General features: G+C 39.3%; 2 protein-coding genes across 2 annotated transcripts; both read left to right on the forward strand.

Annotated features, from left to right (window-relative positions):
• The first annotated feature begins 2,806 nt into the window (after positions 1–2,806).
• IL22 (interleukin 22) lies at positions 2,807–7,192 on the forward strand. Its single transcript, XM_019748934.2, has 5 exons — positions 2,807–2,989; positions 3,422–3,490; positions 3,615–3,758; positions 4,689–4,754; positions 7,115–7,192. The coding sequence occupies exons 1-5, from the start codon at positions 2,807–2,809 to the stop codon at positions 7,190–7,192; spliced, it is 540 nt and encodes a 179-aa protein (XP_019604493.2).
• A 17,924-nt stretch (positions 7,193–25,116) lies between these two features.
• Positions 25,117–41,978, forward strand: IL26 (interleukin 26). The gene is made up of 5 exons (XM_019748933.2): positions 25,117–25,287; positions 25,375–25,431; positions 25,609–25,743; positions 41,612–41,677; positions 41,758–41,978. Exons 1-5 carry the CDS (start codon positions 25,117–25,119, stop codon positions 41,842–41,844), a joined length of 516 nt encoding a protein of 171 aa, XP_019604492.1. The 3' UTR covers positions 41,845–41,978.
• Positions 41,979–69,615: the final 27,637 nt, after the last annotated feature.

Raw genomic sequence — 69,615 nt, forward strand, 5'->3', positions numbered from 1 at the left:
GAGGTCTATGACTGGCACAGAGGTAGTGGTGGGTGTTTGGTGTGGAGGGAAGGAGAATAATGAGGGTGGGATTACAGAGAGAGAGAGAGAGAGAGAGAGAACCTTGTATGAAACAATGATCATGAGTGTTGTATGAGGAATATCATGAATATAATACTTTTTACCTGAGAAACTTAAAGTCCCACTTCTCCTGGAGAGATGTGTACTTTAAAAGAATGCATTGTGGATTTCCAGGCACCATCCAATGAGCTGGGAAATGGTTTTATCATGCAGTCCGTGAGTATTTATTCATTACCTGCTGTGTACCAGGCACTGTTCTGGGTGCTAGAGCTAGTATAGTGAACAAGACAGAATAGCCTACCTTCTGGTTGGCGATTCTGGTTAGCCCTTCCTGGCACTAGACCAGGTAAATTGTTGCATGTACGCAAGATCAACTGTGGGTACAGTCTGTCTGGGGCCTGGGAGCGTGACACTGAGGTTCCCTTTATCTGGGGTCACTTCTGGGACATAATTGAAACTTCATAAGGAAACAACTGAAGAGAAGGCCCATTATGATCTGAAATTATTTCGCACACATACAATGTCTTCAGTTATTTTTTTCCACAGGAACAGTTTTATGTTCTAGCCATAATCTCTTCTAATAGCAACTATTTTTGAGACTCCCTGTATGACTGTTCAGAAATCCTTACACAGCCCCAGAGTAGGTTTTCACGTTAGTGGGTTTTGGTCAAGCTCACTAAAACATAAGATCTTAGCTCCATTAACAGTATCTTATGAATTGTAGTTCATCAGGACCATACAATGAATAACAGTCATGTCGCTGCTATTAAAGACTGGTTTGCAATTTTCTGGCAGTCTATTTTTGTTTCACAACTATTTATTCCCTATTCAAGAACAATAATGAAGCCGGCAAGTAGTACTGGGTCAAATCCCAGCTTTAGAGGTACTATAAAGGCAGTCCCCAAATGACCTCCATGCGTGTTCCTAAAGATATTTAGTAAATTATTTAACATCACAGATCTATTTATCTATTCATGCAATATGTTCCTATTGAGTCCTCGTGTGTGCAGCACTGTTCTAAGTGTTGGAGATACAAATATGGAAGAGACAGAGATTTTCCCCTCAAAAGCATATAATTCAATGATGTCCAAACTAATTTTCCCGTGGGAACAAGATGCTTGTCAGGTTGCCAGGCAAACCAACCAAAGCCTATTTAATCCACAGTGGAGTTAAACTCTAGTGCTGATATAATATTATAGAGTTCTGGATAAAAATGGCCACATCTTACAGTATAAGAAATTGGATAAAGAAGAGTTTCCTCATCTTGGGCTCATGAACATTCCCAAACAAATGTTTGGAACAGGCCTGGTTTTTATTTACTCTTCCCTACCCCTCCTTTTTGCATCATTCTCCTAAGTCCTTCTTCCTCAATGCTCAGTGTCCTCATGCTATTTACTGTAACTTCTCACCTAGGTCTGTGCCATCTCGACAACAAAATGTTTAAGATTCTATAATTATTCACTTTCCTTCTTCCCGTTCATCAACACTCCTGGTCTTTAGCTGTGAGAAGAAAAATTTGATTGAACTAATTTGCACGAATTCACATTCCTTCTTCTAGAAATAGATCAATGCATTTGTTCCCTGCTCATACCCCTTGGAAGGGTTTCCAGACTAGACTTTAGGTGTTATTTAGAAGTCAATGTATTTTTAATAATTTAAAAATTAAATTATTAAAATTAAAGTCAACATATAAACACTATCTAGCCAGATTATCTTCTTCAGACATTCACATATGTACTAAAAATTATTACAAGATTTTTGGAAACATCATTTGAGACTGTGTGTTGTTTAGAATGAGTCCAGGTGAAAATATCAAGATGAACTACTATATCGCTATATTCTTTACATACTTGCATGTCAAGAAAAATAATGACCAGATTATTTTACATGAATATTTCCAAACTTCAATTGATATTGATTATAATTCAATGAAAAAAATTTGAAGGTATATTTGTGCCTACCATAGTTGTTACGATCACTTTTAAAAAGTCACAGAATGGGAGGAAAACAGTGCTTAAATTAGCCAACACTGTTATTTTTAAAATATATCTTGTTTAGGATTCAGCATATTTAAAAAAAATGATGTAAAATTATTTTTAAAAGTGGAATTATCTCCAAGCTATCATGACTATTTATTTTAAAGCAGAGCATATAGGACACAAGTCCTTATTTCTGGTCACCTCTAATGAGATAAGCATCTATGAAGCTCAGAGAAAAATGAGTCCGTGACCAAAACGCTTACTCAGTTACTATAGGAGATCAAAAAATATCATACTAGATCTGAAGTATACGAAGACAGAGTAATTGTTTTCTTTGAAAAATATGTAGGGTTTAGAAAATTTCTAGGATTTATCTGTAAAAGCACCCTCTGGGCCCTAACAGTGACGTTTTAGGGAAATACTTACATATCAAGGTGGGAAGGATTGGAGGTGGCGTTTTGTGGGCTCCTATGGTGGTTAGGTAGTTCTCAGAAGACAGTACTGGAAATTAGATAATTGCTGATGTCATGGTTGTCACAATTAGAAAAAAAAATTGATGTCCTGGGGGCTATAAAAGCAGCAGTTTCTACTTTCCCATCACAAGCAGAATCATCGAAACAGGTAAGTGTTTCAGCAAACTCACCATGATTGGTTTGTTTGGTGTGATATTTCGTGATACTTAACTTTCTTTCCCTTTTTGTTCTTATTCTCTTGATACCAGGTGCTTCTTCCTTGCCCGCCAGTTGCTTGAGTTAGAGTCATCTGCAATGGCCATCCTGCAGAAATCTGTGAGCTTTTCCCTGATGGGGATTCTGGCTGCCAGCTGTCTTCTCATTGCTCTGTCGGTGCAGGAAGGAGCAGCTGTGCCTCTTAGGTCTCACTGCAGGCTTGACCAGTCTGTCTTCCAACAGCCGTATATCACCAACTATACCTTCAGGCTGGCTGAGGAGGTACTCATCTCAATCTCTCTCTCTTGCATCTTATCTACTTGGAACCTGAATAGTTCTTAAAATTTTCTTCAGAGTATATTTAAGATTTAAAGAACCCATTGTGTATCTCTACTGACAGACCAAAGATCATTTTCTTCGTCTCTTCAAAGACTCTTTGGAGATTGGGCTTTACCAGAAGACCTACCATTTTGGCCTTTAAAATACATACATTGAGGTTTACCCCAAAAGGAGCCATTTAGTAGCCCATCTGGCTATCGATTTTTCCCTTTGCTCCTCTGTACGTTATTTTAAACTCAGAAATACATACATCTAAGTTCTTTCTTTAGTCTTCACGGGGCTGCTCTAGGGAGATGGGATAAGGTACATCTCTATTTACAGGCTTTTTTCCTATTTTCTTGATGTCCGAGCATTGAGTCTTTTCTTTTCTTCCAGGCTAGTATGGAAGATAACAACACAGATGTTCGTCTCATATCTATGGAGAAACTGTTCCGCGGAGTCAAGGTAAGTCATGTAGTGATGAGTAGGGCAGTATGTCATCCGTGGTTATTTGGAACGATGGTGATGAGGGTTTGGGTCTTCTGACTGCCCTCTAACACAACCTCTTCTTCTTCACTTTTGCTTGCAGATGAGCCAGCGCTGCTACGTTATGAAGCAGGTGCTGAACTTTACCATTGAAGAAGTGCTGCTTCCCCGGTCCGATCGGTTCCAGCCCTATATGCAGGAGGTGCTGTCCTTCCTGATGAAGCTCAACAACAAACTAAGCCAATGCGTAAGTTCTTCTCCCAGCCCAAGACCGCCTAAGGCTGCCTGCCTTCCTTCTTCCATTTAGAGCCCTTTCTGCCCCCAACACTCGTTGCCCCCTCCAACACTGGCAGTCAGAGGGGTCTCAGCAACAACACCAGTATAGGAGTCATTTGGAATCGCAGAATATTTGTTTTTGTTTTAATTCAGTCACATTTTGAGTTTATTGTGATCGATGGGATCTGAAAGACAAGTGCTTAGAAAGCTCATTTGTCCTTGGGGAAAAGTAACTCAGGTTATGTAGATGAAAAAGGTGTTGGGGGCTTTAAGAAAGAATGTCTAGAGTTGGAAATGGGTCTGCCAAGTATAAGTTGGTAGAGGAAGGGGATGGGAAAGAGAGAAAAAGGGAAATGGGAAATTTTAATGGTCTGTGGTGGGTGGGCAAAGACTGCTGCCCTTTGGATGCCATAGGAAGAGGCAAAATCAACGGTGTGTGAACTCTATGCCTCTGAACATTTAAAACTATGAGAAAAGTTTTGAGTGAAGTGGGCAGAGCAAAGGGGACCTAGTATTTATTGAATAAGGCCTATTGTTCATACAAGACATTTTATGTATATTTCTTATTCTGAGCATGCATTTTTGGTGAGGTACATGTAGGGCTTTAATCTTGACAGAATTTGCATAAACCACTCCACTCTTTCCACAAACTTAAACCTCAGTAGGAGTTCCCAAAGGTGAAGAGGGGTCCCATGTAAAGGAAATGACTGGATTTTGGTGTCCAAGGGAATTCAAGAGCTCAGAAAATCTAGGTCACTGGTGAAATCTAGGTCATTGTAGGCAAAAATGCTAAGAACTTTAACTTCCAGTGAATGGTGACATACCTCAGTTAGGAACAGCGAGGTTCATAGAGCATCAGTACAGCAATGTTAAAATAAATACTCTGTTTTGCATTTTGCAGCATATCGAAAATGATGAGCAGCATATTCACAGAAATGTGCAACATCTGAAGGACACAGTGAAAAAGGTATTACTAATAACTGTTAATGCTAAGTCATTGAATAGGAGAGAAAAATGTTTCCTTTTTCTTTCATTTCTTTCCCCCCTTCAAGTTGTGACACTTTATTCTCCTACCATTGGGTTGACAATTTATGTGCATATGTAGATAGATGTGTCTATATATTTATACATAAATTTCCAAATTTTGAAAATCATAGAGCTCTAGAACTGGCTGGGGGTTAGGTCATCTAATGTCATCACCCCATTTCTGGGGATAGCCAGTGGCAGTCCCAGGGCTAGAATGCATCCAGGTCAGCACTCTTCCAACAGCAATATGTGTTAGTTTTAGTATTTCTTAGGGAAATTTAAGATTCCTACTGATTCATGTAATCTGACGATGCCCTTGTTCAAAACCAGAAAAGGGCCTGGGGGCAAATTTATTTGAAGTGATTTTTGAAGCCATTAATTTGATGATTTAAAACTTGGAGAAATAAACCCAGAACAACCATAACAAAAGAGCTGGACTTGCATATAGGATGAATTTCTGGAATGATTGATACTTACATTTAATTATCGTAATATAATACCCAAAAGCTATTGATTTTAATTTAAAAAAGGAAGACTGAACAACCCCCAATTTCCTTTATGCAGTTTCAAATGGAATGAAAATATTAACAATGGATTTAGTATAGTGAAATGGAAGTCCAAACTGGAAATCTTCTTTTCTTCCCCTCTCTCTCTCTCCCTTCCTTTCTAGTCTTCTCCCTATCTCAATACATCCCTAATGAACATCTATCTGGTATAGGCTAGTGTGTATTTCCACAGCGAATGATACTGGCATGTGGCCTATGTGGGGCTAAAAAACAATAGAAGGTTCAGATTAGCACTTGTGACTCATGCCAAACGCAGAGGAATGATTGGTAGCAGCGAAAGTGATGCTCTTGCAGACAGGTGCAAGTAAACCTCAGAACCATGAAGGCTCTAGACTGATGACATTTTCCGTAACAAGCATAACCACAATTCCTCCTTTTTGCCATCTTGATTTTTTTTATAAAGTATTTCTTCCTGAGTATGATTTAATGAACACGATTGTTTCTTCCTTTGATACATGTGGTGTTTGTAGCTTTTCATTGTAGAGATCAGTTCCCTTGTCATAGAACTATTACCTAGATGTAAAGGGCTGAATATTAGCATGCTATGGCCCTTCTAGTTGGAAAAATTCCTGATGTCAGTTTACTTTGTTTTTAGAAAAGTGAAGGGAGAGAGAAAAATATGATGTTGATCTGTGTGGGAACACAGAGATTTGAAAGCTTTTACTCCATTTTGAGAGAAGCAGCTTTTGCATTTGCAATAGGTTGCCATGTGGAAGAGTGGTTATGCTTTTTTTACCCTGTAGCTCCAGAAAGCATAGGTGAGAGAGAGGAATGTTGTTCAGAGAAAGTTCAACATGAGGAAAACCTGGCCAGGGCTGTCTGACATGGCAGGGCAGTCTTGGTAGGTATTAATCCCCTGTCATTGGAGGGAAAAGCAGAGAGCAGGCTATAGTAGAAGAGATGACAGACAGTAGGGCGACATATGCTTGAAAATTCTTTACAGTTGTGGGAGTCTTTAAGATATAAAACATATCCCTTGGCATTATATCAAAGGAAGTGTGGAAAGGTGAAATGGTGGAAGAAAGCAGGAAGAGAAAGGAGAACAAAGTATAGAGGACATTTAATAGATAAGGTGAATGTCAGAGGAGGTATGCTTTGGACTTGAATTTGGGTTCTCTCTCTTGTCGGGTTTGAAAGCCTCATTTGCATCTTACTTGGATGGAGGAGGAAACAAGGGATGTTTCAACCTGCGTCTGGCTTTCTACTAATTAAAGCAACTGAATGAGACTTATTTGGTATTTTTCCCACAAAAGTGAAAACATTTTTTTTTTTCTTTCCCATTGTCAAGAAGGTGAGAAAAGAAAAAGCCCATGTGTGTTGGTAAATGTTCAGTTTTGATTCAAAGCTGTTAAATTGTTATAAATAATTGGTCACAGATACTGGTAGTCTTGGAGCTTTGAGGTAGGGCAAAGTATAATGGATAGCACCCCGGCTCCCACAGCACAGCTTCCATCTGCTTGCTCTGTTAGTAAGTGGTTTTAACCAGCTTCATGAGTGTGAGGTACAACTGAGATTGATGCCTGTTGGTGCTCTCAGTTCAGAAAGCCATAATGTTAAAGTCTTTGGCAAATCCCATTATACTCTTGCTAACAGGGTATTACTATTAATCCTTTACAAAAGGCTACAGTTTGGTCTCTGTCTCCAGAAATCTAACCAGGCCGTCTCCCTATAATTTGTTCCTCTTTTAAAAACAGTATAATAAATGCTCAAATACTCCTGTTTCTTATTTTCACAGCTTGGAGAGAATGGGGAGATCAAAGCAATTGGAGAAGTAAATTTGCTGTATGTGTACCTGAGGGATGTCTGCATCTGATCACAGCAAAGCTGGAAGAAGTAACAATAAGATTCCCAGAAGGAATTCCCAGAATAAAATTCCCCCCCAAAGGAAAATGGGAAGCCAAATTCCACAATCATGGGTAGATTCTAAATTAATAAACCCCTGCTTAGCTTAAATAGGAGAACAATGTCACTTGTGTCCTTGAGACCAGAAGGTAACCCTTCCAAACATAATGAGATTTATTACTAATGTAATGTTTTATTGTAGTTGGTATTTTATACACAGAAATCTATTTCTAAGCAATTATATATTCCCACAAAAAAGTTTACTTCCCATTCCTTTAGGAAAAAAAAACCTAAGTGACCTTGTTTTCATAATTAATAGTTTATATTTATGAATTTATTTATTGTTATAAGTACACATTTTATTTATGTCATTTTACTAATATGGATTTATTTATAGAATTATATGATATTGTAACTTAAATATAAGGTTAATATTAATATTTATGACAATAATTATGGATCTAGAATATGTTTATTTGAACTCAATAAATACTTTGATATCCTAAATCTGTGGCTTTGTAATTTTTTCCCTTCAATATCATCATCATCATCATCATCATCATCATCATCATCCTGTAATCATTCTCATTTGCTGAATTTGCCAAAAACCTTGTATAAGTGACCTTATTTTTGACTCTAAGCAAAGGAGGTGGCTATTAGTATTATCCCCATTTTACAGATGAGAAAACTGAATCAGAGCCATGTTAAAAAACATAGTGCCGGAAAAAACAAAGGAGAGAGAGACAACCAAGATGGCGCAGTAGGTAAACGTGGTGTTTACCTTCTCTCACAACCACATCAAAATTACAACTAATTTACAAAACAACCATTATCGAGAACCGCCTAAAATCAAGCTGAACTGAAGCCTTTCAACTAAGGATGTGCAGAAGAAGCCACCTCCAGACTGGTAGGAAAGTCAGAGATGCGGAACGGGCTGCTCCCACACCCGCGTGTGACCATTAAAGATTGGGAGGGCTATTTTGGCTGTGGGGGTCCCCCATCCTCTAAAGGAGCAAGAGATCCAGTTCCCCCCTCTCCCGGCCCAGGGTTCCAGTGCTGGGGAGAGAAATCCCCATAATTTTTGGTTGTGAAAATCAGCGGGGTTGTGTCTGAGTGAGACTGAATGCAGCTGCACTCACAGGCGCTCCTCTTAAAGGGACCGCGCACGGACTTACCCACCAGTGGAATCACTCGCTCTGGGCTCCAGCGCTGGGGCAGCAGGGACAAATGGTGGGGAACTGAGTTGTCTGGCTTGGGACGGGGGCTGGAGAGCCAGCTTTCTCCTGGACGGGGGAGCTGGCAGAGGCCATTGTTTCTTTGTTGAGCCCTTCCCTTTCCCAGCATGGGAACACAGGCAGCTGCCATTTCTGAGTCTCTACCATTACCTCGCTGTGCCCTGGTGATTTGAGACCTGGTCCCGTCTAACTTTTGGACACCCCAGAAGCTTTCAGTGGCTTTTTTTTGTGTAGATTGCCTGCCTTGGCTCCAGCTATTGACTTTCCTAGGGTCTCTAAAAGGTTTGTGGAACACATACAAGCAGCATCTGGCTTGAGCATGTACTGTACCTCTGGCTGAGAAGCCCTAAGCTGGAACTAGCGGCAGCTGGTCTTGGTTTGCAGCTTGGCCTCTCAAGGTGCTTCCAAGTACAGCACAGGCAGCACCCATCTGTGTTTCTTTCTGGCTCCTGCTGGGTGGACCTGGGTAGGGTACTGGCTGTGGCTGAAGTAGACATACAGCAGATCCCCTCCAAGGTGGTCCTGGGGTTGGCGCCCCCAGTGGCCAGCTTCAAAATGAGCTGGAGCATCACCCAGCCACCTCCAAGTATGACACACACAAGGGGTGGATTGGGAAGACACCAGAGTCTTGCTGAGGCAGATCCTGCCTGTAGGATCAGCCCCTGCACAACAACTCTGCCACTGTAGCCATAGCCAGTCCTCACGACAAGTGAGCCCAAGGGTCAGTCCCTCACATTGATGTGCAATTATCAACAGAGGCTCAACTACAGGAGGAGGGCACACACAACTCACACAAGGGACACACCTGGAGTGCATGACTCTGGTGACCAGAAAGACTGCGCCACTGAACCCCACAGCACACCTACTACATAAGGCCACTCTACTAAGACCAGAAGACATAGCAGCCCTACCTAATAGATAGAAACAAACACAAGGTGGTAGCCAAAATGGGGAGACAAAGAAACATTTCCCAAATAAAAGAACAGAACAAAGCTCCAGAAAAAGAACTAAACAAAATGGAGACAAGCAATCTATCAGATGCAGAGTTCCAAACACTGGTTATAAGAATGCTCAATGAGCTCAAGGAGAACTTCAACAGAGAGATAGGAAGCATAAATATGGAGATGGAAACCATAAAAAAGAACCAGTCAGAAATAAAGGGTACAATAATGGAAATGAAGAATATATTACAGAGAATCAATAGTAGATTAGATGAAGCAGAGGATCCAACCAGTGATGTAGAAGATAAGGGAGCAGAAAACATCCAACCAGAACAGCAAAAAGAAAACAGAATCCAAAAAATTGAGGCAAGTTTAAGGGGCCTCCGGGACAATATCAAGTGTACCAATATTCACGTTATAGGGGTAGCAGAAGGAGAAGCGAGAGAGCAAGGAATTGAAAACTGATTTGAAGAAATAATGACAGAAAACTTTCCTAACCTGGTGAAGGAAATGGACATACAAACCCAGGAAGCACAAAGAGTCCCAAACAAGATAAACCCAAAGAGGCCCATACCAAGATATATCATAATTAAAATGTCAAAGGTTAAATACAAAGAGAGAATCTTAAAAGCAGCAAGAGAAAAGCAGTTAGTTACCTACAAGGGAGTTCCCATAGGACTGTCAGTTGATTTCACAACAGAAACTTGGCAGGCAAGAAGGAAGTGGCAGGAAATATTCCAAGTGATGAAAAGCAACAGCATACAACTAAGATTGCTGTACCCAGCAAGGCTATCATTTAGAATTGAAGGGCAGATAAAGAGCTTTCCAGATAAGAAAAAGCTGAAGGAGTTCATCACCACCAAACCAGTATTATAAGGACTCTTAGAGGGACTTCTTTAAGATGGGAGGGGGCTTAAGGATGGGTGAAAGGGGAAGGGATTAAGAAGAACAAATTGGTTGTTATTCAGTAGTCATGGGGGGGTGTAGGGTATAGCATGAGGAATATAGTTAATAATATTGTAATAACTAGGTGTGGTGCCAGATAGGTACTAGATCTATCAGGGCGATAGATAAGGATGGGGTTGGGGGCAGGGTGAAAAAGGTGAAAGGTTGAAAAGGCATTAAGAAATACAAATTGATAGTTAATACAGTATGGGGAATATAATCAACAATGTTGTAAAGATCATATAAGGTACAAGATGGGCACTGGACTTAAAAGGGGGATCACATCATAGACTGTGTAGATGCCTGACCAACGTGCTATATACCTGAAGAGCTGAAGTAGAATAATATTGAATGTCAACTATAACTAAATATATAGGTATATATAGTCACGGGATGTGAAGTAAAACATAGGGAAGATAGTCGATGGTATTGTAACAGCTATATAAGATGTCAAAGGGGTAGTAGCTTGGGGGGGTGAGTTATCACTTTATGAGGGTTTTAAATGTCTATTATGTTGCTCTGTACAACTGAAACTAATAAAAAATAATTAAAAAAGATATTGTGCAACTATAAGTAGTGATACTCAATGAGCTTGGTCTATCTGATTTCTAGGCTCTCTGCTATATTGTCTATATAGATTTATTTTGTTGATGCAGCATATAATTCTGAAAGAGAAAGATAAGAAATTGAGAAGAATCCATCTGCATTGTTAACAGTTTGTGGATAAAAGAAAGAAGTGAGTATGCTGTGGAAGAAATACAGGGAACCTCTATTGCTGTCGGTGAACCACTTTAGTTCTAGTTCAAGCCTGTTAGGGAAGGCCTCCCCCAGTTTTCCTGTACATCAGGAAATACAGTAGAGGGGAAGCTGACTGAGTTTGGGGAGTCTTATCTGTTAGTGGTGTTCAGGACTCATGGAGAAGTCTTGTGTGTGGAAGATAAGCAAGATATTAATGAAGCACACTGAAAAGAGAGTGAAAGCTGTACATCTTCACACTTTGTACAGTGGTACGGAGAAGAAAGAGAAGGGGTAGAGATAAAAGTTGGACTAGTTCTATGTGGAAGAATGAACACATGACACCAGCACTGAAGAATGTATAGGTCTGTCCATAGATGGTGGAAGTCAGTGTTCAGCTCTCTGAAGTGCTTCCTTTTACAAAAAATCAGGAACCCTGGGTTGATCCTACAATTGTTTGTCAAGTTCCTTCAGGATTAGGTCAAGGTTGGTGGTGATTGGTGAGCACATATATAAATTGCAAGGTCACTCGTACATAAAGTGGAACTAATACTTTTGGGTATGGGCTCTAAATGCTGACAGGCACTGGGGCTCATCTTCAGGGATGATAGAACTATAATTACTTCTGGGATAAGTTGAGGTTTAGGACTCTTTCCTCTCTTCTTCCAAATGAGTTTCAGTGTAATGTCTTGAGCAAAACTTGATATTGTACTTGTTTTTGTCCAATCTTCTAGAAATTGAGCCATAAATGGAGGAATACTCTTAAAATGAATTCACAAATGATTCCATACTAGGGCAAGGAGTCTGAAATAAAAAGATTTAAAAATTCTGAATGCCAATGAACATAAGGCATAAAGTGCCAGGACCGTCTTCAATTCTGGAGGGCAGTGCTGATAAATTTGGCGGTTGTATGAGATAGTCCAAATTCTACATATGTAGTCTTAACATAATTATTGGCACCTGTTATACCATTTTTTTTTGGCATCAGTAGCAGCGGCTTGTATTTGGCTAGCACCATCAGCACGGCTCTTGTTCTTGGCAATGGCAGAGGCCTTGAGTATCTCCTCTCCCAGTAGCAGATCGCAGCATTCAGGTATTCAAGAAGACTAATCTATGAGCTGTGTGAGACACAGGCCCCTGGAGACACTAGCCAGCAGTTAGGGGTGACCGGAAGTCACTGGAGGATTTTGAGCATGGGAAAGAATTGATCGAACTCGTATTCTATAAGATCACTATGGCTGCTGGGTAGAGAGTATGTCTAGTGTGTTTGTATGAGGATAAGAACAGAAGCAAGGCCAGGGCAGTAACCTGGGGAGGAGGAATGATTGTTCTGGAGTAGATGGGAGTGGAGTCAGAGAAAGCTGGTGTTGACTTTTACTGTGACTCTTGCAACTTGGGCTGCCCGAGAAATAAGAGCTGTGTAAGGATCCCACTCATAGGCACTAACAGGAAAAGTGATCATCTAATTTTCCCTTTGGTTCTTCCTTTACACTATAGTATTCAATAGCATGCAGTGCCTCACATAGGAATCAGAGTAAACATAGATAGGTGATTTTGTTCTGAAAAGAGGTTAAGATTTTAAGATTTGAGCGAAGACAATTCTATCAGAAGAGGAGAATGCAGTGATGCCAGGGGGTGAAAACTGAGGAGCTATTGTCTCAGAGACAACCACGGCTATAGCAACTTTATCTTTAAAGTATTTTCAAGGAATGTTTACTGTTGGAAAAACAGGTGGAGAAGGCCGAGATGACTGACCAGGGTCATCAGGAGGAAGTCATATTACTGCTACACCAAGAGGCTAGATAGATGTAACTGGACCAGGGGATTCACTGAATTGTCTTGTCAGTTTGCTCAGTAGTGTCGTCAACAGAAAATTGCATCCATCCAAAAGAGACACGATCATCAAGAACTCCGTTTCTATAGGAATGCAGAGTCGCTTTACCAGATGAAGGACCCCATCTAATGAAGGTGCAGGCAGAGGGCAAAGGGAAAATGGAGTGAGTGGTGGAAGAAGGAATTCATGATTATTAGTTTAGATTCTGTGAATAGTTATTTCTGTTAATAAATTATTTGTCCCCCTGCCCCGCATCCTCTTATATATAAAGAGTATTTGTGGGGGTTGCTAGTTTAGTTTTCAGATCAGTATATGAACACATTGACATCGTCCTGTAATGATACAGTAGATGATGAGATTCTAAGTAGTTCCTGTGTTGAAGACACATTTTTCAACTGAACACCGACAAAAGTGGATGCTGAAAGATGCCAAAAAGATGGATTATGAGAATCTGGTCCTTAAATCCATTCTCTGTTCTTTTCTACTCCACTTTGTACCCAGAGATACTGACTTATATGAATTGCCCCATATATATGCTTGTTCTCTGGCTTTTGGTTGCATTTGGCAAATGGGAGAAGTTAGCAGGAGATTGAAGGGTGAGAATAAGGTCAGAGGATTTATTCCTCTGGAACCCTCCTGCCTCAGCTCCTTGCAGACAACATTCTTTCATATAATTCTTTTTGCTTGTTCTAGAAATTACTTTCAACCCTGTTCCCTAATAGGCTTCCAGCTATTGTCAGCTTCAGGGCAGTGTACTACTTCCCGTAGGGTTCCAAAAACTCTGTCCACACCTTTAAAAAAAAATCAATCTCATAAACTCTTCTCTATTACCCAGTTTGAGTGTAATGTGTGTTTTCTGCTTGGATTCTGACCTTTGTATCCCTTTTCTCATGTCCATTCTCCCCCCAACCCCAGCCTAGCAGTAGGATGGAGTCTGCTAATTTAGATGAGATCATTTATGGACTATAAATAAAGCAGTTTTTTGACATATCTGCATTGCATGTAAATATTTGACCTGGCAATAAAGTGAAATCAGAAAACAATAGTATTATGGTTTTTAGAATTAAAACATTTTCTTTAATAAAAGAATTCTATTTCTTTAACAAATTTTTCCATGGGGAAGTAGGGACACTTAAGTCAACATGCAGTATTACCTAGAGGGACTGAAGAGCCCTCATGTTTTGGTCCAGGAATGCTGTTTTTAATTTCTGCAGCTCTCTCTTCCCTCTGCTTCCCCACCAGGTACATGGAGGAATCTTTGTTTCAGTTGGGCTACTATGCCAGCTGGAGGATGGAAGAATTACTGTACCTGAATAATTCAGACTCCTCTCAACCCATGGTTTCTTCTTTTGTGTGTGGCCCTTCTTTCTCTTCTTTTCTTGTTACAGCTGCTAAGGATATTCTGGGTGACTACATACTTCTTTTAATCACAGCTCCTTCCTTGTTTCTATGGGATATAACATCTGGTTCATCCTCTGCATCCCGTATCTCCCTTTAGCAATAAGTGTGCAGGTTGACCTCAATACTGCCTAGAAATCGACCTGTTGTGTCCTTACAGGCATGTGCTTTTTTTTTTTTCCTTCTGAAACCCGCATGCTGTGAGATGCTTTCGTGAACTGTTGTTTCATCCGTGACATTTTCATCTTGCCATCGCTGCAGGTGCTATTTTTAGGCACAACGACCGCCCAGGAGCCTTATGAATTTTACATTGTTTCTTGACTCAATGAGACTCTGAAATTTCAATTCAATTTAGTTCGGTAAACAACTATTTAGATCCCAGGGAGTGCAAGATCCTGTGGTAGGGGCTGTGAAGACGTAAGGTTAGATATAAGTTGTAGTCTGTTCTCAAGGAGCCTGAAGTCTCGTGAGGAAGCCAGGAAAACCACTGCTTAAGGCAGAAGTGGACTGAAATGTGCTGTGGGAGAAACACCCCCGAGACGACAATTGTTAATGTGGTGACACCAAAGTTGCATTTGAGCTGATATTGTGGAGGATAAGAAGGATGTCAACAAGTTCAAATGTCATCTTTTCTGTGAAATCTCCCCTTTGCAACCTAGGCATAGTTAATTGCTCCATCTTGAGGACACTCAAAGCATAATTTACATCTCTCTCTTAGGATTTATCACCCTGCAGTTTAATTATTTGTTCTGTGTCTATCTCGAGAGATTTTTAAGGACAGAAACTACTGTTCATCTTTGTGTCCCAGGATCTAAAAATGCCTGGCAAGTTACAGGTGCTTGGTGGATGGATGCACGAAGGAGTGAACAACATTCTGGGTCTAAGGACCTGGATGAGCAAAGGGTCAGAGACATGAAAGGGGACAGAGTGGCCAGAGGAAAGCCAGGGGACAGCTGTGGCGGGAGCACAGGCTGTGTGGGCTGATGCAATGGGAGATGACTGGCAGTTGGCAACATTAATTCTATACAATTTCCGATTTCTAGTCTTTGGGAACTCAGTTATTGATGGGACTCAGGTATGTAGAGGGAAAGCAGTGAACTAATAGGATTTAGCTCACACCAGGCTTAGGGCCTTCACCTGATGTGAGCTGATAAGGCAATTGCATGAACACTCTGTATTTTAACTTTTTCTTTCTGAAATTTGGGCAGCTGCCATCCACTAACACTTCCCAGTACTAAATGCTTCACAAGAACTATGGGAAACATGATGTTGCTGATGGTATGGAGTAAAATTCATCAAAAAGCTAAATACAAAGCAGTTCAATCATTTCTGACCCAGCCAGAGGAGAGAGATTACCTCCAGGAGAATACTGCCACTGTCGGAGACCCCTCCACAGCCTACTCAGACCACTCTTCTTGGTAACCACCAATGTGTGAAGGCTGGTGGGAACCCCCTGGTCTAAATCCATGATGCTAGTAGCACCATCTGAGTTCTCTGTCTCTGGCTTTTTTCAAAGTCTCCATGCTTTTTGTCTTCAGAGGGTGGTTCCAATGGACTGGGGTTTGTCCCCAGAGCGTGGGAGATCTTCTCTTCACTGTCTCATAGTCTCTGAACTGCAGATCCCCTGTCCTTAAAATGAAGAGGGTGACACCTACCCTCATGTAGGAATAAAACCACTCCATCTTTGCTGGAAGTGGAATTTTCTCAATTGAATTTTAACAATGTTCATAAAAGATAAATAAGGTGCAGCACTCCCTGAGCTATCCCCCAGTGTGGAGCCTAGGGACCTGTCTATTTGCCGTACCCCAAAACAGACACACCCCACTCCCAAGCAGACTTTCTCTCTTATCTTTTTGTCCAGAAATAGCATGTGTGCTCATGACAGTTGTTGGCTTAGATTAGGGGTGGGAAAACTTTTTCTGTAAGGAGCAAAATAGTAAATATTTTAGGCTTTGTCTCTTTTGTATATTTTTTTCTTATTCCCTTCTTCCTTTTCCTCCTTCCCAACACTTTAATTAAGTAGTAAAAGCCCTACTTAGCTCATGGGCTTTACAGGAACAGGTTGCAAGTCAGATTTGGGCCATAATTGCCAACCCTTGGCTTAGATCATTCATTTTCTGGCACTAGGCACATTGACACCCCGAAAACTTCTGTGAAAGGGAATAGTTTTGTGGGCAACTATAAGGTCCGCTATGAGTAGCAGATGACAAATGTATTTAGCATTGAGTATGACCAAGAGTTAACAAACATTGTATTATGTTTCTCTGTCAACCAGAAGTTGTTACAGCAGAACCATGAGCTATAACCATTACTGTACTATTATTTCATCTTGTTAGCCATTTAAAAAATTTGACTTGATTTCCTTAGAGTTTTAGGTTCACAGCGAAATTGACAGGAAGGTAGAGAGGTTTCCCATATATGCCCTGCCCCCACATATGCATAGCTTCTCTCATTATCAACATCCCCCATCAGAGTGTGACATTTGTCACAATTGATGAATCTACAGTTTTAGCTATTTTTTGATGACAATGAAATTTTTTTATCACAATCAAAAGTAAATCTTTGGGCCTTCTCAGATTTTCTTGGCTTTCCTTGTTTGCAGCTGCCACTGCAGCGATCATTTTTGGCTGCTTTTGCCACTGTGGGATCAGAAAAAGGGCCGTGGTACAGATTGTGGGGTCTGTCTTCCCCTCAACTGCTGAAGGGGCCAGGTAATATTTAGAGGTGCGTGAAGTTAACTCCCCACAGGGCATGAGAGTAATCTGGCATATAATTTTCATCCCCTTTCCTCCTTCCCTTGGTCTGACCCAAGGCATGGTGTTTCTGTACAGCCTGTTTGGAGACATGCTACATGGCTGAAAGACTGGCTGTCTCTCTTTGTAAAACACCAGCCATATTGCTGATGGATCACCATCCTGTTGGCCTAATTTCTCTTTTCTTTCATTCTCACTGATCCCTAATAAAACATCAGCACTCAAGTTTTGTCTCAGGATCTTTTTTCTGGGGAACCTGGGCTAAGAGAATTCCTTATTAGAATCTAAGTTCCGTGAGAGTAAGGATTTTGGTTTAATTTGCTCACTGCCTAGAATATTGCCTGGCACATAGTACGTGCTCAATGTATATAAGATCTGTGTGTGTATGTGTGTGTGTGTATTCAGATGTTATATACACGATATATATGTGTATATGTATACATATATACATACATATATACATATATATCTTATATGCAACATATATACATATATATCTTATATGCAACATATATACATATATATCTTATATGTAACATCTGTTATGAGCAGCAGGACCCCTGGAAGAGATGAGCACCAAAATAAGTTTGTAGGAAGAAGAAGACCACTTATTAGCTGATTCCTGCCACTAGAGCACCCAGACCTGCAATGCAAAAAACTCAGATGTGTTTAGCTGCACTAAAGTGAACAGCTAGTGTGTAGGGAGTTATGAGAGAAAGATACATAACAAAAAGGAGTAGCCAGCATCACTACCACTGAGCTGCACTAGAGGCTCCCATCAAGTCGGATGCACAGCTGACCTGATCTCCTAACACTTTTGGTTTTGTTCGAAATACAACGCAGAGTCAGGAAATAATACTGAAGGCAGGGGAGGGGATTCCCATTGTGGGCTCTATAGATCTCATAGACAAAATTTGAAGATACAGAGCTGCTTGCGGCTGCCCTACATAACTCAGAAGTGAGTCGCCAAAAAACATCCAGAGAGACTCTCCCAAAGCAGTCTGTTATTTTCATGTCAGTACCCAAATTTCTTTCTCCTTCTTCCTAAGAGCTCTGATTGCCCTTTGGTCTTTTCTCATCTCACAGGGCATTCTGTGCTGATCGAATCGTGTCTTCAGTAATCCAATAATTTTTATTGAGCATATACTATGTGCTAGTCACTGTTCAGAACTGAGGTAACAGCAATGACCAAGCAGAGAAAAATTCCTGCCTTGATAAGGCTTAGATTTTAGCAAAGGAGATATACAGTAAACAAAATGTATAAGTAAAATGTATCATATAATGATAACAATAAGGAGTTTGGAAAAAATAAACCAGAAAAAAAAGACAAAAGAGCTGGGAGTGGTGTTAATTCTAATTAGGGTATTGTATTAGTTTGCTATGGCTGCTATAACAAAGTATCACGGGCTGGATGACTTAAAAAACAGAAGTTAATTTTCTCAGTTCTGGAGGCTAGAAATCTAACATTATGGTGTGAGCTGGGTTAGTTTTTTCTGAGGCCTCCCTCCCTGGCTTGTAGATGACCAGCTACTCTTTGTGTCTTCACGTGGTTTTCCCTCTGTGTATGTCTGTGTCCAGATCTCCTCTTCCGATGAGGACACCAGTCATATTGGATTAAGGCCCACCCAGATGACCTCATTTTGATGACCTCTTTAAAGACCCTCTCTCCAAATACAGTCACATTCTGGGATCCTGGGGGTTAGGACTTCAACATAGGAACTTTTGGGGTGACTCAGTTCAGCACATAACAGGTATCCTGGGAAAGCCTTGCTGTTCAGGAAGGTAATATTTCAGCGAGACTTGAAACAGCTGGCTATGCAGATATCTGGGGGAAAAGCATTTCAGGCAGAGGGAACAGCAAGTGCAAAGGCTCTGAGACACAGGCACACTTGGTGGGTTTGACGAGCAACAAGGAGGTATTGTGGCTAAAGTAGAGAGAAAGTAGAGACAAAGGGGGAGAGCAGTAGGAGATCTTGGACTTACACATAACTGATGTTTATTTATTCACCCAGGGGCAAAACGGTATGGTGGAAATACCACTGGGCTTGTTGTTTGAAGACAGGAGTTAGAACTCAAGCTTGCTAATTCCCAGCTTCGTACCTTCGGGCAAGTCTTTAACCTCTTTCAGTCTCAGCTCTCTCACCTGTAAACTGGAAAAAAGAAGACTTCCTTTGCCTCTTATAGAAGTGTTGGGAAGACGAAGTCAAGGAATATCTTTGTGAAGTATTATTATATAAGATTAGATATTTTAATAATGTACATGCAAAGGCCATAAAATACCATGGAAATGTGTTTTACTTCAGTGCTTTTCTTCTTGTTCTTTTTTCCTTAGGTCCCTGTCCCATCTCTTACATTTCTGTCGTGTCCACCACAGTCTCCGATATTCCTGGTGTCCTGCTCTCCTGAGTGGTGGGAGGCCTCACAGGTTCCCCACTGTGTAGGAAACACAGGGGCTATGGAGTTTCATGAGCCTGGATGGAGTCCTCTGCCTCTTTGAGCTGACTGCCTCTGGGCAGGTAGGTGATTAACCTTCCCTGGACCTCAGCAACTTCCTCTGTGAAAGGAAGCAGTACCAGATGCTCTGAAAGCATCTATACTCTCAAATATAATAGGAAGCATTTAGCTATGCCCCATATTTTAGGATGTACCATTTTTCGCCTCCCAACCAGCCTATGGAATATTAAGTTGTCACGCATGACAGTCAAGGCCTCTCTTAATTCCACTCGTTTCTGGTTCAGCAGAAAAACAAGCAAGCAGGTCATGTATTGCCTCTTCAAAAAAGCATTTAAATGGACCTAACTATATTTTAAAAATTGGGTGAGGTAGGATTCTCTTCTTAAAACTGTTTTCCTAGAGCTATTAAAATGCGCACATTTTAATAGCATAGTTACAAAACATTCTTTTCTGGATTGTACAAGAAGGGAAGAACCAGGGCCACAGATGAGGCTTGGTATAGCTATGACCCAGAGGTGGCTTCGTTCTCTCCTGCTGCATTCATTAGCTGCTGAGCCGGCCTTGCTTTTCTTCCTTCCTCCCTTCCTTCCCTCCTCTTTCCCTCACCCTCTTTCTCTGCCTCCTGCCCCTCCTTCCCTCCCTTTCTCCATTCTCTCACTCTCTCTCTCAAAACATTCTTCTTCTTCTGTTCTTCCTTCCTTCTCCTTTCTTTTTCTTTTCTTCCTTCTTTTCTTTTATTGAGGTGAAACTGCATCACAAAACTAACCATTTTAAAGTGGACAACTCCCTGGCATTTAGAACACTCATAGTGTGCAACCACCATCTATATCAAATTCCAAAACATTTCATCACCTCCAAAGGACACTCCACACCCATTAAGCAGGCTATGCTTCTCTCTTTCCAGGCCCCGGCAATCATCTGCTTTCTATCTCTATGTATTCACGCATTCTGGATATTTCATATAAATGGAATTGTACACTATGTGACATTTTGTGTCTGGTGTTTTTTATGTATCATACTGTTTTAAGGTTTAACCACATTATAGCATATGATACTTCATTGCTTTTTATGACTGAATAACATTCCATTCCTTTTTATGACTAAATAACATATACACCTGCTTTATCCATTTATTCATTTATGGACATTTGGGTCCCGTCTTCTTTTTAAAAAACCTAAGTCAGATGATATGGTTCCTTTGTTCAAAACTCCCATATGACACAGAGTGGAAGCCAAAGTCTGACTAATAGCCTACAAGGCTCTGTGTAATATGAGTCCATGTTTCCTGTGTGACGTCACGTTCTCCCCACCCTCCTCACTTGCTCTGGTCCAGTCACACAGGCTTCCTAGCTATATTTAATATGCTAAGCATGCTCCTTCCCTAAAGTCTTTGCACTGACTGCTTTTTTGACTGAATAGGTATCCCTATAACTTACTCCCTCTCCCTTACTTAATTCTAGCTGGTGCTTAAATGTTACCTTCTCACTGAGGCGTTCCGTGATCATCCTGTTCAGTCAGCTCTATGCCCATCTCAGCACCAACATCCCCCCTCACCCTAACCCATTTTTTCCCAAAGCATCTATGGGGGGGGGGGGTCGGACAATTAAGTTCGCGAACTTTCCACTGTGCACTTACATGGTGGCAAGTTCGCGAACTTAATTGTCTGAACTTGCATATTATTTTCTACCTGTGTATAACTTATTCATAACTTATATGTTATCTCTACTATGTTTATGGATTGTCTGTCTCACCCCCCTCCGCTACTACTAGAATGTTTTGTGAAACCAATAACTTTCTGTTTTGTTTATTGATGCATCCCAAGGCCGAATAAGCCCTCCGTAAATATTTGGTGAATGACTGTATTAACGATGAAAGGTGAAAACATGTAAAGTACAAGTCACCTAGCACAGGGCTGGGAACATAGACTGAGTCGGAGAATTGTCCTGTGTTTTCCTCTTCATGCTGCTCTATGTATCTGGTTTCTATATGCCCCTTTTTCCCCACTCAGACCATTTACAGCACTCTTTTTTTTAAAGATTTTATTGGGGAAGGGGAACAGGACTTTATTGGGGAACAGTGTGTACTTCCAGGCCTTTTTTTTTTTTTTTTTTACAAATCAAGTTGTTGTCCTTTCAGTCTTAGTTGTGGAGGGTGCAGCTCAGCTCCAGGTCCAGTTGCCGTTTTCTAGTTGCAGGGGGCACAGCCCACCATCCCTTGCGGGAGTCGAACTGGCAACCTTGTGGTTGAGAGGATGCCCTCCAACCAACTGAGCCATCTGGGAGCTCAGCAGCAGCTCAGCTCAAGGTGCCGTGTTCAATCTTAGTTGCAGGGGGCGGAGCCCACCATCCCTTGTGGGACTTGAGGAATTGAACTGGCAACCTTGTGGTTGAGAGCCCACTGGCCCATGTGGGAATCGAACCGGCAGCCTTTAGAGTTAGGAGCATTGAGCTCTAACCGCCTGAGCCACCGGGCCGGCCCCTACAGCACTCTTCATCCCTCTCTAACCTGTTCTCATCCATCCCTCTGATGATGTAAACATGAGAATAACTGGTTTCCTGGGTGGACTTGTCAAATACAGAAAGATGACCTTTTCTGGATGGACTCAACCAAGGTATTACATTGAACATATTTATGTATCTGTAACTATTTCTTATCTGTATCTTCTGGATCTATTCTGGAAAAAACATCTTGAATTTCTGTGTGTGTGTTTAGGGTGACTGGTTTAAAATAGATCCACCTACTTACTTATAGCTATATTGATTTTAGGAATTATTCCAATCACTGAGATAATTGAATATTATATTTCAACAAGTTTAATTAAGATGCCATATGTTGCAAACTGTACGATTATTTTCTTTACCACTAAGAAAATAAAAAAAAAAGTGTTGCTGATTAAACTATAATACAGTGCTCTTTGTTAACATTTAGCACTCAGTTGTTGCTATGTAATTTTGGTCATTCCTCCACAGACAAGCATTTGCTTCTCTAATACCAAATTTGCACCCTGCTGCTATTCTGTGACTTTCTATGAACCCATTCACTTTTGTTTCAAAGCTGAATCACAGTGTAATCTTCCTGAAGATACTTGAATAGCAATTAAACTCAACATTGGAACCCCCTTTTGTAAGGACCTGTGTTTTGATTATCCTTTATATTGATCACCATTTATCCTATGCTGATAAAGGACACGCCCTGTGACATGAGGGGAGAACTCTTCACATCAGAACTCTTCACATTGAGGTCAGATTTGACTGTTTAAAGGACCCAGTCGGGGTGATCTAATTTTCAGTCATAAAGGAATGACCACAGTTTTCTTGAGTTGGCTGTAAACCAAAGCAGAAGCATCCTTGGGACATGTATGACCTTCCTTGGGTCATGATGATTTGAGGAATATAAGACATTTGTGGAAATGCAACTACCAGAGGTTAAAAAAACAGTTAGAACCCACATTGACTTCATGTATCAATCTTAGCAACGTGAGTTGTATTTATGTTTTGTTGGTTCACATCAGGGACCTCAAATTAGCTGCTCAAGGCAGTATATGGCTCCTGGAAGTATTTTGTGTGATTCTTTTACTGAACCCGCACAGTGTGCTAAGGGGCTACATAATTAGGTAGATTTTAGGTTTGGAGGCATTCTAAGCAATTTAGTCCCAATTGTCCTATATCCACCCACTTAGCGTGTGTATGTTAATCCCACACACTCTGAAGGCATTTGGGCTTCTGATTTCTGGTGTTCACACTCTTTTGTCTAAAGGAACTTTGAATAATAGGGTTCAGTCTGCTCCCTTCTCCCCCCTAAAAAACCCTTGGAGTATTTCACAGTCCAGTTCAAACACCCTTTAAACTACTTCCAGCTAAAAACAGTTCTTCCTTTCCCTGAATTTTTATAAAATTTCAGTGACCTCACTTTGCACTCCTGACCAGCTGTCTTCTGATGTGAAGAGTTCCCCTCTCATGTCACAGGGCATGTCGTTTATCAGCAGAGGGGCTGCTGTGGAAATGAGGCTGGGGCTCTTCAAAGAGATTCACTTCCGTTTTCAAACAGCAGAAAATCCTCTCAAGTGTTTGGACCCCTCACTTTATACTTCTTGCTCCTTTCCCAGCCCTGGATGCCTTGATTTAGGCATTTGTCTTGGGCACTGATGCTTATTGTTGAGTCTACCTAGTTTTGATGAATCTCTCACCACCAGATTCCTGCTGTTGACTTGCCCTGGTACTATGTTAACTCTGTTCATGCTAGGCTTGGCTGACTTACCTCTGCTTTTCAGTATATGGTCCTGGGCTATGTCCACTTCTTATCTCGGGGCTGCTGCACAAAATGAACCACACTAATCGCCCATAGGAAGAGCTGGGACAGAACTGAGGGTGGGAGTCTGTGGAGCAGCTGCCTTCATAGCCCCCTAGTACCTAGCAGTATTTGTATTGGCACATCTTCGATAAAAATTTGTTGATAGAATAAATGAAAAACAACAAAGCAGTTATAATAGCATCTCATGGTGTGGAAAGGAAAGTATTCCACTAATATTGGATGTGCTTCTTTATTGTGTTTCCCCAAAATAAGACCTGGTTTTACATTAATTTTTGCTCCAAAAGATGCATTAGGGAATATTTTCAGGGGATGTCTTATTTTTTTATGTGCAACAATCTACATTTATTCAAATACAGTCATGTCATCTTCTTCTGGAACATCGTCATAACGTACTAAATGCATCAATCTGGCTGATGACCTTATCTGAGGCTTATTTTCAGGGAAACAGGGTAGCTGTGGCATCATGGTAGATGCTCAGGATTCAAAGATGAAAAGATAGGGTCTCTTTCCTCAAGCAATTCACACTGTACTGGAAGCCTGAAGTTAGAGGAAAAAATCTGTGTGGTCGTCGTGGCCAGAGATGATAAAGAACCTACTAAATGGGAGTCAATCCCAGGTCCAGTTCCAAACAAATTTTGAATATATTAGGGGAGTTACAGTTTCTGAGCTTGAAAAGTTCTTGAGAAAAGTCAGAAAACCTCTCTCTTGGGTGTTGATGCTGGCTGAGAAAGGTGGTGAGGAGAAAGATTTGGCAAAGGATAAATAAAAATCTATATGAGGTCACGAGCAGATTTTCCAGGGCTGCCCATTCTATCCTTTGGTTAAATTTTCCTGGGATACTAGCTAGAATACTAGTTAGAAAAGGAGATTTTTTGTTTGTTTGTTTGTTTCATATGGGAATTAAAAAAAAATCACATGGCCTCCTGGAGACCAGGCTCTTTCATTGGCATGACATGACTTTTAAAATAATGAAATCTATTGTGATATGCAGCTGAAGTTCTATCTTTTATTTTTTGGAACTGAGGCCCCAACCTTACCAGTAAATTGGAGCTTTTACTTAACTTCACAGCTGATGTGATCAACATTTTTTGATTATGAAGCAAGCTCTAAAAAAAACAGAGCAGGCAAAGCAATCTTCCTCTGTATAAACTGTAAGTTATCTTCTGTAGCATCTCATCAGAGAGGCAGCTTTGAGGGCTAAAATAAGTAGGTTATCTTCTCATCTAACCAACACAAATGACTCTTCTGTCTGCTGAGAGTGACACTGGCCCAGAGTGAGGTGGAGGGAAATGTGGGTGAATTGCATTTTGAGGTCTGGATTGCTGTTTGTCACTCTGTCTCTTGCTATTGCCAAGTGCAAGCAATCTTCCTTCGCCAAAAGTTGTTACCCAAGGGGAACACTGTCCCAAGCTGTTGACACGCTCTATGTCAAGGCATCATGGCTCAAAGCAACAATTCCAGTAAGTATTAGGCTCTGCTTAGATTAATGTCCATTCAAGGACACCTATAATTCCAGACAAAACTTATTTCTCTTTGTTTCATTGTAGGAAGACCGCATAAAAAATATACGATTATTAAAAAAGAAAACAAAAAAATTATTTATGGTAAGCCAGAGGGTCTTTTTTTATTTATTTTCATGTTTCTACTTGTTTGATGCTTTTTTCCTTGCATTTAAATTTTTTCCGATGGTCATCAAGTAATAAATAGAGGGATGTTTTAGTGACATTTTATAAAAACTATTCGTCGTTTACCTTATGCAATTTCTTATATCTTATTTATAGAAAAACTGCAGATTCCGAGAACAACTTCTGTCCTTCTTCATGGAATATGTTTTTGGTGAACTCCAACTGCAAGTTTGTAAAGAAATACACTTTGTGGAAGAATTTCATAGCCTTAGGCAGAAATTGAGCCGCTGTGTAAGTATGCACCGCAAATATGGTGAGTTTGACCCTAAAAACCTATCTAGAAAACAGCATGTATGAAGCTGTCTGCACACCAAAGGGTGAGTAAAAGAGGCTTTTTAATTGTTAGCATATAGTTCAAATGGAGAGTTCGTCACCAGGGAAACAGAGTCAAATAACCTTGCATAACTCAGAATGTCTTTATTTACTATTTCTTAAGGAATGGTGGTTCATAAAACATTGAAGAGAGCTAAAATAACATGGAATGCTTCTTAAATATTTATTAAATTTTTATCATTCCCTCTTTATGATTCCCAAGTAATTCATTCATTCATTTAATAAATATTTCTTAAGTACCCGCTGCGTGCCAAACACTACTCTAAAAAGTTATTTTCCTTCTTTCTTTCTTTCTTTCTTTCTTTCTTTCTTTCTTTCTTTCTTTCTTTCTTTCTTTCTTTCTTTCTTTCTTTCTTTCTTTTCCTTCCTTCCTTCCTTTTCCTTCCTTCCTTCCCTCCTTCCTTCCATCCCCATATTGATACAAACTTTTATTATTTATAATACTATAAATATTATAATCTGCCCTTATAATATCATCTGCTCTTTTCTTATTTATTTATCTGTTTTTTATGGTTATATTATTTTTAAGGCATGGTCTCAGTCAAACTTTAAAAAAGGGTGGTATGTGTTTTTTGGTACCTAAATTATTTAATACTGCATTGTGGTCACTGTCACTGTTAGCAATGGGGAATTAAGAAGATAAAAGTGACCACATTTCTATAAAAATATCCATGGTAATAAAGACCAGTGTAGAAAAACAGAACAAAATACCAAGTCAGAATCTGTGCAATATGTTGATTTGCCTCTATAGAGAGTTTGGAATATTTTCTGGGACTTTGTGTGGGTTTCAAGTATGCTTTCTGCAGCCTACTGCAGTTGTACCTTGCAGGTGCTGCAAAGGTGAGGCAGTGATGCTAATTGCAGTCCTTGGGATGGCAGACGTAACCGAGCTCTCTATTCTTGGGCATGATGGTCATTGAGGCTTAAACATTGCGCAGTTGGAGGTGGACATTTATATAGAGGGTGCCAAAGAAATGTATACATTTTTAAGAAAGGAAAAAACTATTAAAATTGTAATACTCAATATATACCAATAACAAAAGATGAATACAAGTCACATTGGACTTCTGCAGTTACAAGAGGTGCTCAAAATGGTGACTATCAGCGTCCAGACACTTCTGATTATGGCGAACTACCGCTTGAGCAATGTTGACCAAAGTGTCCACTTGTACACATTTTTTTGGCCCTCCTGGTATTTTAAAAGTTAGGATATCTTTTTCTTGTAGTCCTTGAAGGTACTTGGGAACCCAAATTGCAGTCCACAGTACAGAGGCATTTTATGAGGGTGAGCTGGTCAGTTAGGGAAAAAAAAAAGCCAACGAATTTATGTTCTTTTTCTTTGGTTAGTTTGTGCTTAAGTTATGTCCTTGTTTGGGACTTCAATTGCATGGCTTTTCATAAACTTTCTCATTCCATTAAAATAATGACAATACTTTTAAAAGTTACAAACTGGTACTTCTTTGTAGAATACAGAGAGAATGCTCTGGGCTAGTTCCCTTGCCTGAAATAATGGAGAGGCCATCACTTATCTTTGGTTTATTCTATACTTAACCTACGAAGTCATCTTATTAAGATAATGAATAGTATGATCTGTTAAATTTAAACTGAATTATTATATAATTTTATATTTCATTTGGCTCCCATGATTAGGTGATTATTATATCCAGTAAGAGAGGTTTCACCACTAAAAGCCTTGAAGAAGACAAGAATAATCCATTGAAGGACTTGATATTGGGGCAAATAGAGACCTATGGCAGTCAGTACAGGCTAGGGTGGAGTCATCCAAAAGAACAAGCAAGCTGATCCCATTGCAGTATCTGGAAACAGGGATTCTCTTCAGTCTTTTTCTTTTTCTTTTCTTTTCTTTTTTGTTTTAAGTATCTTCTGTTTCCCTTTTTGCTAGAGATCTTGGTTTCTCTTTGTTCGTGCTATCCATCGTATTAACCGTCCAAGTTAATTTAATGTTATTCTAAATGAAGTTTATTCTAAATGGTGAGGCACTAGAAGAAATCCTTGCATGAAACAGTACAGTGTACCTGGACACCTGGAACCACTCCCCAAACTCTGTCTGGTTTTTTGTTTGTTTTGTTTTGTTTTTACAATTGATTTGGTTTCCTTGGCTCAAACAGCTAAAAAACACCTAATGACAGTTATAACCAAAACCAAGCAATGTTCTAGATGAAAAACTTAGAAAACGTACAACTGTCTAGGAACTCTGGTTTTCCTCGATGTGTTTTTTGAAATTTTTTCCTAAAGGGACTTCAATCTGTTAATGGACATATTTCAGGGACTTGGGCCCCAGCGGCATCAGAGTAGCAGGGCACTTCTGGCTGGCTGTGGTGTTTTACCAAAGTGGCTGGCTCCCCCTTATGGCCAGACGCGAATACAACATCCAATCAACCTCTCCAGGGGCCACCTAACTTTGGGGCTGTACTTCCATTCTCCCACCTGAAACCACCATTGCTAGCGTCAGTTAATTTGTTGCAGAAGCTATGGAGTTCATGCCCTGGGTGTATCAGCCACCTCCGGGAAACTGAAAAAGAAAGTTTGAGGATCAGCCTGAGCTTTGGAAAACCTCAGACTTTTTGCTTTAGGGAAATAGGTACTGGCCTTGCGTTTAATCTTTTGGCAAATCATAATGTTATATTTTTGGAAACAGAAGCTGACATCTGTTTAATGTAAATTTACTCAGCATCTGTTCTAGGTGGAATTCTAAGTTAGTAGTTGGGGCAGGGTTTAGCAGGAAGAAGTTATAAACTACGAAGTAGGTTATATTAGCTTAAATGTGATATTAATTAAAAATGGGCAATAAATATGGTCAATATCTAAACAGTCAAGTAAGAAGTAATTACTTGCTGTATTTCCCCTGTTGTCTTTGCTATTGGGGGTTGTTATGGGAAAAAAGGAGTAAAACACAAATCTTGCCCTCTAGGAGTTTTGCAGTGTGTGTGTGTCTGTGTGTGTGTGTGTGTGTGTGTGTCTGTGTGTGTGTGTGTACCCATATGCACTGCTAAGGAGGATTCCAGGGGAAAGGAAGGGAAGGGCAAGGTAACTTCACAAACAATAATAAGAGGAAGAAAGTAAAATCCCTGTAATAATAGGGTTAGCAAAGCTGGGGATTCAGAGCTTTGCTAGTACTACTCAAGTCTAAATGGAGCAGGACCTTTTTCAAGGAGGGACTTTGAGAGGGGCCCTGAGTTCTGTGGTTCTATTGCTACTACAGAATCTCCACACATTTCAAAACTGGTCCAAGGCTTCTTCCACGGTTCAGAAACAGGCAGAAATGGCCCAATCCCTGTTTCCAGATTCCAGAACTCTAGACTAATGCTTAGTTAGGTTAGTGTGGATACTAGGGTCTAAATAGGATTTAGAGGGGTTGATTAAAAACAACGTTGCATTCCAGAGTTAAATGCTGTCTGAATTTGAAATATTTGACGTATATACAGAATTTTGGCTTTTTTCCTTTTAAAGGTTTTCGCTATGATTTGTTTTAAGCAATTCAATTATGATGTGCATTGGTATAGTTTCCTTTATGTTCTTTGTGCTTGGAGTTAATTGAAATTCTTGCATATGTAGGTTTTAGATTTCATGAACTCTGGAAATGTTTTGGCTATTATTTATTCAAAAATTATTTCTGTGCCTTCTTCTAGCTCTTTTCTTTTTGAAACTCTAATTGCATATACATCAAGCCATTGGAAGTTGTCCCACAGTTCACTGGTTCTGTGCTTTTCAGTCTTTTTCTGTGGATAGTTTCCATTGTGGATACTTTCTATTGCTACATCTTCAAGTTCACTAATCTTTCCTTCTGCAGTGTTTTACCTAATGTTAATCTCAAATTTTTCATCTTAGACATGGTAGTTTCTATTTCTGGAAGTCTGAATTGGGTCTTTTTAATAATATTCGTTTTCTTACTTAACATGATCAATCTTTCCTCTAGCTTCTAGAACATGTAGAATAATTTACATTAGCCCTTTTAATATTTTTGTCTACAATTTTAACATTTGTGTCAGTTCAATTACTTGATTTTTCTCCTCATTATGAGTTATATTTTCCTGCTTCTGTGCATGCCTGGTAATTTTTGATTGGATGTCAGACATTATAAATTTTACCGTCTTGGGTCCTATATATTTTTTGTATTCCTATAAATATTCATGAACTTTGTTTTGGAAGAGAGTGAAATTGCTCGAAAAAAGTTTGATTATTTAAGATCTTGTTTTTAAGTTTTGTTAGGACCAATGCATTGTTTAATTTAGTGCTAATTTTGCCCCTCTACTGAGTCAACACATTTCTGTGAGCTTTACTCAAATCCTTGTAATTTCTCTTTCCCCTTTCCTCTCTCTCTCTCTCTCCTTCTTCTTGCAATTTATTTGTTAAAGAAATTGGGTAATTTGTTTTACAGAGTGTCTTATTGCCTGTATTTTGCTGATTGCATTTTCATAGACTCATTTAATATATTCTTTTCTTTATTTTCCATATATTGTTAATTACATGTAGAGACTTGATCAGATTCAGGCTTGGTGTTTTGGTTATATCACTTCATAGGCAGCATTGTGTACTTTTATAAAGAGGCACATAATGTATGGCATCTATTTTTATGACGTTAGCAGTCATTGGTAATTATTGTCTAAATCTACTCATAAGACACTGTAAAATTATACTTTTAAAATTCTATTGTATTTTACTTATAAGGGGGGAAATGCTATAAACAGAATCTAACTATTTGGCTGTCCTGAGGATCTTATCATATAACAAAGGCAGGGAAAACACTTAATTCTTTTTTTTTTACTTAGTTTTCAATATAAGGAATTACTTTTCTAACACTCTTCCAAGGTTGTCAACGAGTTGTTATTTTCTTAGTTTTATTATTAACTCATGGACTTAAATTATTTTTCATTTTTGAGAGGCCTTCTGATTTTTATAAGCAACTTGTCTTTTGGGTTTCTTTGCAAGACTACTAAGACTGGAATCTTCTTAAGCCACTCTTAAGTCTATCACGATAGACTCCAAGGTCTTAAATCCCATACTACTCACTATATTTGAATATTATCTCCTTATTTCTGGTAACATTCTAAGCATTTTGCAGCACCTAGTAAAATATTATATTTTTAAATTAGCCTGATTTCAGTAATTGAGATAGTATAATTGTTCAAAGGAAGTAAGCTATAGTTAACGTAAACATCTTTATTTTTATAATCTTTGCTAATCATGGTATTTGGCTAAATGGTATTTGGAAAGTTGACCTATGTATATGTAAGAAGACATTTTAAAGATTCTTATAGAACTCAAATACTCTCAGATTTGAAAGGAATTTAACAATTGCTTAGTTAAATTCACAAAATAATTTGCCTAATTGCTAGTAATCAAGGTTGAAACTGCTAAAAAGATCCCATTAGTTTTCAAGATTTCATCATATACTTTAATTAACATTTTGAGAGCCTAAATAATAATCGATAATTAGAGAGATGCATTTCTTTATATTGTGTGTAATTAACTTTAAAGGCTAATAAATCTTAGCAAATAGAATACTTGTATTTTGGTTTCTTGCAATGTGTTTGATAAGTAATTTGTATCATCAATTACACTAGCTTATCAAGTTGTGAAGCATTGCTAATTATTTATCCTTGTAATTTCAAACATTTTTAATTGTAATTGGTTGAACTGATGAAACTAGAAGTAGGGAATGAGACAAACCCTCTTTTATTCTTTCATTAATTGCAAAGTCCAAATCCTGTCTTTATCAACATCAATAATCTCATTTTGTGGTTGTTGAAAGGGTTAAATGAGATAATATGTAGTAGTTCTGAAAAATTGTTAGTGTGTTTTCTTATTGCTTTCCATACAAAGAACACTAATTTTCTTCTAATTACATTTTCTCAACAATTTCCAAAGGAGTGATTCCCCTAAATAATCAAATACTTTTTTAGTGCCTATTGTGAGTGTTAAGTTGCATTATGTGTATAATTTATAGTATCACTTTAATTTAAAGATAATGAGATTATTTATGAGTAATTGGTTTTAATCTTGGTGAATATATTTTCTAATTATATCATAGAATCTTTTTGCTGGTAAATCCATTATTTGGTTAATGATGTATAACATATCTGTCAAAATTATGAAGCATAGCTCTATCACTGCATGTGCTAAATTGCATGGACTTATTCTTTTTTTAAATTGAGATATAATTGACATATAACGTTATATTACTTTCAAGTGTACAACATAATGATTTGATATTTGTATCAATTGTGAAATGATTACAACAATAAGTCTAGTTAACATTCCATGCATGGACTTATTCTGATGAATGATAATCACCCTGAGAATTTTAAAATATCTGCAATAAAGTTATTCTACCTTAATATCTGTATGTATTTTAGGTAGTTTTAAAGTCTTCCTATTTTTTTCTATTGTTGGAACATGGATAACTCTTTTATAAGGGTCTAGATAATTATAAGTAAGTGAGATTATGTATACTTACTTATATCAAATGATTCTGTTAGTTACAGGTAATATGGAAATAGGATAATGTTTTGTAAACTCTTTGTCCAATAGTTACTCGGGTATTGGACATCTGTGTTTTGCTTTTTTAAAAATCAAATGTCTGATGATGAATTTGCTTTTGAATTTGCTTTTGAAACTGGAGATAGTTTTTCCTCCTTCCATACAACCGTATTGGTTGCAAATATAGTCATGCTTTCTTCCAAGAATCCTAATTTAAAAATTTTCTTTCTCAATTTCCTATAATCCTTTTCTGGTCTCAGTAGGTTTGGTGTTGTCCTAGCGTCCATACTTTTGCCAAACTAACATAAAATTTTTTAAAGTCTATTTTCAAAACAGGTTACACTACTGTATGTTTCTCAATTGATATTTTAAATGTACCCAGAAAATATTTGTAAGACCTCACATGAAAAACTTCAAAAAATTAATTAATAAGGCTTGGTTAAAAATCTGTCTACATCTGCTTGGAGATCCGAGATGGCAGAGTAGATAAATGCTGTGCTTGCCTCATTCTGTGAACACATCAAAATTACAACCAAATTATTCAACAATCAACCTGGAGAACCATCTGAAGCCTAGCTACACTAAGAATATAAAGAAGAATATATAGAATAAACTAAGAATATAAAGAACTCATAACTAACAATATAAAGAAGAAGCCATGTCAAGACTGGTAGGAGGGCTGGAGATGCAGAATGGGCAGTCCCATACTTCTGTGTGGTGGTTGAAAATCAGGAGCGATATCTTGACCATGGAGGTTCCCACTCGGAGAGCAAGGGACCCCAGCCCCACACCAGGCTCCCCAGCCTGAAATACTGGTGCTAGGAAGAGGAGCCCCCACATCAGTCTGTGAAAAACAGTGGGGATTCCAATTGTCCAGGTGGGAAAGAAGGCTGCAGAAAATCCAGAAATCCTCTTAAAAGGTCTGTGCACAGACTCACTTGCTCATAGGCACTCACCCTGGGCTACAGTGGAGGGACAGTGACTCAGGGGGCTTTGGGGACATATGGGGAAAGACTGAGTTGTGTAACTTTAGGACAAGGACTAGAGGGACTGTTGCCATTTTCCCTGTGTGGGCTCCCGCTCCTGTGAAGCTGGCAGGTGGGCACCATATTTCATGTGTTGAGCAACCTGCTACACCCATGGCCAAATCTGAATCTGTTTTATCAGTGACTGAACCTTATGGGAGCTGGAAGATGGCAGCAGGTCTTGGAGTGTCCGGGCTTTTTGCGAGTGTACCCCAGATCTGATACTGGTGGCAGTCATCCTCGGTTCACAGCAGGGCCTCTCCTATGTGCCTCCAGTTTCAGCAGAGGCAGTGATCAGCTGTGGATCTCTTTGTGGCTCTTATCAGATAGTCTCTGGCTGTTGGTAACCTCTTGGGCAATTGGTAACTTTGACCTGCATCAGAACCCTTCCCAAGAAGCCTTAGAACCAACATATCTGGAGGTTGGCTTCAGATCACAGCAGAGCACAACCCAATTAGCTCTACAAGTGGCACACCTGAAAGGCAGTCTCAACAGGTACCAGAGCCAGGTGGGGTGAAGCTCACTGCATGGGGTTAGCTCCTCCACAGCAGCCCATAAGCTGTGGGCATGGCCAAACCTCTCAGCCAATAAGCCTGAGGGTCAATTCCACCCACTGATGTGCCAAAAGCAATCAAGTCTCAACTATCACAGGAGGGCACACACAACCCACACAAGGGACACTCCTGATCACCCAGAGCAGGTGACCAGAGAGAAACTGATCCATGGGCCCCACAGGACACCTACTACATAACGCCACTAAGCCAAGACTGGGAGACATAGCAGATCTGCTTAATACATAGAAAGAAACACAGAGAGCAGCCAAAATGTGGAAACAAAGACATGTGTCCCAAATGAAAGAATAGGCGAAAACTCCAGAAAAATAACTAATTGAAATGGAGGCAAGCAACCTACCATAGACAGAGTACAAAAATGGTTATAAGAATGCTTAAGGAACTTAGTGAGAACTTCAGCAAAGCGATAACAAGCATAAAAAGGACATAGAAACCACAAAAAAGAACCAGTCAGAAATGAAGAATATAATAACTGAAATGAAGAATACACTAGAAGGAATCACCAACAGACTAGATGAGGCAGAGATTTGAATCAATAATTTGCAAGACAAGGTAGCATAAAACACCCAATTGGAACAGAAAAAAAAAAATCCAAAAAGAATGAAGACGTTTAAGCGACCTGTGGGACAACATCAAGCATAAGAACGTTCTCATCATAGGGGCACCAGAAGGAGAAGAGAGAAAGCAAGGTCTTGAGAACCTATTTGAAGAAATAATGACTGAAAACTTTCCTAACCTGGCGAAGGAAATAGACATGCAAGTCCGGGAACCACAGAGAGTCCCAACCAGAATGAACCCAAACAGGCCCACACCTAGACATATTATAATTAAAATGGCAAATGTTAAAGACAGAGAGATAATCCTAAAAGCAGCAAGAGAAAGGCAACTAGTTACTTACAAGGGAGCTCTAGTAAGACTGCCATCTGATTTCTCAACAGAAACTTTGCAGGCCAGAGGGACTTGCAGAAAATATTCAATGTGATGAAAAGCAAGGACCTACAACCAGGACTACTCTAACCAGCAAGGCTATCATTTAAAATTTAAGGGGAGATAAAGAGCTTCCCAGACAAGAAAAACTAAAGGAGTTCCTCACCACCAAACCAGTATTACAAGTAATCATAGAGGGACTTCTTTAAGATGGAAAAAAAAAAAAGATAAAAAATATGAATAATAAAATGGGAATAACTAAATATCTATCAATAATTACTTTCAATGTACATGGATTAAATGCTCCAATGGATAAGAAAACAAGACCCTTACATATGCTGCCTACAAGAGACTCATTTAAGATCGAAAAACACACAGACAATGAAAGTAAATGAATGGAAAAAGTTATTTCATAAAAATGAAAATGAAAAAAAAAAAAGGTGGGGTAGTCATACAGACAAAATAGACTTCAAAACAAAGGCTATAACAAGAGACAAAGAAGGATCCAGTAATCCCACTTCTGGGTTTTTATCTGAAGAAACCCAAAATGCTACCTTGAAGGGACATATGCAGATATCTATATGTTCATTGAAACATTATTTACAATATTGTTGTAATATTATATAAGACCCGGTATTATATTACATTATATTATTATATTGTATTATATTATATTACATTATACCTGATTATATTATATTATATTATATTATATTATATTATATTATATTATACCTCGTCTTATATAATATAGTATAAGACCGGGTCTTATATTAATTTTTGCTCCAAAAGATGCATTAGAGTTGATGGTCCGGCTCAGTCTTATTTTCGGGGAAACATGGTAGCATGAGGAATATAGTCAATAATATTGTGATAATTATGTATGGTGTGGGATGGATACTAGAGTTATCAGGGTGTTAAATGGGAGGGGAGTAGGGAGACAAAGTGGAAAAGGTGAAGGGTGTAAGTAGTACAAATTGGTAGTTATGTTGCGGAAAAGCGGCGAGGACTGAGAAACTCAAGCAGCACACAGAGATCAGGGAGAACACAGCTTTATTATGCCGGTAGGCTCAGTGGGATTGTTCCCAAAGACTGAGCACTTACTGGGGTCAGGCGCTTTGTTTTATAGGGTTAGGCCTCTGGGTTTGGGGGGATTCACGCCATTGCTATTGCAGTGCTAGGGATTGGTTAAATCTGGCCGGGGTGCTGGGGAGGTCCGTCCCTAACAGCTGTGATCACTCAATACTGTTTTGACAGGAAAGCCTCTAACTGTTGTGCTTGCAGGAAACTGCTCCGATAAGATATCGGAGGAGGAGGGGGACGGAAAGTTCCCAAGGCTGTGCTCACAGGGAAACTGCTCCGATAAGATATTGGAGGAGGAGGGGGATGGAAAGTTTCTAGCGGCTGTGCTCGCAGGAAGAAACCGTTCCAACTGTTACAAAATAGTCATGGGGCTATAAAGCAAAGCATAGGGAACATAGTCAAAATGCGGTAATAACTATAATAGGTACAGTGTCAGGTACTAGACTAGTCAGGGGGATCACTTCAGAAATTATATAGAAATGTCTAACCACTATGCTGTACACCTGAAATTAATACAAAATAATATTGAATGTCAACTATAATTGAAGTATTAGAAAAGGAGGGAAAAAGTGAAGGGCAATAAAAAGTCCATATCTCCAGGTGTAAAACAACTAAGTCATGGCAATGCGATGTACAGCATGGGGAATATAGCCAATAATATTGTGACAACATAGTACAGTGTCAGATGGTTGCTGGACTTATCATGGTGATCACTTCTTTAGGTATATAAATGTTGAAAACCATGGTATACCCCTGAAACTGATATAATGCATGTTGGCTATATTTTTAAATAAAAATCTTAAAATAAATAAATAGATAAATAAATATATACCTCTTTTTCCTGCACCACGACGAAATCTACATCTCCTGTCATACAATAAAATAAAATTCATTTACCCTTTAATGCCTTATCTATCATTTACATTTTTTAGGAGTGAAAGTTTCAAGAATCCAAGGCTATGGCCAAAGTGGAACTATCTTAACCATTATGGTTAACTATTAAAAAGAAACCAAAACAAAACAAAATCCAAACCCCAAACAAAGCAAGACAAAAAAGGATGGTTACAAATTGGTCTGAAGTTTTATATGGAGGTTTATAAAGATATAAAATCTTATGTATGGTTTTGTACTCCTCCAGTGCTTGTGAGACTGTGACATATAATAGGAGATAGTATAATAAAACTCTTTTAATAGAAAGGATTTGTTGTTCTTTGTGAGAATACAATATGAGCAGTTAAATTCTCTGAGGGACTGTATCATGTGTAGCCGTCCACTCATTAACTCAAGTATTTCATTTTCTCAGAATTATCAGTGGAAAGAGATTTTTTCATTTTTGCTTTAGCTGTCATACACAATCCAAATTTGTAATAATTTTCAAGTATGTGAAGCTATTGAGGACACAAATTAAGGATTGTATTATTTGTTCATCTGATTGTTTTAAACAGCTCTTATGGTCACTAATGCCTAGGACATACTTCAAACTATTATTAAACCAGTGCCCCAAAGCCATATACTGACGCTTGCATTTCTTTCATTGATTTGTTCACTAAACAAACATTTGTTAAGTATCTAGTATTTGCTGAACACTATTCCAGATGCTAAGGATTCAACAAAGATTGACAGATAATATGATATCTCTGTCCTTATAAAACTCCTTGAAAATGCTTTCAGCTAGTTTGAGCTCGTCTCAGCTTGTGGTAGGTGCTGAGAAGGGAGCACACAGGAGGTTGTGTGGCAGCAGCAGGACTGGAAGTTGGGGGCCGTACCTTCAATAGTTGAGGCTGGGATTTCAGCTGAGACCTGCAGGGTGTTTAAATCACCTCTGCTCTCTCCAGCCTTGGAACAGCGAGCGTGCTTGCTTCCTCTGCTGACTCATTCCTTCTCCCTGCCTTTTCCACTCCCTCTCACTCACCTCGCAAGATGGAAATCACTTGTTTTCTTCTTCTGGAAGCCTCCTGATATTCCACAGTCAGATTGCCATCTGCTCTGTCTCCCAGAGCAATTGATTTTTTTTAAATCACAGTATTTATCACATATTGTAATTTTGCATCACTGTCTGTCTCAGTAGATTGTAAGCTAACACTTGTGCCCTAAGGCAGTTTTCATCATGTAGGGAGTTTTATAAATTAAAGAAATCAATGCTATTGGGCAGAGACACTATTGTATGCCTAGGGTATAGTTAAGTACGCAATGAAAATGTATTGACTTAATGATTAATGATTAGGCCTTGTGTTCGTTATTCTATGACTATCTCACACTTTTCTTTGCGCTGGTCTCTAGTTATTCTAGCCTTACTAATAAATTGCCTCTAATCTAGATCACGTCTGCTTTGAATGAGTTAGTCAAAATATTCAGCCATTCTGACAATAAAACTGGTGACCGTTTGTTGTACATTCTGTTTTCAGTAAATGCAAGTATACACTGAAATATATGGTAAAGGAAATCATTCTTTTATAAATTCCTCCTTCCAAGCAAAGCAATCAGAATCATGGCAGTAAAATCTGGCTGCCCTACTGGGTCGGTAGACATATTTGCAACAGTGAGGAAAATGAGAACCTTCTGGGCCAGATTTTTACTAGGGGTCATTTATAGTGAACAGAGCTAAAGGCTCCAGAAACCATTCCATAAACCAGCACAGCTCTGGTGGCAACACTGGAACTCATAAGTGTTTTTGTTTTATTTTAATTAAGTAATTAATGCCAAACTTTATTTTTCTCTTTGCTCCTCTTAGAGTAACATGTGCCTTAGACGGAGTGAGGTCAGAAGCCTTCTTGTACTTCCCTCCCTGCTGTAGGATGCATTGCAGATCAAAGTTCTCTGGGCAGAGGCCATAGAGAACAGGAAGGCCTTAATGATATGTAGCATCTGTAAAGTCCAGAACTTAGTCGGCTTCTCTGGCCTCCCATTTTCAGTGTTAAATCTTTAAATCCTAACACATGCATATTTAATATTGTGTCATGTGTCTTGCTCCTTCTGTGCTTTGTAATTGATCATCACATCTAAGAACTTGGAATCAGGCAAGTATTGATTCTCCTGTTCATTGAGTCTCCTTTTTCCAGATGCCAGACTTGGGCCAACTGTTTTTATGTTAGATAATTTCAGGATAGAAGGATTTAGCATCTAATCAAACTCTCCGTTTATTAAATAATGGGCAGACTTCTCTAAATTCTTTCCATGTGTACTATCTTGGCTGTAATTAGATTTGGTATTTCTAGAATTTTCTTTTGTAGTTCCAATCTGAAAACAAATGAAAGAAAAAAGCGCACACACCACATACACGGGGTGTCTTCTTTTGTTTATTATCACATTGTCCATTTTCAGGTTGAAGTCTCTCTCTCTCTGTCTCTCTGTCCCTCTGTCTCTGTCTCTGTCTCTGTCTCTCTCTGTCTCTCTCTGTCTCTCTGTCTCTCTGTCTCTCTCTGTCTCTCTCTCTCTCTCTCTCTGTCTCTCTCTACCAATCAGCTTAGTCTTTTAAAGCTATTTCCAACATTTCTCCTGTGTAACACAGAGCAGAGACCTTTAACCTAATCTCTCTTTGGAACTGGATTTTGAAGGTTTAAATAAGAGACTTGCTTAGGTGGAATATCTTTTCTAGTTATGCTGTTTTGTTCAGTATGATATAGTGGTTTTAAATAGACTCTGGAGTCAGAATACTTGGGTTCAGATCTCAGCTTTTCCACTTACTGTGTGACCATAGGCAGAATATTAACATATATGCTTTCATTTCCCAGTCTGTAAAATGAGGGTAATAATAGTACTTACCTCATAGGGTTGTTGTGAGGACTGAATAAATTAATATAATTAAAACCTTCAGATTAGTGCCTGGCACAAAATTCTAACATAATATATGTTATTTTTATTTTTACCTAACCATCGCAGTATTTCTGTTTTTACTTGAAGAAGAACTGGGGTAAGAAGAGAGCTCCCAGAACTGCTGAATTTTTACTTCCTAATATTGATCTTGTATTTTGTTAATTTTCCAATCTACATCTATTTCATTTACTAATTCTGTGTTGCTCATCATTATGTCTTTATTGCCTAGCACATGGCCTAACACACAGTAGGCACTTTAGGAATGTTTGTTTAATGAATGAGTGAATTCTTTCTGACTGTAATCTTTGACATTGGCCACGACTGTCCTGGACCTCACAGTGTCCGGTCTGGGTTGAAATGTCCTCTTCTTAACTCAGGGCTCGTATCACAGGGAGGTCCAACCTTGGGCTTGTCAATCCTGCAAACTGCATTTTCACCTGAACATTCCCTGTCTGCAGCTCTTCTATGCCTGATCATCAAAGCTCCTTTCACAACAAGGATCTCTTCCTGTGCGGGGTCTGACTTGATGGTAGTAGGGACCCCATTTGGGCAGAGTCATGACATCATCACCACCTATAAGCCCCTAAAACAGCATTCAAGATATATCTGTTAGATCACACAGTTATTTGCTCTGGGTCAGAAAAGAAGCCTGAATGCTGCCCCTTCTCCTCTTTGTGTTCTGGCCTGAAGGGACCTTTTGGTTGACGTTGACCATGTGTCATTTTTTGAAATAGGTGTTGTCATTTATCTGCTTCAATTTCATGAGTTTTAATTAAATGCTATCTTTATTGATGTGCCCGACACTATTTTGTCACTAGGATAGGACCTCCTGTGATATCTTGGGCAAGTAACTAACCCACTTGGGCCTTAGTTTCCCTTTCTGTAATTGAAAAGTATTGGCCTATACAATCCCCTTGGTCTATGCCAGAGTTAAGGCTTTATGAGTAAGAACGAAATAGATAAATGAGATACAGTCATCCTTTTCTCCCCTTTCCTTTTCTCTAATTAAGCCTTTGGAAATTCGTGCGACAATAGAGAATGCTGTTAGTTTCCTCCTACTTATCTCCTAAGCAATTCCTGTGCTTAGATAGGGTTGGAAATTTCACCTCCTCAAAGGAGACTGGCAGTTTTCCCCAGGCCAGGCTGCAAGACATCAGCCTGCTACTTCTCCTAACTAGAAACTAATACTAATTTCCTAGTGCTTTCTCCTGGCAATTGACATCTGAATATTGTACTATGCAATATAACAGCCAGGGTGACTTTTCAAAAAGTAAAATTTTTTCTCATCTTGCATGCTACCCACATCTCTCTTGTTGAATTGCTACAGCCGTACTTTCTTTCTTTCAGTTTCTAGAAAGCACTAGTCTTTCCTACCTCAGGGCCTTTGCACACCTTTTCTTTGTCTGAATTATTCTCTCCTGTGCATCCTCTCCAACTATCTCCAGCTTTTTTTTTTTTTCTTTTTTACCTCCTCATATATCTGGGTCTTTCTAATTTTCCAGATCATAATTTAAATGTCATTCTTAAAAAGAGCCCATCCTGACAACCCAATTAAAAGTAGGTCATTCTTGTAAATCCCTATCATAGAATATCATGCATTACAAACACAGCTTTCATAGTAATTTGTCAACTTTAACTTTTTGCTTCTGTTTTTATTTATCATTTGCTTCCCCCAAGGAACTGCAAGCTCTATAGGACAGATACCACGTATTACTTTTTTGCCAGTGCATATCCATGTCTGGCACATTATACCTGCTCAATAAATGTTTGCTGAATGGGTGAAATGAGTAAGTATGATGAGTGCCTCTTCAACAATATTATCTGTATTTACTGTCGATTTCTTAGATTTCCTGTGCTTCATCAGCGAGAGAGATGAAATCCATTACCAGGATGAAAAGAACACTGTATAGGGTAAGTATTCCAAATCTTTGTTTTTGAATACTTTTTTGAATATGAAAGATTTCTGTTTTAAATCTCTACTTTATCTGCAGATGGGAAACAGAGGAATCTACAAAGCCATCAGTGAACTGGATATTCTTCTTTCCTGGATTAAACAATTCCTGGAAAGCATTAAATAATGCAAGAAGTCAAGTGCATTGATTTGATTGTTACTTTGAAATAGAATGAGAACCACCAGAAATAGATTTCTAAGTGTATTTCTTTTTTAAAAATGTATACATACTGCTGACAGCAGGTTAAATGCTTCAGAATAGACTAGAGGAATTTCATGTAATAAAGTTTTGGAGTGCTTTCATCCTGAATATGTTTTGTTATTCCCAAGTACATGATACAAATTTAGTTTAAAAGTGTATAACCAGAATTAACTCACGTAATATTTATGGAGGGAAAATGACACATTTCTGGGATATAATATAATGTTATTGAGGCTTAAATAGATGCTATGTACGAGTATGTGATTTTTGTTTGCTTAAGGGTTTGATGATTACTAATTATGCCCAGTGTTAACTTAGCTTCTAACAGGTTTTGATTTTAATTAAGTAAACTGTTCTTTCTCCTGAATGTTCTTTTTACAAGAGCATGATAGAATTTCATTGAGTAAAATGGTAACAAAGAGATCAAGTAGGACACACAAATCAACTAACTGCTTGGAATGGTTTACTGGGAACTCCTTTGATAGATAACCCAAGCCACAAAGACCACAAGTAACTGAGTTGAAATGATGCTGGAGCTTGATAATGGTCCTTCTGGGTGCTATACATTAGGAAGGTCGGTAGAGGCCAGGTAAAAGTCTAAATGCAGTTCATACTGCACCTCAGTAAGCTTCTCATACAGTCTAAAAACCTTACTTGCATGGCCAGTATGAGTTGACCATTATTTTGCATTAAGCAGACTTTGCTTTGCAGCTCTTGGTGTACGAGGCATAGGCGTTTCAGACAGCAATTTGTGTGACAGCCAGTTCGCTTCCACAAAGTACGCCCTGTGCCCCTGCTACACACAGAACTGTGCGTTGGTGTTTTGTGATATGAATAGGCAGGGCTTCCCCATGGCGTTCGTGGATTTTGTCCTCCGCACCCCTTCTCTTCATTGCTTTCCCATCATCCCGTTCTTCTTTTCAATCATGTGGTCATTATTCTATTCATTAAGGACTGCCCTCGCTTGGATTTACCTCATATTTCAAAATTACTTCTTTGTTCGCTGCCCCTCCTCCTTTCTGCCTTCCCTATTAACACCACGTGGGCCCATGTCTTATCTCTACCTGGGACTTCATTCTTAGACAAACCCAAAGGAAGGGAAAGCTGTGGTGAGCAGAGGGGTTTGATGAGGACGAGACTGGAGGACTTTCTCTTTATCTCGCGCTGTTTGGTGATGTCGGGCTTCCCAGTGCAGGCTCCCACGCCACCAGTAATGGGGCAGCCTTCTTTCTTGATGAATACTCAGAAGAGCTGGGATCTGGGGAATCAGGAATCTACACTGTCTTTTCCATGGATCTGAGAAGAGGTGATACCCCCATGGCCACTCATTGCCCCACTTTTAGAGCACTCCGTTTTTTGTAGGACAGGCACCCCTCACAGCTGGGTTTGTGCTTCCCTTCACAGGGCCCAGAGACTCCAGTCTTGATTACAAACTATTCATAAGCTGCCCCAATATGTGGGGACTCTAGGCATCAGAGGGGCTGGGAAATATTCATGTTGGTCAGTAAACTTTGGTCCTTAAGGATAAAATTTCACCTGTGTCCCTCTGAATTCAACTGGGGTGATTGAATTCACTGTGTTTGTTTGATTGTTTCTCAAATTCTTTGGTTTGCCCAGAACAGTCAAAAGGCTGCTAAACTCAGAAGAACTCTAGGAATGGAAAAGTCATCAGCGAGGAAAAAACCAATAGGCGTGTGCTGGTACCTATTCATAAACAAACTTTTTCAAATGTCAGGCTCTTAGGATGTGAGTTCAATGTCAGGTTACTTCACCTCTCAGGCCTCTATTTCTGGGTTGGTCCTTACTGAAATTAGTTACCACAGATGACTTATAAAGACATCTGTGCAATGAGTGACTGTGGTCTTCTCTTACTGCAGCTACACTGCCCTGTCAGGGTCTCACACATTCTCTCTCCTTTCCACCACCTGCTTCTAACTCTACCCTAAGCCCTGCTTTGCCTGGTTAATTGTTCCGAATCCTTTAAAGATTTTATTCAAACACCCTGCTGTTAAAAGTTTAATACATGCTTTGCTTCTTCTTAGTACCCATCATAATTATAATTATTTTACTGGGTATGTAGTTAATGTCTGTCTCTCCCACTAGACTGGGGCTGCCTGATTCACTGCAGTTCTGTCCAGACCTTTATACATAGTAAGTGTGCAATAACTATTTATTGAATGAATAAGTAAATAAAATAGTGAATTGGATTAGGTAGCTTCCAAGGTGTTTTTCAACTGTGGCATTCTCTGCTGCCATAGTTTCACTGGTTGCTTGAACCTTGAGGAAAGGACTAGAACACTGCTTGCCAACTTGACTCCTCTAAGAGCACCTATATTATTATTTGCATAAAAATGAATTTAAATCAACACATTTTTTACTTGTCCCATATAAAAGGTAACTGTAAGTAAATATACAACTCTTAAAATATGTTACTAAACTTAAACAAATGCATTCTTAACTAAAACGCCTTTATCTGTGTAACATGTGGAATCATCTTGCAAACCCCAGGAGAAATGTGTCTCATACATTGGGGAACACTGCATTATAATGAATTTCCACTGCCTCATTCTGGTCCAACTTAGAAATAGTTGGAAATTAGAACTTGATCATTTTAACCTGCCCACAGACGCTGGTTTAGAAAAAGTCAAGCCACGATGTTCAAGTTTCAAACTGGTTTCAGAGCTCCTGTCATTGTTTCCAGAGACAGAGGTACGAAAGCACGCTCGCCCAGTCAGTCATTCCATTGGGCTGCTGACTGTGGTTCTTGACGGAGGACGCTGGGATGGTAGCATTGCCCTCGTCCTTCCCCCTTCGGCCCTCAGGGAGGGCAGTCTCTGCCCAGGTATGGTGGTCGATGCAGCTTCCGATGGAAGGGAGCTATGGGAGTCACCATGTCTCCTGTTAGAGTCTTTTGGAGCGGTCAGATGTACACACAGCGGTAGGAACAAAAAGTGAAAGCTCAATCAAGCTGAGCAGAAGAAGTAGCAGAACATCTCAAAAGCAAATGCAGAACGGTGCTGTGAATTACACAGCATGAGAATTTATAAGAATGGCGTCCTTCACTAGGACTGTGAGTTATTAGTAACTAAAATGAAAACCAATCAAGTCTATAGTTATTGAATGCTTACTATCTGCTGGTCACATGGGTGTGACTGAGGTAATAATGATAAATAAAACTCAGCTTCTCTCTAGCAATTTAAGACCTAGGAAGGGAGATGATGGGAAAAGAACAATCATGGTGGAATTCAAGCAATAATGGAGATAAGTACAAAGTGCCGTAGGGTGGAGGTAAGGACAGCTGCACTGAGGAGGTGCTGTAATGAGCATCCTTGGATGTATTTCCTGGTCTGTGCTTTTATTTTTGTAGGAATGCTTTCTAGAAGCAGGATTGCAGGGTCAAAAGATATACTAAACACGCCCTCGCTCTCTGCTGCTCTGGCTATGTGAGGAAGAGGGAGAAGCCCAGCCATAAATGTAAGTGTTTGCATGTGCTATAGAGATACAGATGGGGACTGAGAATCCTCCAGGGTGAGAAACCCCCACTTACTTATTCAACTCCTGTCCAAAGCTTCCCCTAACTCCTTCTGCTCCTTACCCTCCAAAACACAGCAGCTCCTACTCCCAGCTGATTTGGGATGAGTCATGCTGTCTCCACTTTCCTAAGAATGAGTTCTGATCCATGAGCCCCAGGGGCAGCCTGTGAGGACCAGGGGCGGTGCATTGGTGTCCTCTGGGGCCCCACTCCTCCCCTACCATTAAACATCTTCATGCATTGCTGGATTTACATTTTTAATTAATTAAGAAAAAAATCTTCATAAATAAGGTAGTTGGCACTGAATAAATTGTCTGAGAGTTGGCTATCCTCTTTAAAGTTGTACATCTCCTACCATGACACTCCACATGCCTTTTTCCTCTTCTCCATAGCATATATTACCTTCTAACACACTACATAAATTACTTATATATTATTTTTATTTAGCACTATCTACCTCCCTCTCCTAGAATTTCAGTTTCATGATGAGAGGGGTTTTTGTATGATTTGTTTACTGTTGTTTCTCCAGTACCTAAACAGTGCCTTATCCTAGCGGGTGTTCAGTAAACTGTTGTTGAATGAGTAAATGAGTGAGTGAGTGAGTGAGTGAATGGATGGTGTATTCAGAGATAAGAGGAAGGAGCCAAGAGAACTCTGTTGCCATGAATGTTGAAAATCCTAACCATGGCTGGTTCCTAACCTCACCTTCCACAAGACAGAAGGTTTTGCAAGGGACTCAGTGAAATGGCTTCCCAACCATGAGGTTACATTTCCTTTAAACAGAACTGTTTTCAAAGTAGTTGATTCAGAACGAGGCCCTGGTGATTTCCCATTTACCCATATCATTCATGATTGAGTCCTGCCCAGTCTAGATCACATTTAGAGTGCCTTACTCTGTGAAGGCGTGTTGGGGGGTTCGATGTGGACAGCCACCAGTGTCAGTAGCTTTTGCACGGGGAGACGATCTTTGAGGCTTTTTGGAACTGGTGAGAGGCATTTTCTTCGTAGAAATCAGGTCGCTCTAGTACTTTTTAGCCATGGTCATTTTCAAAATTCTGGTAATAATTGCATGCAAAGTCCCAGCTTTTCATCTGTATATTATGGAGGGAACCCTACCTTAGGGCTCCCTAGTCACAGTCACCATAATTGGTGCAGGATTCAGGGATGGGCCTATGATCCGTGAAGGTCCAATCAGAGTGAATTCCAGTGTTTTCTCCCTGGGAAGAGAGTCTCTCTCTTTTCTGCGAGCCTTAAACTTGAAAAAATATAGACTGTTGCTACCATGAGGACAGAGCCTGGTTGAGAATCAAACCAACATTTCAATCACTCACTTTCTGGGAATCCACGTTACTGTGTGGTTCTTTCTACCTCACTAGGATGCTGCTTCTCAGTCTCTCAAGGGAGCTTGTATGCAAAAACTACAAATGGGAGGACCCCAGGGCTTGCTGATGGCACCATTAATGTCTTCAGGCTGACCTATCCCCTGAATTCCATACTCACACATCCAGCTGTATGCTTGACATTTCCATGTGAGGCACCTCAAAAACAGAATTTTTTCTCTCTTTCTAAAATCAGTTCATCTTCTAGTCTTTAGCAACTTGGAAATCCAAGACAGAATGACCTCACAATTAAGCACACTGATTCTGTAGCCAACACAGCCTAAGTTCAAATATAGGCTGTAATTTAGGAGCTGAGTGACCTTAATCTCTCTATTCCTCCCTTCCCTTATCTGCATATTCCTTCCTGTTTGATACCTTTTGGTGACTTCCCTTACACTGAGAATAAACCTTATTATCTGGCCTAGAAGGTCCTACATGAGCTGTCTGGTCTTTCTCATTGACCTCATCTCTGCTCATATTTCTGTTTCTGAAACATTCAATTCATTGTCTGAGGCCTTTGTGCTTGCTGTTTCCTCTCCATGAAATGCCTTCCTCCAGTTCTGTACATAGCTGGCTCCTTCCATTCAGGGCTCAGCTCCAGTGCCCCTTCTTTCCAGATGACATTCCTAACCATCTTCATGAGAACACAGGTCTTATTCAAATAGTTTATAATGCTACCTATCTATTCATTGGTGTCACCTCTCTTGTTCTTACCCCTATCTTTGGTCTGGTTAGAGGACTCCTCTGGTTTCTTCTGGCTGCTATGATACCAGCAAAATTCTTATGATATACTTTTTATCACACGATATGGCAACCCTTGACTCTCTTATCTAATTCTCTCACCTAATCAAGAGAGTGTTAAAAGTAGTGATCATGCCTCATTGATCTTTACACTGCCAACATTTTATGAGACTCTAGAACATGATAGCGAGGGGCTCAAAAATATCATTGGAATGAATTAATGAGGCATTATTTGTTATATGTAGCAAAGATTTTTGACAAGTTTGTCAGAATGAAAAGAGGCGTGATCAGTTCTTTGAGGATAAAAGTAGTAATTCTCATAATAAGAGATGTTTTAAGGAAAATAATTCTTGCTGTTAAACTCGTTCGTTTGTGGCAGAAGAGTGCACTGAGGAACATGATGTAAGTTTGCTTTTTCTATATTTTTCTAATCATTGTTGAATCTTATAGACAGCTATCAGTTTCCTTTAGTCATTTGCAATTTTCCGCTCAGCAGCTTCTAAATGAGGTAACTGCAGAATGTTTTATTAGTTTCAGAACAGACAACCAATGTTAGTGAAAATGTAGGGAAGTTGGAAGATTTGTATCCTGTTGATGGGAATACAAATGGTGCAGCACTATGGAAACAGTATGGAAGTTCCTCAAAAAATTAAAACCAGAACTATTAGGTTGGTGCAAAAGTAACTGCAGTTTTTGCAATTATTTTTAACCCTTTAAACCACAATTACTTTTGCACCAACCTAATACCATATGATGCAGTGATCCCATTTCTGGTTATATACCCAAAAGAACTTAAATCAGGATCTCAAAGAGATAGCACTCCTATGCTCATTGCAGCCTTGTTCTCAATGGCTTTATTCAGAAGGTATGGAAACAATCTAACTGTCCATTGATAGATGAATGGATAAAGAAAATGTGGCATATACACACAATGGAACATTATTTAGCCATGAGAAAGAAAATCCTGCCATATGCAACAAGATGGATGAATCTGGAAGACATTATACTAAGTGAAATAAGCCAGTCACAGAAGGACAAATACTGCATGATTCTGCCTGTATGAATTATCTGACATAGTTAAAGGCATAGAAGCAGAAAGTAGAATGTTGGTTGCCAGGGGTTGGGGGAGGGGGAAATGGGGAATTGCTATTCTATGGGTATGAAGTTTTAGTTACGCATGATAAATAAATTTGAAAGATCTGCTGTAGGATATTGAGCCTATAGTTAACAATATTGTACTGCACGCTTAAAATTTGTTGAGGGTAGATCTCATGTGAAACAGTCTTGCCATAGTAAAAGTAAATGTAAAGTATGTCAGATGATGTTAAGAACAGTCAAGCTGGGCAGGGGACCAGGGATGGGGGCAGGGCACAGGGCAGTTTGCTGTTTAAAATGTGTGGTCAGGGAAAAGCTCACTGATGAAGTAGCATTTTCGCACAGACCTAAAGGATCCTCACAATGACTGAGAAGTAGACAGCACATATTTTGTGTTTTTGTGGATATAGAAAGGCTTGGGGGTGTGTGAGCTAAATATTTTCAGTAAGATCACAAAGTTACTATGAGGCAGACTGAAATTATAGCCCACAAAACTTTACGCTTCTCTGAGCTGTCTTTTGTGCCATACTTCCTCTCAGATAAGTCTCTCAGTTATCTGATGACTTTTAATAAATAGCAGAAACAATTTTTTAACTATGGAAAACCATGTCCTCTGAATGACCAAACTATTTTTCTATATATGTAGTGAAAGTATTTTCAGAATCAAAAATTGGGCAACACATTTTGAAAAGTTCTAACGTGCTTAGAGACACAATGGGACCAAGTAATTGAAGTTGACACCAAATCAAGAATATGTGGTCACCATAATAATACAGATCCTTTGGACCTGACAGCAAGCATTAAACACAAGGTAAAGTATATTTTGTTCCTAAGAGAAAAAACCAACATGACCAAAACTAACATTTCTCACTCTTTCCCATGGACTGATTTCCCATGGACTAATGTTTCCCCAACATGTTAATAGTTTTTTTTTTAAAAACTTACAAAAGTGTTTTCTTATTTAATAAGTTTGGGAAGGTGATACAAACTATATTTTCTACCTGGGGAATTATATTACACATTGGAATATCAAAAACTGGAGAAGTTCGGCATTAAAGCAACTCCTTAACTTTGTTTAACCTGAGTTTCCAGAAGTTCTTTGAGCCAAGAATATGTTAGCTTTATCACTTAGTAACATCTTGTGTCTTTGTTTCCCAGAACATAGTTTGAAAAACACTGATCCACACAAATGGTAATCTTGAGATGAAGCAGAGCTAGAAAAGATTTAATACTTCTGATCTAACTCTAGATGTCACTCAAGGAAAACAAAATAAGGGTTAAAACTGATTTGCTTTGGTCTTGAAATAAGAGATGGAAGCCAATTTGTTCCTCCAGTCACCGTACATTAGGAAAAGAGTGTGCAGTTCAAACTTTCTCTCTTTTTGGTTCTCTTTCCTCAGCATATAAATATGTAGAAATCTCCCTTCTTTCAAAAAGAAACCTTGCCGCAAGCTCACCTTCAACCTCTAGCCACAACCTTATTGTTCCTTTTCCATTTGTAACTAACTTTCCTGCAACAGCAGTCCATGCCTGTTCTCTGCTTCCTCAATAGTCATTCACTACTCACACTACTGCAAATTATCCATCCATCCATCCATCCATCCATCCATCCATCCATCCATCCAATAGTTATTTGTGCCACGCACAGTTCTTGGCATAGGGAACAAAATGAAGTCTCTACTCTCATGAAGATTGCATTCTTTTAATAGGAAATAGGCAACAAATAAACAAATGCAAGTACATAATAACTTGAATAATCAGAGCTATGGAGTAAAAATAAAGCAAAGTAAAAAGGATAGGGAGTGAGAAAGGATGAAGATGGAGGTTGGGCAACATCCTTGCCACAATGAATGAATCAGTCAATACAGGACCAATGCAGTTAACCTGGCCATGGAGATTCATCCACAGGAAGTCCAATCATTTGAAGCTCATAAGTTTTAATCAATAATTGAAGGAATGAATACTATCTTTTCCTGATGTGAGTGACACAGATTGGAACAATTATTGTTGTCAGTATCTCATTACCATGAAGAGATTCAGCCTAAGAATGAAATCAATACGAGGAGGCCAAAGTTTTGAGAATCATAAAGAAGTGGAGCTAGATTCCAAATTAAACTATGCCCCAAAGGCGCCCTATGTTTTAGCCAGGTGCTATCATTAATCCCCTTCTTTGTTTTAGGCCAACTTTGAATATAATTTTTTGTTGCTTGCAACCAAAATCCTCACCCTCTCAGACAAGGGATCTGTGGGCCTAGGTACAATTGTTGGGATTCTGCGTTATTCCCAGGGGTTCTTTCGTTTTCCCTATTTCCACTTTATGTCCTCTCTTTTGACAATGATGCTGTCCTATCAATGCCCAGGTGCTAGGAGGTTTCCAAGGCCCTCTGGCTGCCCAGGACTATTCTTGGCTTAGGTGCTGGGGTCCCAGGTAGCCACGGAACTGGGTTGGCATAAGTCCCAGGAGACAACTCTGAATGAGCTGAAACTCTGAAAGTCTGAATGGGCTGTGAGGCCTAGCTGTGGCGCCACTGAAGATACTTGGGCAATTTGTTACAGAGAACTCAAATTACTTTCATAGCACTCCAGAATTTTCTGGGGCAGTGAATAATATGGATTCCCAGAAAGGCACTGCTTTTTATAAACACCACCTTCTGCACACACTACATTCTCTTGGCTATTTTCTTCCATATCTGGATAGTCAGGGAGAACCTTTCAATGTGAAAACACTATTATAATATCCACCTCCCTCACCCTTCAAAACTCTTCAATGGCTTTTCATTGCCCTCATCTTAATAGTTAAGCTCATAAAATGGCCTTCAGCAGGGCGGACACTGGGGTGAAGTTGGTGGGGCACGTGGTGCTTAAATTTTAAGGAGGAACTCACTTCCAGCATTGTGCAAGTGGCACTTGTCTGATCCTGAGAGTGTGTCTCCTTAAATTTTACAACCTAGTCACCTCACTCCCTTCATGCTGTTCTGGACCTGGCTTCCTGGATGGTGTGTGTTCTCATTCAACCTCATCTTGTAACACCCTTCCCCTAATTGTCCTTGCTCTTTAAGCTTTAGACTCCTGTCTTTCCAGTCTGTCTTGTGATGGACATTTGCAAGGGTCAGATTTGAAACATAGAACATTGGCTTTGGCCAATCAGAATGGATATCCAACCAGTCAGAATGGATGGTGGCTTAAAAACAACTGACATAGCTCTATTGGTGTGTGCAAGCATCAGCCCTGGGGCCTCCACATTCCTTCTTCTCTGTGAACCACATTTCTTTCTCCTTTGAACATTTTTTGTCGTTGTTGCTTTTTGCTAATTCTTCCATAATGCATGCTATCAACCAGGTACTATTTTAAATATTAACCTATATTATCCCCATAATACCATTATTATATCCACTTTACAGATGAAAAAACTGAAGCACAGAAAGTTTAAGAGAAGCACACAAGGTCACAGAACGGCTGGCCAGCAGCTTGCATTAGCACCTGGGCGTTCCAGCTCCAGGGTCCATGCTCTGAATCGTTCTACTAAGCCTTTGCACCCACTCTAATTTGATCATATTTGCATATGCTCTCAAATAGCTGTTTTCATTTCTAGACTTTTATATCTATCTATCTATCTATCTATCTATCTATCTATCTATCTATCTATCTATCATCTATCTATCTATCTATCTATCTATCTATCTATCTATCTAACCATCAAGCATCTCCCCATCCCATTAGAATTGAGTTCTGAGGTACAGGAGCTTTTGCCTGACTTGTTTCTGCTACATCCCCAGCACTCAGAGTAGGACCTGGCACATAGGAGGCACTTTGCAAATATGTTAAATAATCAACTGAATTATATTCACTGGGGCATTTATTTGGTTACTATCTGTCCTCCTCTCCCAAGTTCCTTGACAGCAGGAGTTTTGCTCATGGTTGTATCCTCGTTCTGAGCATAGTGCCTGGGACATTGTAGGTTCTCAGTATTTTTTTCTTTTTTTTGGGGGGTGGGGGTGGGATAAATAAATAAATAAAAAGGGAGGGTTTCCTGACATGGGGCTCCTCTGTTACCACGTAGTTTCCTTCCAGAGTAGGCATTTTCTGACTTCCTGAAACTTAAGAAATGTTAAGTTCCAATAAATGGCTCAAACAATGCAATTTGCCTGACCTAGAGTCACGGGGATTGTAGGGTTTGTCTTGATCATTCCAGACTTGATGGTTTGAGCACCTATTGACAAAGGTATTTTCTTCCCTCAGAGATGTTCTTGATGATCAATATTTCTTCTTCTCCCGTGACATTGGCAGCCTCTATTGGAGCACACTTTTTGGGGATTTTGTTTTCTTAAATGGTTGCAGGATCCAGGATACTGCTGAGACCCTGGGGAGGAGTAGATCAGAATAGAAACCTTCTAGATAAGGCTTTTGTCCTTCAAGAAGCTGTGCTCTTAGAAAGGCCAAAACAGAAACATAAAGGATGAAATGGGAAATCTGTATAATTTCACAAATAATTAGATATTTTTATATTTGTTCTTAGGATTCCTAATTCAAAATTTCCAACACCTAATCTTATATCCTATTATTGATAATATCTTAGCTGGATAGAATGTAACTCATGAATTCTTTCTCCATGTCCTCAAATACAAAACTTAAAAATATAGATATTCCCAAAGAAGAATGTCTCTGCCCTTAATTGGAACAGCAGCAATGCACAAAAACGTAACTGTAGAAAACTTTCCAGATTTAAATAAAGAACGTGAATATGTAAATAAATATGTTCCAGTCAAAACAGAAGTGGTTAACTGATCTTAGGTTGATGACCAATTTTGTAAATACAAAACTAGTAGGCCTCATCCTAAAGAATAGATCAGTGGGTCTTATTAAATACAAAAATTTTAAAATTGTATTTGAAAATTATTTTTAACAAATTTAAAAGATAAAAACATTGGGGAAATATTCCTTTAAAAATTTTGACGAAGGTTTAATTGTCTTTAATACATAAAGAGGTCTTATCAATAAGTTGGTGTAAAAAGTGGTGTAGATAAATGACATGAGCCTAAAAGAATTTTCTATTTTATTAAATAGTAGCAGGTAGGGATGCGTATCACTTTTTATGGAAACAAAATCTTCTGTAGCAAACACCCACCAAATTCAGCATCATACATAAGCACTCATTTCACTCTCAAGTCTGCAGGTCATCTGGAGTGCACTGATCAAACTTTGATTTATCTAGATGGCATTTCTGATCTTGACTTGGCTGTGCCTCCAATACCTTCTCTATGTGAGGATGTAAGAGAGTGAGTATAAAAATATAAGGTCTCTTAAGGTCTAGGCTCAGAAATGTCAAAATGCCCTGTCTTCCTCATTTGATTGACCAATGCAAGTCAAACCCAAAGACAAGTGGCAGAAAATACCTCTGCACTTTTAGTGAGAAGAATTGTAAAGTCCTTTGACAAAGGGTGTGGATGAAAGGGAGGGTGTAGAATTAGGGTCAGTAACATAATCTACAATAGGGAGTGATAGCTTGGAAGCTGCTCCTAAGAAGTAATCTGTGAACGAGGTGTAGGTATCAATGACTTGTCTCCATTTGCAAGGGCTGGAGGAGAAGTCTATTGGAGGACGGCATGAGGGGCTATTTTTGAATAGCAGTCAAGTTTAACATGGATACACAGCATCAACTCACTACAGGGCTCTTAAAAGAACTATAATACAACATTGCTTTGAAGTTATTGGAATGTCAGTGAGAACTTGTTCTGAGGCCAAAATAAGTTCTTGATCAAGTGAATCAGGGATCGTGTAGGTTAATTTTCCAGACCGTTCCCTCATGTGAAAATAGTAGTAACTCTCAAAGGATAAAGTACATAGACCTCTTTTGACAGAGTTCTATAGCCTGAATTAGTTATACTTTGGATAACTGGGGAATTTTCATTGACTGAGCCCTGGTTTATCATACCATGGACTGCTGACATGGCTGAAACCTTCCTCAACTGAGCAAATAACAATTGACAAAATCATTCTTGAAGAAGACAGAAGGAATCATTTTACTGAGTTTTGATTTTTGAAGTTCCATGTGAGATCACTATGTCCTGTGATAATGTTATATAACAAATTACCCCAAAATGTCAGTGTCTTGAAACAGTTCCTTGTTCATGGGTCTCTGGGTTAGCTGGGGGCTGTTTTGTTGCTGGCTTCAGGCTGCTGGTCTAGTTTCAGGTCACACATCTTCCTCTCTTCCACCTAGGGCATGTCTTTTTCATTCAGAAGTGCAAGAGGCCACGCCAAATCAAGCAAGCATATTTTAAGCTTCTGTTTGCATAATGTCTGTTAAGATTCCATTGGCCAAATCCAGTTAGATGGCCAATCCCAATTACTGAGGGAGGAAAATAAATGTGCTGATCTAGTAGTTGTGACACAGCAAAGAAGCAGTTTCACTATAACGATAAAGTGAAGAACTGAAGCAATAATCTAATCTGCTTTAAGGGCTTCACCGAGCTGCTAGAATTTATATCCACCCACTTCCATATTAGCTAATGGGGCTAGCCTTTGATGTCACCATCCTTTGGTGACTTGAATAATAGTTTTACCTTTGATTTGTTGTGCCAGCATTGTCTTAGAACCTTGCTAAGGTTGTTCTGTGGGCCATGAATGTGCTAGACTTGTCCAGCCAGCTGTGCTCTTGGGAAAGGCATTATTAGAGAAGGAATTGTTTTATCAAGACTGGGACTCTGTCATCCTCAAGTCAGGAAACCAGTTCTCAAGTAGGGATATACTCTCAATTTCAGAACTGAGATCAGATCAATAAGCAACTTTGGTTGTGGTTAACCTTTCCCTAAATCTCACCCAGTAGTATTTGTAAGGATAAAAATAACAGGAATTATTGCCATGTTAATGTGTTGATACTTTCTCTTGCTCCTTCATATTCTAATATACCAATTAACTTTGACTTCAGGTGTCCTGACTCTTAATCTCTTAGAGAACTGCAATTTCACTCCTCTCTAAAAGGAGTGATGATCAGGTGGAACGAGAAGACATGGAGTCCAGTTGTGCTCTGTCTCCTGTAGTACCTTTTGAACTAGTGCAGTGATAGAGCTAGAATTTATGTATTTAGATACCATCTGCTACTCAGCTCTAGCCACTTGATGACCCCATCACTCTGGAAATTCTGTATCTCACTAGACAACAATCATCTCTGAGCCAACTGAGAGGAACATCTTTGAATACTTTGAGATTGAGTTCCTGCTTCATTTCCAATCAGGGAATCTGGGTCCTATTCTACTTTTGTCTGTTTTGGTTTTCAGTTTGAAGCAGTACCCAATTGATAAGCTAACTCAAGGTCTCTGATATTGGTTCTTTTTCCAGGTTGCTTGTTCATTTTCAACACACCATTTCTTTAGTCAATATATATTTATTGAGTACTCATTGCATACTGGGTACCGTTCTAGTACTGGGAACAGCTGTGAAAAGAGACAATACCCCTGCTTACAATCTAATGGGGAAGCAGAAAACAAACAAACAACAACAAAAACAACAATAACAAAACAAGTAATTTCAGAAAGTGATAAGTGCTGTAAAGGAAATTACCAGGGAAATATGATTAAAGAAAAATAACTGGATGGGTGTGGATGGGTAAGCATACAGTTATTTTAGATAGGATGCTCAGGACAGATTTCCAACATGAAATGACATTGACATTTAAGCTGAGACTTAAGATAAAAGTTGAGACAGCCCTGTGACTTTCTGGAGAAAGAGCATTCTGGGACAAGGAAACAGCAAGAGCAAGCACCTTGAAGAGGGAAAGACCTACAAAAGAACAAGACAAACAAATGAGAAACAGAAACTCATAGACACAGACTATAGTTTAGTGGGTACCAGAGGGTAAGGGGGTGGGGGGTAGGAGATGAGGGTAAGGGGGATCGAATATATGGTGATGGAAGGAGAACTGACTCTGGGTGGTGAACACACAATGGGATTTATAGATGATGTAATACAGATTGTACACCTGAAATCTATGTAATTTTACTAACAATTGTCACCCCAATAAATTAAAAAAAAATTAAAAAAAAAGAAACAGCAAAGGGGGGCAAGGTGGCTGGAGCATAATAAGCTGTGAGAATGGGACAAGATGGGGTTGGAAAAGGATGCAGGAACTGGACTGTGTAGCACTAGAAAGACAGGTGAGGAGTTTGAATTTTATTCTGAGAGTAAAAGGACATCGCCAGAGTTTTCTTTCCATTAACATTCTCATATCTTTATTATAAAATCTTGAAACTCACAAAAAATGTAGAGAGACTATTGTAAAAACAAAATCTAAGACAGACAAATCCTAATATACTCAGCTGAAAATGTTCTCAACATTGGATGATTTTGGTTCCTTGGTTCCTCCCACTCCTCTGCCCTAGATTATTTTAAAGAAAATTTTGGATCTCATAGTTTATCCATAAATACTTCAGTATGTCTAAAAAATAAGGACTCTTAACAAAACACAATTGGAATACCACTATCACACATAAAAAATTGATACTTTCGATGACCATCATCGAAATCGAATATCTCACAAATGTCTTTTCACAGCTGGTTTGTTTGGATCAGAATCCAAAACAAATGGATAAGTATATTTTTTAGATCTATACCACTACTCACATGATGTGTATCTATTTTGCTCCCTCTCTCTCAATCTTAACATTTACTTGTTGAAGAAACCAGTTCATTTGTCCCATAGAATTTTTCACCTCTGCATTCTGCTGCTGGTGTCCCCAGGGTGATATTTATTTATCATGTCTCTTTCCACCAGAATTTTCTGTAAACTGGTAATTAGAAGTACAGGCATGATCAGTTTCAAGTTTTTGGTAAGAATACTTCACGGTGGAAATGGGAACTGCCTATTGCATGCTTCAGAAAGCACGTAATATCTGATTGTTTCTCCTGATGTTAAGATAGATCAGTGGTTTCAGTTGTTGTCATCCAGATAAAATCATTTAATCAGGAGAGTTGCAAGCCATGATTTATGCTGTAAAGATCACTCTGGCTACTATGTGGCCAAAGGACTTTTGGCAGGGAAGGTGTGGGGAAAGAGTCCCAGAGAGCAGTTGCCAGGCTCTCGGCCTTATGTGGAAAGGTGTTGGCTCGGGTAGTAGATGGCCGTCAGCTGTTACTGGTTAGCCATTAGCCACTGATATAACTGCCATGGCTGTGTTGGGGTGTTGGTTGGCTGACAGAGAGGCGGACGGCAGTTTGCGGATTGTGTGGCTTCTGCTCCTTTGTGTCTCCAACCCAGCCGCCAGCGAGAATATAGTGGTATGACTCCCCCGTCTATAGCTCCGTTGGTGTTCCTTTTTGGCCTCACCATATCCTGCGTTCTGGTGTGGCTAGCAGTGACCAGAGACCCCGCATGACAGCAGGTAATAACAATACTTAGCAAACTGTATGGTATGGGTTTTGGCCAACCACAGTGGACTGCAGACATAGTCATGGAACCCTAGCATTCATACTAGGAATGGAAGCTTGGGAGGCAGTTAAAAGGCACTGGCAGTGGTGTACGTGAGAGGAGGTAACTTGGAACAAAGAGTGGGTAGTGGAGATAGAGATAAGAGTGAATTTGGGGATATTTGGGAAGATCTAGGGATGCCCAATATGTGGGCTATCCAAACTGGAGCTGTTATTTCCACCTAGCAACCACTTATAGCCCTCTTGATTTGAACCCCATCCCTTTTATTATTACTGGGTTCTTATCTGATGGCCTTAGAACAAAGCTTGGTTCTAAAAACAAAGATTTTAGTTCTCATTGTGTCTTTGAGATACCAACTGAGTAGGAAACATAGAATCGGTGTACCATTGATGGAGAGAAAAAGAATCTATTGGATTTCTCTTCAAAGAAAAATAAAAAGAAACATTTAAGGAAGGAAAACATTAATATGCTATGTTTGAGGAGATTAGAAGGAGGAAATTTAGTAAGTATGTAGAAACTGATTTTTATGTTTGCTATTTGTATTATTAAAACAAAGTGAATATCACAAGTGTAAAATTCACTGATGATACCTCTCAGGTTGCTGCTTCCTGCTTAGCTCATCTCCTAATGATAAAATGATGTGTGTCACCACAATAACTTGCCTTTAACCGCAAGTGAGGAACTAAGTCTTATTTCCTAGACAAAAATGTAAGAGCCAATATTATTCACTTTTTTTCTGTTCTTGTGTAACATCTTGGGAATGACCAATTACACTTTCCTACTGAAAAAGAAAACTTTTCATGGTAGGAGAAACCACAGGTTCGGTTGATTACTCACTTTACTACATTAGTAACAGTTTTTTTTTTTTTTTTTTTGTTCTATATGCCGCATAAGGAAAAAAGTGCTGAGTGCAAAACCACAGCCTCAGCTGTCGGTGGAAATGATAGTTAATGGCACCTTGTTGCTACATCAGAGGGCCAATTCTTGGTAGAGAAGATTATCTTGAATGTGGTTTGCAAATCAATGGATAAGAATGAGTTGTGGCAAAAAAATTAAGTGATCCAATTGCTTATCACACTTTAAATACAGATTAATGTTTTTGGTAAGAGAAATCTGGTTACAAATTATATGAAAAGCATATATATGTATATATATGTATGTGTGTGTGTGAGTATATGTGTATATATATAAAATATATATATATATATATATATATATATATATATATATATATATATAAATAAACAACTCAAAAAAGCCCTACGTATGGAATCAATTTGTGCTTTCTAAAAGTTATTTCAAAAGCTACTCTAAGTTACGATGGGGACAATTTTGGACCTTAAAGTATAAATTCAGATATCTAAAAGCCTACATTGGAGAACTAAGGTCATGAAAATAGCCAAAACAAGTCCTAAGAAGTAACAGCATTTAGTTGAGAGCCTTCAAAAAAAATCCAGGTTTATCAAATAGTTTGTCAAATTTCACAAACAACATTGAAACAAAATATGTTTAAGAATAGTATAGGTTTTCTGTAACTACTTTTACATTGGTAAAATATAATTTCTGAAAATCTTAGGCGAATTTTTTCCCCTCAAGCATCTATTAAAAGAAAGCTTTTAGTTGTATAATCGGCTTGAATTTTTAATTCCTCAGTAAGTTTTCAGAGAACATTCTCTGAGAGTGTTGTAATGGTAAATCCTAAAATTTATTATTTTAAATATGTCATGTAACAGGACTCTTTACCTCAGACCCTATAACTAGTGACTATAATACCAAATGTACAAGAAAAATCAATTACTACTGTTGTGTGATGAGGATTTATTAATGCTACAATTGAAGCAGCTGACAATAATAATGTTGCCTACAAAAATTTTACGAGGATTATGATAAACATTTTTAATCAAGTTTTGACTATTTCCATTAGTGAGCTTCTGAAACAATAAGTCAATTCTCCTTTAAGCAGTTCTTTTGGGATAATTATTATTATTATTTTTTGTTTCCCATCATTTTAATTAGTATAGCAAAAAATACCAAAATTTATGCAACAGATGTAAGAGATAAATATGAATTTATCTTTTCTTTCATCCACAACAAATTTCCAGAGTGCTGACAATATTTTTTCAAAAAATGTCCCCAAATTTCTAAGCAAAGCATGAAAACTGAAGGTTAACTCTAAACATGCATAACTCTCTTATTATCCAATTTTGTGCACAAAAGACTGAAGAGTTCAGATTTGACTAAGATGTTGTTGAACATGAGAATTCTCTCCCCGCCCCAAACTTCCAGCAACGTCCCACAGCTACCTGCCCAAAGTAGAATTATAAAGAAGATATCTGTGTTAACATCAATATAACTTCTCAATTTGAATGCATAAAGCATAACAGCATGTAAATATAAAGATGAAGGAAAACACAATTAGGAATTACTCCTCTCCTAATGAAACGTCTTCAAATCTCAGTGATAACTGGTTTAGTTGTATTGATCCCACTTAACTCTCTTGGGCTTAGCGAGAGTACTGTGCTTCACAAGGCAGGCGTACTCATCGTCAGCACTAGGAGTGAAATTTTTGAGAAGAGCCTTCTAAGATATATAACTTAGGTCCCTCCTAATAATGGGTTCACTCTACTTCTCTGAACTCCAATTTCCTCCGCACTGAAAAGAAGACATTCAATTCAGAGACTCCTAAGCTCCCTCATAGCTCTAAGACCACCTACTGACTCCAGGCACACGGGCCTGTGAGCATGTGTCATATTCTCTCCTTCCTTCCTGTGTCTGTCCTGACGTGGTTTCTCTTTCCTAGGAGGCCTTCCTTCTATGGCTCCATCCATTGGTATTAATGCAGATGTACATCCTTTTCCCCAGGTGGTCCAGAAGGAGCCTGGAGCTCTTGTCATGCTGGGAAATAAGACCACTGCTTCTTCAACTGCGGCATAACCATTGGCAGGAGTGAAGAGGGGGCTCATATCTCTGTGCTCTTTGTAGGATCCTCAAAATTCACTGCCTTCTCCTCACTCTGAGCCTTGAGGCCCCCAGGGATAACCTCACAGGGTACTTTATCCCTGATCAAGACAGATGCCACAAGCAGCCCAGACTCCCAGGTCCTCTCTCATCCTCAGGCTTTCATCTCCATAACGGCTCTGCACTTCCTTTTCTCTGACCCCAGTTCCAACTTTTGAAACCCTTCCATTGTGTCATCTGAGCTCACTATCAGATGCCAGCAAAATCCCTTATATTTGTAACACTTTGCCTGAACTTGCCTTTTTGATGTAACTGATACGACACTCCTCCCATGACTTGCTTTCCTTGCAGCTTTCTTTAGATGTGGCTGTTTTGTCTCTTTTTCCTCTTACATCCCTAGGTTTGGAGGTGGAGGAAATTTAAGTGCTCTTTTTTTTGTGTGTTTCACCACAAATGTCCACACCATTCTCCTTCTCTTCCTCCTAAACTCATTAGCATCTTCATATCATCAGACGAGGCCACCTGCTAGCACTCTGCTGGCCATCGTATCCTTCAGTCACTCATCATCCTTCTAGAAAGATTTTACCACAGGTTCACTGCTACTCTCTCTAGCACCACTCTTAACACAAACTTCAGTATCCGTATAGGTGGTGCTTCAAACATACTGGTCTCTCAATTCCATGCTCTCCCACCTAGATCTGCCTCTTACCCTACCGTAGGCAGCTGTTCACATGGGCAGCTCCTATAACTCACGTTCTAATCACAACAGCCCCTGTTCCCACATTATCTCAATTTCATGAATCCCACTCTATGACTCCACAACTTGTCCCTTATTGTACACATTCCAGCAATCATTCAACTTGAATGAGATTGAAAATACGTGAATTCCAACATCTTTTCATTGCCCCTCATCTCCTTGATATTTTACTTCCCTCAATATCCATCCTAAAGTCCATGGTCTGTCACTTGCCCTTCCCCTCCTTCATCATATTCTCACAGCAAAACCTCAGTTATGGCTAAATCCAACTCTCTGCTGTCCACTCTGAGCTCTGCACCTGGTGGCAATTTCTCAAGTTATAGGGGAAATATCTTTTTTTTTCTTTTAAATTAGTTTCAGGTGCACAAGACAAAGTAATACTTAGACGTTTATCATTTATATCCCTCACACTGTGTGAACCCCCCTTCCCCCATCCACTAACCCTCTGACATCGCATACAGCCATTACATTTCCACTGTCTCTATTCCTAATGCTGTACTCCACTTCTTGTAAGTATATACACACATATATATACATATATATATAAAATTATAGTTGGCATTCATTATTGTTCAGCGTCAGGTGTTCAGTGCAGAGATCAGGCATCTACATCATCCCTGAGGTGGTCTCCCAAATGGGACCCATATCCATCAGATACCCTACAAAATCTTTACATTATTGATTACGTTCCCCAAATTAATTTTCAGAACCCTGTGGCCATCTTGTGGTTACTGACTGTTTTCTAATCTCCTCACCTTCCCCTTTATCCCCATTACCCCCCTTCTAGCAACGCTCAGTTTTTCCTCTGTGTTTCCAAAACTGTTTCTGATTAGTTCATTCACTTATTCTTTTCTTTAGAGTCCACATATAAGTGAGATCATATGGCATTTGTCTTTCTCTGACTTATTTCACTTAACATAATGTTCTCTAGGTCCATCCATGTTGTTGCAAATGGTAAGATTTCTTTCTTCTTTATGGCCGCGTAATACTCCATTGTATAAATGTACCACAGTTTCTTAATCCAGTCATCAACCGATGGGCATTTCGGTTGTTTCCATGTCTTGGCTATTGTGTATAGTGCTGCAATAAACACAGGAGTGCATAACGTTTTTTGAATTAGAGTTTTGGGTTTCTCCAAATAGATACCTAGGAGTGGAATTGCTGGATCATAAGGTAGTTCCATTTTCAGATTTTTGAGATACCTCCATACAGTTTTCCATAGTGGCTGCACCAATCTGCAATTCTACCAACAGTGCACAAGGGTTCCCTTTTCTCCACCTCTGCACCAGCACTTGTTGTTGTTGATTTATTGATGATAATCATTTTGACTGGGGTGAGGTGGTATCTCATTGTGGTTTTTATTTGCATTTCTCTGATGGTTAGTGAGGTTGAACATTTTTTCATATGTCTGTTTGCCATCTGTATGTTCTTTTTAGAAAAATGGCTCTTCTTGTCCTCTGCCCATTTTTTAATTGGGTTGTTTGTTTTTTTGGAGTTGAGTTGAGTGAGTTTTTTATAAATTTGTGATATTAACCCTTTATCAGATATATCATTGGCAAATATCTTTTCCCATTCAGTAGGATCCCTTTTTGTTTTATTGATGGTTTCCTTTGCTGTGAAAAAACTTTTTAGTTTGATGTAATCCTACATGTTTATTTTTTCTCTTTCTTCCCTTGCACGAGGGGATATATCAGTAAAAATCTTGCTCCGGGTAATGTCTGTGAAGTTTCTTCCTATATTTTCTCCTAGGAATTTTATGGTTTCAGATCTTACATTTAAGTCTTTAAGCCATTTTGAATTTATTTTTGTATATGGTGTAAGGAGGTGGTCCAGCTTCATTTTTTTGCATGTGTCTGTCCAGGTTTCCCAGCACCATTTATTGAATAGACTGTCTTTACCCCGCCGTACATTCTTGCTTCCATTGTCGTAGATTAAATGGCCATATAGGCTTGGATTTATTTCTGGACTCTCTATTCTGTTCCATTGATCTTTGTGTCTGTTTTTATTCCAGTACCATGCTGTTTTGATTACTGTAGCCTTGTAGTATAATTTGATGTCAGGTATCATTATACCTCCCACTTTGTTCTTATTTCTCAAGATTGCTGAGGCTATTCGGGGTCTTTTATGGTCCCATATAAATTTTAGGATTATATGTTCTATTTCTGTGAAAAACATCATTGGTTATTTGATAGGAATTGCGTTGAATATGTATATTGCCTTAGGCAGTATGGACATCTTAACTATATTAATTCTTCCTATCCATGAACATGGTATGTGTTTCCATCTATTTGTATCTTCTTTCATTTCTTTCTTCAGTGTCTTATAATTTTCTGAGTAAAGATATTTTACTTCTTTGGTTAAATTTATTCCCAGGTATTTTATAGTCTTTGAAGCAATTGTAAATGGGATTTTTAAAAAATTTCTCCTGATGTTTTATTATTGGTATATACAAATACAACTGATTTCTGAGTATTAATTTTGTATCCTGCTACTTTACTAAGTTCATCTATCAGCTCTAATAGTTTCTTGGTGGAGTCTTTAGGGTTCTCTCTATATAGTATCATTCATCTACATATAATGACAATTTTACTTCCATCCAAATAAAAGGATTTGGATGCCTTTTATTTCTTTTTCTTGTCTGATTGCTGTGGCTAGAACTTCCAGCACTATGTTGAATAGAAGTGGAGAAAGTGGGCAACCTTGCCTTGTTCCTGATCTTAAGGAGAATGGTTTTAGCTTTTCCCCATTGAGTATGATGTTAGCTGTGGGTTTATCATATATGGCCTTTATTATGTTGAGATATGATCCCTCTATTCCCACTTTCTTAAGGGTTTTTATCATAAATGGCTGCTGGATTTTATCAAATGCTTTTTCTGCATCTATTGATATGATCATGTGATTTTTATTTTTCATTTTGTTAATGTGGTGTATCAGATTAATTGATTTGTGGATGTTGAACCACCCTTGCATACCAGAGATGAAGCCCACTTGATCATGGTGTGTGATCTTTTTAATGTATTGCTGAATTCTGTTCGCTAATATTTTGTTGAGGATTTTTGTATCTATGTTCATTAGATATCAGCCTGTAGTTTTCTTTTTTTCTGGTGTCTTTGTCTGATTTTGGGATCAGGGAGATAGTGGCTTCGTAAAAATGTTTGGGAGACTTCCCTCCTTCTGGATTTTTTGGAAGAGCTTGAGGAGAATAGGTAATAATTCTTTTTTGAATGTTTTGTAAAATTTACCTGTAAAGCCATCTGGTCCAGGGCTTTTGTTTGTTGGGAGATTGTTGGTTACTGATTCAATTTCCCTGGTGGTATTCAGTCTATTCAAGTTTTCTGTTTCTTCTTGAGGTAGCCTTGGAAGGTTATATGCCTCTAGAAAATTGTCCGTTTCTTCCAGATTGTCAAATTTGTTGGCATATAGTTGCTCATAGTAATTTCTTAAAATTTTTTGTATTTCTGTGGTGTCTGTTGTCACTTCTCCTCTTTCATTTCTGATTTTATTAATTTGGGTCCTCCCTTTCTTTTTTTAAATGAGTTTGGCTAAAGGTGTGTTGATTTTGTTTATCTTTTCTAAGAACCAACTCTTGGATTCATTGATCACTTGTATTGTTTTTCTGGTTTCTATTTCATTTATTTTCGCTCTGATCTTTATTATCTCCTTCCCTGTACTCCCTTTGGACTTATTTTGCTGTTCTTTTTCCAGATCCCTTAAGTGTGAAGATAAACTGTTGATTAGTGATTTTCTTGTTTCTTTAGGTAGGCCTGCAATGCTATGAATTTCCCTCTTAGGACTGCCTTCGCGGCATCCCATAGATTTTGGGTCATCGTGTTTTCATTTTTGTTTGTCTCAAGATATCTTTTGATTTCTTCCTTGATCTCCTGGTTGACCCATTCATTATTTAGTAACATGTTATTCAGCCTCCATGAATTGGTGTGTCTTCCAGTTTTTTCCTGTAATTCATTTTTAATTTCATAGCACTGTGGTCAGAGAAGACGATTGGTATGATTTCAATTTTCTTAAATTTATCAAGACTTGTTTTGTGGCCTAACATATGGTCTATCTTGGAAAATGTTCCACGTGTGCTTGAGAAGAACGTGATTCTGCAGCTTTGGGATGAAATGCTCTGAAAATATCGGTTACATCTAAGTGGTCCAATGTGTCATTTAAGGCCGTTGTTTCCATATTGATTTTCTGTCTGGAAGACCTGTCCCTTGTTGTCAGATGTGTGTTGAAGTCCCCTAGTATGATAGTGTTACTGTTGATCTCTGTCTTTATGTCAGTCAATATCTGTTTTATATATTTAGGTGCTCCTATGTTGGGTGCATAGATGTTTACTAGGGTTATGTCCTTTTGTCGGATCGATCCCTTTATTATTATATAGTGCCCATCTTTGTCTTTTAATATGTTCTTCATTTTAAAGTCATTTTGTCAGATATAAGTATTGCAACTCCAGCTTTTTTCTCATTTCCATTTGCATGAAATATCTTACTCCAACCCTTCACTTTCAGCCTGTGTGTGTCTTTTGATCTGAGGTGAGTCTCTTGTATACAGCATATACAAGGGTCTTGCTTTCTTATCCACTCAGCCACCCTATGTCTCTTGATTGGAGTATTTAATCCATTTACATTTAAAGTGATTATTGATAGGTACATAGTTATTGCCATTTTTAAATTTGTAGTTAGATTGTTTTCATCTTTCTTCTATTTACAGAAGTCCTTTTAGTATTTCTTGCAATGCTGGCTTGGTGGTAATAAATTCCTTTAGCTTATTCTTTTCTGGGAAGCTCTTTATCTCTCCATCAACTTTAAATGATAGCCTTGCTGGATAAAGCAATCTAGGTTGTAGGCCTTTGTTTTCCATCACTTTGAGTATCTCCTGCCACTCCCTCCTGGCCTTCAATGTTTCTATAGAAAAGTCATTTGATAGTCATATGGGCGTTCCCTTGTATGTAACCCTCTGTCTTTCTCTTGCTGCTTTTAGGATTCTCTCTTTGTCTTTAACCTTTGCCATTTTAACTATAATGTGTCTTGGTGTGGACCTGTTTGGGTTTATCCTGGTTGGAACTCTCTGCACTTCCTGGGCTTGTACGTTGGTTTCCTTCATCAGGTTAGGGAAGTTTTTGGACATTATTACTTCAAATATGTTCTCAATCCCTTGCTTCCTCTCTTCACCTTCTAGTATTCCTATGATGCACATGTTGTTGCGCTTGATGTTATCCCAGAGGTCTCTTAAACCATCTTCATTGTTTTTCATTCTTTTTTCTTTCTGTTGTTCTGTTTGGGTGATCTCTGCTAACTTGTCTTCTAAGTCGCTGATTCGATCCTCTGCTTCATCTAACCTGCTGTTAATTCTTTCAAGTGAGTTCTTTATTTCAGTAATTGTGTTCTTTATTTCTAACTGGTTGTTCATTATGATTTCTCTATCCTTCTTTATATCGTATCTAAGCTCCTTAAACATTCTTATCATCAGTGTTCTGAACTCTGTCTCTGATAGGTTGGTTACCTCTGTTTCATTTGGTTCCATTTCTGGAGGTTTCTTCTGTTCTTTTATTTGGGACGTGTTTGTTTGTTTCCCCATTCTGGCTGACTCTCTGTGTTTGCTTCGATGTATTAGGTAGATCCCCTAGAGTTCTTAGTTCTTGCTGGGTTATCTTATGTAGTATGTGTCCTTTATATTTGACTTGCAGTACTTCGTTCTTCTCCTCTGTGTGTGCTCCAAAGGTGACTCTTGTGTTATGTATGTTGTCCTGTTAAAGAAGATCTTTAATTGCTTTTCGCTTGTGAGTAGGTGGGGTTAACTCCTAGGCTGACTAGTTGTGAGACTTGGCTCTGCCCACCGCAGGGTGTTCTGCTGCGTGAGGTTTGACCACTTAAATGTGGTTTGGCCTCTATGTGCTTTTGTGCCTGTAGAGAATTCCCTCTGGGTGTGTCACTTGTTGGTCAAACCCAGTAGTATTCTGGTTTGGTCTGGAGTTGGCCTCTGGGTGTGTTGAATCTTGTGCCTCTTAAGCTGGGCCCTGGTAGGGCAATTTCAGAACAAAGCAAATCACCAAGCACAACAACAATAACAACAAGGAAAAAATCAAATATATTCACATGTAAAAACAACTGACAACCCCCACTCACAGGCAAAGATATCAAATATATAAAGACAAAACAAAACAAAACAAAAAGCAGCGCCAGTCTTGGCTTAACCCCACCAAGTAATCTCCAGGTTGTCCTCTGCTGTACCAAAGAGTTATCTGTGTATTGTGCAGGCAGAGCCGGTCACCTGGTGCCCAGAGTGATGTTGGGACTGCAGATTTAGATGAGTGGGGCTAAGGGGTCTGGATGGTAGTTTCTACAAAGTCAGTGCAGTTTCTGCCCTTGCCTGCACATATGCACACTGAGAGTAGCACCACCAGCCCTGTGCCCAGTTCTCCTGAGTCTTAGAGCACTTCTACCCAGAGCTGCATCTGCCACCTACTGCTGATCCCTGGGAGTGCCTCTGCAGTTGTAATTGCCCTGCCCTAGGCAGGCCAGAAAGGGTGGGGGCTGGGGCTGGAGGGGTCTTCTCTCTTCCAGCCCCGCTGAGTCACACTCTTCCCACAGGCCAGAAAAGGTGGTGGCTGGGGATGGGGGAGTCTCTTCTCTCCTAGCCCAGCAAAAATCACACTCTTCCCAGCCTCTTCCCTGGGTCAGAACTGTACGCCAGTCTTCCCAGAGCCTGAGCACTAAGGCTCCTCTGTAATCTGACACTACTCCTCAGTTCAGGGGCCAGTTTAAGTCTCTGGAAGGGCGGGGGTAGGATTGGAAGAGTGGAGAGAGGGACCCAGGTATGGAGTTTGTGTCCTTTGTCTGACCGAGGGCCCAGCTGGAGGTCTCAGCTGAGGTTATTGCCTCAAATGCTGCCTCCTTGGAGGGAGAGATCAGTTGTGGGATGCAGGGAAAGAGCCCTCCTCCTGGCTTTTATGTTCTCTGTTTCATCCTGGGATTCCCTGAGTCTCTGCAGCTGCAGATGCGGGCCGTGTCTCCACTCTGCTCCCTTCCCGTTTCCCCTGCTCGCCCAATTTGCCCACCTTCAAGTAATCCTTGCACGAGTCTCTTAGCTGTTCTGCGCAAGGAGCAGAGAGTCCTTTGATGGGTTATAGATGTCCTGTTTATGATAAGATCTGGAGGAGAACTCAAAAAGTGCGCCCCGCTGCCGCCATTCCTATGACATCACTGGGAAATATCTTTTTATGGGACTTGCATTAGAAACTAAAGCCATCATGCTGGCAAATGCCAATAATAATGGTTATCATCATCATCATCAACAACAAGAGCATCCTGGCTCACACTATGCCTGGCAAGGCTCTAAATGCTTTATAAACACCAAAGTTTATTCTTCACAAGAACTCTATGAGGTGCTGTTATCATCCTGATTTTTAAATTGAGGGAAATAAGGTACTGAGAGGCTAAGGAACTTGTCCAAAGTCACATTATCAGTGAGTAGATGAGTTAGGATCTGAACCATGACTCTTGCTATCTTATCCTGCTTCCCAACTAAGAGTCACTCAGTAAAACACATACACAAAACCCCACCCCAAAAAGAAAAGAAAAAGTATATGTGTATATGTATGACTGTTAAGGGCAACCCATGTAGGGAGCCAGCGCTTCACCTGCTTCGAGGAGGCTCCCTTCTTAGACTTACCTTTTTATGTAGCCAGCATGAAATGCTCTACAAACTTGCTATGCAGATCCAATGATGTCTTCTTTACTTCTCTATTTTTGCCCCATTGTTGGGATGGGAATTTTCTCCCTACCCTTGTTGCGGTAGCTCCATGAGC

This window comes from Rhinolophus sinicus, linkage group LG02, assembly GCF_036562045.2.
Source record: "Rhinolophus sinicus isolate RSC01 linkage group LG02, ASM3656204v1, whole genome shotgun sequence".
In the NCBI taxonomy this organism is placed as follows: domain Eukaryota; kingdom Metazoa; phylum Chordata; class Mammalia; order Chiroptera; family Rhinolophidae; genus Rhinolophus; species Rhinolophus sinicus.

Bases quoted from the DNA above. Each gene is read 5' to 3' on its own strand.
- IL26 (XM_019748933.2), top strand. From the start codon at position 25,117: ATGTGGGTGAATTGCATTTTGAGGTCTGGATTGCTGTTTGTCACTCTG. The intron at 25,288-25,374 runs GTAAGTATTAGG...GTTTCATTGTAG, and splicing joins GGCTCAAAGCAACAATTCCA to GAAGACCGCATAAAAAATAT. The intron at 25,432-25,608 runs GTAAGCCAGAGG...TCTTATTTATAG, and splicing joins AAACAAAAAAATTATTTATG to AAAAACTGCAGATTCCGAGA.
- IL22 (XM_019748934.2), top strand. From the start codon at position 2,807: ATGGCCATCCTGCAGAAATCTGTGAGCTTTTCCCTGATGGGGATTCTG. The intron at 2,990-3,421 runs GTACTCATCTCA...CTTTTCTTCCAG, and splicing joins CCTTCAGGCTGGCTGAGGAG to GCTAGTATGGAAGATAACAA. The intron at 3,491-3,614 runs GTAAGTCATGTA...TTTTGCTTGCAG, and splicing joins AACTGTTCCGCGGAGTCAAG to ATGAGCCAGCGCTGCTACGT.